The 63,479-nt window shown below is 15.4% G+C and overlaps 11 protein-coding genes and 2 non-coding genes across 13 annotated transcripts, besides 95 other annotated features; 5 read left to right on the top strand and 8 right to left on the bottom strand. All coding sequences in view use genetic code 6, as the record gives it.

The window, feature by feature from the left end:
- Window positions 1-427: 427 nt before the first annotated feature.
- Window positions 428-462: a microsatellite.
- A 1,383-nt stretch (window positions 463-1,845) lies between these two features.
- Window positions 1,846-1,883: a microsatellite.
- Window positions 1,877-1,911: a microsatellite.
- Window positions 1,877-1,913: a microsatellite.
- A 747-nt stretch (window positions 1,914-2,660) lies between these two features.
- On the bottom strand, window positions 2,661-3,350 carry IMG5_191990 (hypothetical protein; the record flags this gene model as incomplete). The annotated part of the gene is made up of 2 exons (XM_004025061.1): window positions 2,661-2,810; window positions 2,972-3,350. Coding segments are annotated over 2 exons (529 nt in total), but the record flags the coding sequence as incomplete, so codon positions are not given.
- Window positions 2,854-2,905: a microsatellite.
- Window positions 3,351-4,102: 752 nt separating the features above from the next.
- Window positions 4,103-4,133: a microsatellite.
- A 496-nt stretch (window positions 4,134-4,629) lies between these two features.
- Window positions 4,630-4,727: a microsatellite.
- Window positions 4,728-6,627: 1,900 nt separating this feature from the next.
- Window positions 6,628-6,684: a microsatellite.
- Window positions 6,685-7,783: 1,099 nt separating this feature from the next.
- Window positions 7,784-7,811: a microsatellite.
- A 283-nt stretch (window positions 7,812-8,094) lies between these two features.
- Window positions 8,095-8,140: a microsatellite.
- Window positions 8,141-8,188: 48 nt separating this feature from the next.
- Window positions 8,189-8,222: a microsatellite.
- Window positions 8,223-8,940: 718 nt separating this feature from the next.
- Window positions 8,941-8,994: a microsatellite.
- Window positions 8,995-9,157: 163 nt separating this feature from the next.
- Window positions 9,158-9,193: a microsatellite.
- A 596-nt stretch (window positions 9,194-9,789) lies between these two features.
- Window positions 9,790-9,834: a microsatellite.
- Window positions 9,835-14,128: 4,294 nt separating this feature from the next.
- Window positions 14,129-14,205: a microsatellite.
- A 113-nt stretch (window positions 14,206-14,318) lies between these two features.
- Window positions 14,319-14,487: a microsatellite.
- Window positions 14,488-15,599: 1,112 nt separating this feature from the next.
- Window positions 15,600-15,636: a microsatellite.
- Window positions 15,637-15,643: 7 nt separating this feature from the next.
- Window positions 15,644-15,688: a microsatellite.
- Window positions 15,689-16,155: 467 nt separating this feature from the next.
- Window positions 16,156-16,196: a microsatellite.
- A 108-nt stretch (window positions 16,197-16,304) lies between these two features.
- Window positions 16,305-16,379: a microsatellite.
- A 301-nt stretch (window positions 16,380-16,680) lies between these two features.
- Window positions 16,681-16,740: a microsatellite.
- Window positions 16,741-18,169: 1,429 nt separating this feature from the next.
- Window positions 18,170-18,230: a microsatellite.
- Window positions 18,170-18,233: a microsatellite.
- Window positions 18,234-19,293: 1,060 nt separating this feature from the next.
- Window positions 19,294-19,350: a microsatellite.
- Window positions 19,351-19,450: 100 nt separating this feature from the next.
- Window positions 19,451-19,574: a microsatellite.
- Window positions 19,575-19,582: 8 nt separating this feature from the next.
- Window positions 19,583-21,217, bottom strand: IMG5_191980 (hypothetical protein; the record flags this gene model as incomplete). The annotated part of the gene is made up of 3 exons (XM_004025060.1): window positions 19,583-19,779; window positions 19,909-20,347; window positions 20,426-21,217. The coding sequence occupies 3 exons, from the start codon at window positions 21,215-21,217 to the stop codon at window positions 19,583-19,585; spliced, it is 1,428 nt and encodes a 475-aa protein (XP_004025109.1).
- Window positions 19,805-19,861: a microsatellite.
- Window positions 20,359-20,413: a microsatellite.
- Window positions 20,362-20,413: a microsatellite.
- Window positions 21,218-22,092: 875 nt separating the features above from the next.
- Window positions 22,093-22,203: a microsatellite.
- A 325-nt stretch (window positions 22,204-22,528) lies between these two features.
- Window positions 22,529-22,592: a microsatellite.
- Window positions 22,593-23,251: 659 nt separating this feature from the next.
- Window positions 23,252-23,301: a microsatellite.
- Window positions 23,302-23,413: 112 nt separating this feature from the next.
- Window positions 23,414-23,468: a microsatellite.
- Window positions 23,424-23,465: a microsatellite.
- A 184-nt stretch (window positions 23,469-23,652) lies between the features above and the next one.
- Window positions 23,653-23,682: a microsatellite.
- A 202-nt stretch (window positions 23,683-23,884) lies between these two features.
- Window positions 23,885-24,128: a microsatellite.
- A 663-nt stretch (window positions 24,129-24,791) lies between these two features.
- Window positions 24,792-24,837: a microsatellite.
- Window positions 24,793-24,868: a microsatellite.
- Window positions 24,799-24,886: a microsatellite.
- Window positions 24,805-24,877: a microsatellite.
- Window positions 24,810-24,896: a microsatellite.
- Window positions 24,829-24,884: a microsatellite.
- Window positions 24,897-24,983: 87 nt separating the features above from the next.
- Window positions 24,984-25,022: a microsatellite.
- Window positions 25,023-25,609: 587 nt separating this feature from the next.
- Window positions 25,610-25,651: a microsatellite.
- Window positions 25,652-26,349: 698 nt separating this feature from the next.
- Window positions 26,350-26,500: a microsatellite.
- Window positions 26,501-26,817: 317 nt separating this feature from the next.
- Window positions 26,818-26,856: a microsatellite.
- A 1,035-nt stretch (window positions 26,857-27,891) lies between these two features.
- Window positions 27,892-27,965: a microsatellite.
- Window positions 27,947-27,997: a microsatellite.
- A 577-nt stretch (window positions 27,998-28,574) lies between these two features.
- On the top strand, window positions 28,575-29,044 carry IMG5_191970 (hypothetical protein; the record flags this gene model as incomplete). Its single annotated transcript, XM_004025059.1, has 2 exons — window positions 28,575-28,847; window positions 28,898-29,044. The coding sequence occupies 2 exons, from the start codon at window positions 28,575-28,577 to the stop codon at window positions 29,042-29,044; spliced, it is 420 nt and encodes a 139-aa protein (XP_004025108.1).
- A 105-nt stretch (window positions 29,045-29,149) lies between these two features.
- Window positions 29,150-29,222: a microsatellite.
- Window positions 29,223-30,290: 1,068 nt separating this feature from the next.
- Window positions 30,291-30,329: a microsatellite.
- Window positions 30,324-30,369: a microsatellite.
- Window positions 30,370-30,500: 131 nt separating this feature from the next.
- Window positions 30,501-30,558: a microsatellite.
- Window positions 30,501-30,560: a microsatellite.
- Window positions 30,561-30,607: 47 nt separating this feature from the next.
- Window positions 30,608-31,434, bottom strand: IMG5_191960 (hypothetical protein; the record flags this gene model as incomplete). Its single annotated transcript, XM_004025058.1, has 2 exons — window positions 30,971-31,434; window positions 30,608-30,921 (listed from the first exon to the last, which is right to left on the bottom strand). The coding sequence occupies exons 1-2, from the start codon at window positions 31,338-31,340 to the stop codon at window positions 30,608-30,610; spliced, it is 684 nt and encodes a 227-aa protein (XP_004025107.1). The 5' UTR covers window positions 31,341-31,434.
- Window positions 31,435-34,677: 3,243 nt separating this feature from the next.
- Window positions 34,678-38,737, bottom strand: IMG5_191950 (RNA polymerase ii second largest subunit, putative; the record flags this gene model as incomplete). Its single annotated transcript, XM_004025057.1, has 6 exons — window positions 34,678-35,681; window positions 35,740-36,111; window positions 36,170-36,540; window positions 36,687-37,885; window positions 37,985-38,361; window positions 38,476-38,737. The coding sequence occupies 6 exons, from the start codon at window positions 38,735-38,737 to the stop codon at window positions 34,678-34,680; spliced, it is 3,585 nt and encodes a 1,194-aa protein (XP_004025106.1).
- Window positions 36,548-36,665: a microsatellite.
- Window positions 37,810-37,835: a microsatellite.
- Window positions 37,944-37,977: a microsatellite.
- A 2,712-nt stretch (window positions 38,738-41,449) lies between the features above and the next one.
- Window positions 41,450-41,485: a microsatellite.
- A 1,098-nt stretch (window positions 41,486-42,583) lies between these two features.
- Window positions 42,584-42,626: a microsatellite.
- A 2,323-nt stretch (window positions 42,627-44,949) lies between these two features.
- Window positions 44,950-45,375, bottom strand: IMG5_191940 (hypothetical protein; the record flags this gene model as incomplete). The annotated part of the gene is made up of 1 exon (XM_004025056.1): window positions 44,950-45,375. The coding sequence occupies one exon, from the start codon at window positions 45,373-45,375 to the stop codon at window positions 44,950-44,952; it is 426 nt and encodes a 141-aa protein (XP_004025105.1).
- Window positions 45,376-46,152: 777 nt separating this feature from the next.
- Window positions 46,153-46,211: a microsatellite.
- Window positions 46,154-46,211: a microsatellite.
- Window positions 46,162-46,205: a microsatellite.
- Window positions 46,212-46,665: 454 nt separating the features above from the next.
- IMG5_191930 lies at window positions 46,666-46,738 on the bottom strand. The gene has a single exon. It is a non-coding gene; the product is annotated as a tRNA-Ala (tRNA).
- A 195-nt stretch (window positions 46,739-46,933) lies between these two features.
- Window positions 46,934-47,005, top strand: IMG5_191920. Its single transcript has one exon. It is a non-coding gene; the product is annotated as a tRNA-OTHER (tRNA).
- Window positions 47,006-47,676: 671 nt separating this feature from the next.
- Window positions 47,677-47,718: a microsatellite.
- Window positions 47,678-47,715: a microsatellite.
- A 263-nt stretch (window positions 47,719-47,981) lies between the features above and the next one.
- Window positions 47,982-48,032: a microsatellite.
- A 205-nt stretch (window positions 48,033-48,237) lies between these two features.
- On the top strand, window positions 48,238-48,663 carry IMG5_191910 (hypothetical protein; the record flags this gene model as incomplete). The annotated part of the gene is made up of 1 exon (XM_004025055.1): window positions 48,238-48,663. One exon carries the CDS (start codon window positions 48,238-48,240, stop codon window positions 48,661-48,663), a length of 426 nt encoding a protein of 141 aa, XP_004025104.1.
- A 247-nt stretch (window positions 48,664-48,910) lies between these two features.
- On the bottom strand, window positions 48,911-50,987 carry IMG5_191900 (hypothetical protein). Its single transcript, XM_004025054.1, has 3 exons — window positions 50,325-50,987; window positions 49,762-50,282; window positions 48,911-49,709 (listed from the first exon to the last, which is right to left on the bottom strand). Exons 1-3 carry the CDS (start codon window positions 50,951-50,953, stop codon window positions 49,042-49,044), a joined length of 1,818 nt encoding a protein of 605 aa, XP_004025103.1. The 5' UTR covers window positions 50,954-50,987; the 3' UTR covers window positions 48,911-49,041.
- A 390-nt stretch (window positions 50,988-51,377) lies between these two features.
- Window positions 51,378-51,411: a microsatellite.
- Window positions 51,412-52,891: 1,480 nt separating this feature from the next.
- Window positions 52,892-52,947: a microsatellite.
- Window positions 52,948-52,965: 18 nt separating this feature from the next.
- Window positions 52,966-52,997: a microsatellite.
- Window positions 52,998-53,059: 62 nt separating this feature from the next.
- Window positions 53,060-53,116: a microsatellite.
- Window positions 53,104-53,208: a microsatellite.
- Window positions 53,107-53,211: a microsatellite.
- Window positions 53,159-53,208: a microsatellite.
- Window positions 53,212-53,250: 39 nt separating the features above from the next.
- Window positions 53,251-53,310: a microsatellite.
- Window positions 53,260-53,331: a microsatellite.
- A 65-nt stretch (window positions 53,332-53,396) lies between these two features.
- Window positions 53,397-53,475: a microsatellite.
- Window positions 53,407-53,438: a microsatellite.
- Window positions 53,414-53,475: a microsatellite.
- Window positions 53,426-53,544: a microsatellite.
- Window positions 53,483-53,522: a microsatellite.
- Window positions 53,506-53,567: a microsatellite.
- Window positions 53,568-53,571: 4 nt separating this feature from the next.
- Window positions 53,572-53,629: a microsatellite.
- Window positions 53,577-53,614: a microsatellite.
- A 38-nt stretch (window positions 53,630-53,667) lies between the features above and the next one.
- Window positions 53,668-53,710: a microsatellite.
- A 1,427-nt stretch (window positions 53,711-55,137) lies between these two features.
- IMG5_191890 (hypothetical protein) lies at window positions 55,138-56,819 on the top strand (the record flags this gene model as incomplete). The annotated part of the gene is made up of 5 exons (XM_004025053.1): window positions 55,138-55,323; window positions 55,379-55,654; window positions 55,970-56,016; window positions 56,485-56,569; window positions 56,679-56,819. The coding sequence occupies 5 exons, from the start codon at window positions 55,138-55,140 to the stop codon at window positions 56,817-56,819; spliced, it is 735 nt and encodes a 244-aa protein (XP_004025102.1).
- Window positions 56,589-56,663: a microsatellite.
- Window positions 56,820-57,026: 207 nt separating the features above from the next.
- On the bottom strand, window positions 57,027-58,015 carry IMG5_191880 (hypothetical protein; the record flags this gene model as incomplete). The annotated part of the gene is made up of 5 exons (XM_004025052.1): window positions 57,027-57,237; window positions 57,281-57,438; window positions 57,497-57,623; window positions 57,729-57,782; window positions 57,849-58,015. The coding sequence occupies 5 exons, from the start codon at window positions 58,013-58,015 to the stop codon at window positions 57,027-57,029; spliced, it is 717 nt and encodes a 238-aa protein (XP_004025101.1).
- Window positions 57,449-57,491: a microsatellite.
- Window positions 58,005-58,056: a microsatellite.
- Window positions 58,057-58,315: 259 nt separating this feature from the next.
- Window positions 58,316-58,428: a microsatellite.
- Window positions 58,318-58,367: a microsatellite.
- Window positions 58,333-58,427: a microsatellite.
- Window positions 58,346-58,428: a microsatellite.
- Window positions 58,383-58,427: a microsatellite.
- Window positions 58,429-59,051: 623 nt separating the features above from the next.
- IMG5_191870 (hypothetical protein) lies at window positions 59,052-59,399 on the top strand (the record flags this gene model as incomplete). The annotated part of the gene is made up of 1 exon (XM_004025051.1): window positions 59,052-59,399. One exon carries the CDS (start codon window positions 59,052-59,054, stop codon window positions 59,397-59,399), a length of 348 nt encoding a protein of 115 aa, XP_004025100.1.
- Window positions 59,400-60,582: 1,183 nt separating this feature from the next.
- Window positions 60,583-60,644: a microsatellite.
- Window positions 60,584-60,623: a microsatellite.
- A 795-nt stretch (window positions 60,645-61,439) lies between the features above and the next one.
- Window positions 61,440-61,520: a microsatellite.
- Window positions 61,487-61,521: a microsatellite.
- Window positions 61,522-61,589: 68 nt separating this feature from the next.
- Window positions 61,590-61,635: a microsatellite.
- A 1,457-nt stretch (window positions 61,636-63,092) lies between these two features.
- Window positions 63,093-63,142: a microsatellite.
- Window positions 63,143-63,479: the final 337 nt, after the last annotated feature.

The following is a 63,479-nucleotide window of genomic DNA, read 5'->3' as shown; positions in this document are numbered from 1 at the left end:
ATATTATTTTTAATATAATAACATTCTTCATTTTTTATTTTTAATTGATCTTTTTTAATTTTGAGTTTTATTTATTATGTTATCTGCGCTTTAACTATCTTTTTTATACAATTATTATTATTTTTTATGCTCTAAAATTATTTTTATTTTTTTATTTCCTATTTCACTAAATAATAAATTAAGTAATAAAATTTTATTTACATTAAAAGAATCATAATTTTTATTATCAACATTTCTTTATAACTTAATATTTTTTGATAACTAAATTATTTTTAAAAAATAATATTAAATTTAATTTTTATACATTTTATTTTTATTAATTTAATTCGAATTATAATTTATAGTTTATCTTTTTATAACATTCATTTTATTATTGTAATTATTAAATAAAAATATTTTATTATAGTATTTGCTGATTTAATTACTTTTTATCAATAAGTAATTTATCAATAAATTATTTATATTCATTCATTATAATTTAAATTTGTTTTCTTTCATTTGTAATTAAATCATTATAACTTTTTGAATAATATATAATATATTATTTTAAAAATTCATATAATTTTTCTATATTAAAATGAGAAAAAAAACTTTGATTCTTCATAAATTTTTTATTCCTTTTTTGTTAAAATAACATTTCTATTTTCTTTATTTTTAAAAATTTCTTAAATTTATTTTTGCTTTTATTCTTATTTATATAATGATATATCTTCATTTAAAATATAGTTTTTTATATTTAGTCCATTATCTTTATTTATTTTATAATATCATTTAATTTTAATTATTTTGTATTAATATACTATCTTTATTTAATAATAATATATATTAATTTATTTATAATTTACTTGCTCATTAATTATCCTTAATATTTTAAACTAGATTTAACGGAATAGTATCATATGATTTGTTATTTATTTAAGAATATTAGCATTCTTCAGAATATAATTTTACTTATTTTTAATTTTATTTTAGTCTAAAATCTTATAACAATAAAATTTTTTACCTTTGAATATAATATATCCGAAATGTTATTTTAGTTATTTATATATTTCTAATATTTTTAAGGCGTTAAACTATTTATTTATTAAGACTTTTATTTATTTGATTAATTCGAGTTATATTTTTTAATCATTAAAAGAAATGGATATAATATTTATTATAAATTGTTAAATAAAATTTTATTTATATATATGTATATTAATTAATTGTTTAAAATTCTTTATTTTTTATCGTTAAAAAAAAAAAAAACAAACAAACAAATATTTTGATATTCTTTAATTTTTTTCAGAAAACAAAAAAGTTAATATGAATAAAATAAATATTCGAAATTATATACAGTTTATTTAATTTTTATTAAAAAAAAAAAAAAAAAGTTAGTTTAGATTTTAACCATTTTAATTAAAAAACTAACTATTAATAATAAAATTTAAATTTATTGTAAAAAATATAATATAAAGCATATAATTATTAAAATCACTATAATCATATATAGTTTTCCATTATAAGATTATAAAAATAAAATTAACACATTTAAAATAAAATTTAATTGCCTAATTATTTCTTCTAATTTATCTTTTAGATCATTATCAAATTATCACAGAGTTTGAAATATAAAATAACTTAATATATAAGTGAATTAAATTTCTTTTTAGACATAAATATATAAGTATATTACGATGTTTATGTAAATAAAAAAGCTTAATAAATATAAAAATGAATAAAATCAGTATAAAATAATAATAATAATCCAAATTTTTATAAATAAGTTTGAATGATCATATTAACAATAAAATATGAACATTTATTAAATAATTATAATTTAATAATATAAATAACACTAAATTTTAAAATAAATAATAAAATAAAATAAAAGATAAAAAAAACAACAAAAAACCAAAAAAACCAAAAAAAAAAAAATGTAGTTCATATTTTAATATTTTTTTCTTCAAATTACCTAATTTATTTTTCCAAAGTTTCCTAAATATTACTCAATTATTTGAAATTTTTATTTTCTTTTTGAAGCTTTTCCACTACATTTTAATTAAGATTTTATTAAAAAGAAAAATCGTGTTTAGAAATTTCATCAATTGCATTTTTTCTGAATTCTTCGTAGTCTTTATGAAATTCATAAACTACAGCTGCAATTTGATTAAAATATTAGAAAAGTTAATCTAATACAATAAAAATTTAAAGAATCTCCTCTTCTTCGCTTCTATTTTATATTTCCACTAAAAGCATTTATTCGATTTCATTTATCATGTTAATACTTTTATTTAATTTTAATTAAAAACTTTCTTTAGTTTTAACAACAAACTCTGAAGGTAAATTAATATATTTTAAATTATTTTATTCATAAGAGTAACAAAAAGGATAAAAAAATGCTTTTAAATACATCTAGTGTTCCTATTATAAAGAAATAAGGTCATTTAGTTCTTACTATATATTATTTAATAATTGAAGAGTTTGTTTTAATTCGAGAGACGATTCCTGAATTATTTTTTTTGTATTTTAAATCGAATTCATTATGTTTTTTTAAACTTATTGGCATTCTTTTATTTCTTATTATCTCGATTATAATTTACCTTCTATAACTTATATTGCCTTTATATATGGTTATGGCAATTAACTTACTGGTTTATGTAAATATTAATTTTATTCACTTATAATGGCAGTTTAAGAACTATCATCTAATTATTTCTTCCAATTTTAGACGGTGATAAAATGCGCTTTTAATTTTTTCCATTCGTCAGAATTTCCACTTAATTTTTATTAAAACAACTTATTTCCTTATTAATGCTGCTATTATTATACTAATAATATAAATATGTATATTTAATTATAAATATATATGCAATATATATATATATATATATATATATATATATATATTTATATATATATATATTATTTGTTCAATTTTGTAAATATTATATATAATAATAAAAAAGTATTAAGAAAAAAATATATATACCTCCTTATTATGTGTTTGAAAATATTCCTCCTGTAGTATTTTATTATGTATTTTAAGCTGGTTAGAAAATACCTACTCCTAGTGTTTAAGGTTATTGTTATTATAAATTTAATCCTGTTAAAGTTTGTTATTATTACGTATTTTGAATTAAACCTGTTCCTCCTCCTAATGGATTGGCTGTAAAAATACCACCAGCCGCTGGTTATTGGGGTGTATTTTAAAATATACCACCACCACCAGTTGGAGGTGTTGGATTATTTTGGAATAAACCTCCTCCTTAATTATTATTTTAAAATAAATTTGGAGTTTAAGTTTATGCTATTCCAGGATTATTAAATAAGCCTGTTGTTTGATTTGTGTTAGCGCTAAATAAGCTCATTAAATTATTATTTTTATTATTATTTTATATAAGAGATAAATATATTATATATTTTTAATTTATTTAGATAGAAATATTATATATTTGTTTGACTTTTTTTTTTTTTTGTATATTAGTTTTTATTTAATTTTAAAAAATAAAATTTAAAAAAATTGAAAAATATGTATAAACATTTAATTTATACTTTTCAAAGGATTTTAATTATTTTAAAATTTTTATAATATATTTAAAGAAAAGATTCTATATTATTAAATAAATATATTTTATAAATAGTATATTAACAAATCTAAACTAATTATATAAATAAAAATTACATATATTAATAATTATTATATCTAACTTTTTATTATTTATTTATTAATATATTTATATATTATTACAAATCATTTTTAAAAAAACCTTTAAAAATAAGCTAAAATAATTAAACAATAATAAATAAATATTCAATATAATTGCTTTTAAAGAAAATAATATTTTATTTATAAATCTAATTTAAATAGAAAAAAAAACACACACATAATTTATAAAACTTAAAATTATGAATTGATAATTTAAGTTTTAAAAATTTATTTAAAATAAAAAAAAAAAATTATTAAAAATGGATATATATGATAAATTTATTTCAGTATTTAATATAATATATTTAATTTAATTTTAATTAATTAGGAAAATATAAAAATTACAGGAAATATAAATGATAATGGGGAAATTGAATAATTGAATATATAAATTATTTAAACGTTTAATTTAACAAAATTTTTTATAATTAAAATTTTTTTTAATACAAAAAATTAATAAAAAAGCACTAAAAATTTAATTGACTTTAATATTTTTTAAGGTCTATGTGATTAAGTAAAAAAAAGCAAATTTCTCAAATTTTTCGAACTTGACTTAGAGTAACTATTTTTTTTTTATTTAAAGAAATTAATAAAATCTTTATAATAATAAAAAAATACTTTATTATTTAATATTAAATAAATATAAAATCATTTCAGATAAGTAAAATAATTTACCAAAGAACAGTTTGAGCCTTTTTAAACGATTATATCTGATTAATATTGGAATAAATTAGAAAAATTAATATTTATTATGCCGTAAAAATAGAATTTTTTAAATTATTTAAATAATAAACTTTTATTAAATTAATAAAACAAAGTTAAGATATGACGAATATAGAAAAATCTGCTATAAATGAAGTATTTCTAAAGATTTATAAGTGCAAATCTTTAAAAATACTATAAATAAAATTAGGGTATTATTTGAATTAAAAAAAAATAGAATATATTAAATATATAAAATAATATATATATATATATATATATATATATATAATAAAATTATATATATATATATATATATATATATATATATATATATTACATATAATTATTAATAATAGAAAATTATCTCCAGAAAATAATAAATTATAAGAATTTGATAAAATTAAAGATATATTAGATATTTAAAAATTATCATTATTTCTCAGGTATTATAAACAAATAATTATATATTTTTAATCATTTGATTTCAATAGATATGTTAATTTAAATGATGAAGATATATAATAAATAACTAATTCTTTAAAACATTTTACTTTTCTAAAATAATTAGAATTAGATTTTGGGTATTTCTAATTAATTTAATATAAATGTTTTTCTCTTATCAAAAAAATAAATAAGTGATTTGGAATCAAATGAACATTGTAAATAATTAGCCGATATGATAAGTAATACTTAAAATAATTTTCCATATTTAAATGAATATTTAATAAATACAAAGTATAAAAATTATTAATTTATATTTTATAAATATAAAAATAAATAAAAAGATTAATAACAATGATTAAAAAAATTGATATAAATGCCTTTAAAGATCTTGCTTTATTTAGAAGTTTTATTACAGATTCGAAAATTTTAAAACTTGATTTAAGGTTTAAATTTTTATTTATTAATTACATATATATATAAATTAAAAAAAAAAGTTGTAAAAAAAATCTCAACAATGAAGATTTAACTATATTACTTGAATTACTAAAAAAAATATAATTTTAGAGGATTTAACAATTAAATTAAAGTAAAACCTTTAATAAATAAAACTAAAAAAATTATAAAAGTATCTAAAATTCACATTAGTGTTCTTTGAAAAATATAAAAGAATGTATTATGGAAATTCAAACTATAAAATCAGTCTCAATATAATTTTAGTTAAATTAAGAATGTTTATTTTTAAAAATAAAATAAAAATAAATAGGTTTTTCAGTTATTTAATTAGTTCTGATAATGCACTATTAATAGATTTTTTTAAAGATTTTAAATAATTAGTTTAAGTTTAATTAATATTTGAGTAATAATAATATGAATATAAAAAATAATGTTTTTTAAATATATTATTTAAAAATACTTTTATATAAAAGTGAAAAATTGGATGCTGGTTAAATGTTTTTTAATTTATTTTTTGAAACTATATAGAATTTAGAAAATATTAAGAATTTATAAATTAAAACGTAATAAAAAAATAAATATACAAAAATAAATTTTATTATAGACATCAAGAAAATAATTTTAATGATGAAATATTCACCAAAGCACAAGTATGTTTTTAGAAAATATAGAATTTAGAATAATTTCATCTTATAATTAGGTATTTATATATAAAAAGAAAATATTCTTTATTTATAATTACAATTTTTTAGTAAAGACTAAATTTAAGATAAAGGTTTAAAACTTTTTGAAAATTCAATTAAAAATTTAAAAAACTTAAAGAATTTATCAATCTAATTAATGTAATTTTATATTAAACATTTTTAATTAAACTATATAAAATTTAATTTAAATATAGGTAGAATAGTAAAATATAATAAGATGGATTTATAAGTTTTTTTGAGGCATTAAATGAACTTACTTTACTAGAAAAAATTTGTCTTAATTTTTAGTACAAATTATAATTTATATTTTTTATAAAAACTATATAATATATATTAAAAAATTAATAGATAAAATCATTATTTTAATGATTATTGCTTATAAGCGTTAGGGGTTTTTTTAAGTTAGTAAGAAAATATAAAAAATATACAATTGAATTTAAGGTATTTTAATTTTCCTTTATTTATTATAAATTAAAACAAAATCAAAAAAAGGAATGCAATTTAAATAACTAATTTAGGTGCCTCAAATCTTTTAAAATAAATTTAATCCGTTGGAAAAAACTTAAATACACTAGTTTTGTAATTTGGGTAAATTATATTAATTTTACTTTATTTTTATATTTATTTAAATATATATATATATAAATATAAATATAAATATAAATATAAATATAAATATAAATATAAATAGAAGTAATAAAAGAATAAGTGATTAATTTTTAGATAATCTATATCAAACTTTAATAAATATGACTGGATTATAAGATTTACGAATAAATTGCGCGTAAAATTGTTATAAATATAATTTAATTATTATATTTTATTTTGTTATAAATTAGATTTAATAATAAATTTACTGATTAGGCTATGATTAGTTTAGTTAATTAAATAAAAAACTTAACTAATCTTCAATATTTATCTATAGTTATGATGTATAATATTTTATTTTAATATTCTTTATTTTCGAAAAAAAAAAAGATATAATTCTAGCTTTACAGATAGAACATTTGAGGCATTAACGTAATCTCTTGAATAATTAGTTAAACTGAAATATCTTGAATTAAATTTCAAGTAAATAATTAATATTGAATTTATATATAAAAATATTTATTAAAAATAATAATAGTGAAAATACAAATTTTACTAATAAATCTTTAATAGCTCTTTCTTAAGCATTTAAAAGTTTGCCTTTAATAGAATATTTATCTTTATAATTTTAGTAAACCTAAATAAATAAAAATAGATGAATATTTTTATTTTATTTTTAAAAAAATAAAATGTGTTAAAAGAAATAACAAAAGCTTTGAAGATTTTAAAGATTGTATTACTAATATATAAAATCAAATGAAAAATTTAAAATCATTTTAATTTAATTTTAAGTAAATAAATAAATTGATTTATATATTTTATTTTTTACATAAAAAATAAAAAAGATAAAATGAAAACTTTAATAGATACGGATATTTTACAGATTTTTTATAAAAATAAAAAAAAATGCAATACTTTAAATTTTAATGCAAGTAATAAAATTTAATTAAACAAAAAAATATTTTTTCTTTTTTTATAAGTTCAAATTACTATTTTGATAATAAAAATTAATTTTTAGAATATTTTAAAAATATTCTCAAAAATACAAAAGTTTTCTTTTAAGTGAAGTAAAATATTTCATCATTAATTTAAACAAAAAAATTATTTATTTTATTTTTTATAAAACTAAAAGAAAATACATATATTAATAAGATAGTAAAATCATTGAAGAAGAAAAAAAATAAGTTGAATAAAAATGATTAAAATACAAAAAAAAAATACAAAAAAAATTATAAAATAAATATATTTTATATTTTTACATAAATCATAATATCATTACTATATATTAATAAAAAAGAACATGTATAAAAATAATTTAGTAATTAAATATTTATATTTGTAAGAATATTCATAAAGATACATTTTTTATAAATAAATATTAGGACTAATTTATAATTAAATTTATTATATAATTATGATATAAATGTATTTAATTAATAATAATTCTATTTTTTTCTTTAAAAAACATACTTCGAAATAAAGATATATATAAATTAAAACCATAAAATGGAATATATATATTTTATATATATATAAAATATATTTTATATAATTTTATTTTTTGCATTTTTTAAATATAATAATTCATTATATATTGTTAAAAAAAATATATACATATATATATATATATATATATATATTAATTTATTCGCTTTTTCTAATAAATATAAGTAATTATATTTAAAAAATGATATTATACATAATATCTTTTTTTTATTTTTTAAATAAAAAATAATTATGTTTTTGTCAAATTTATTTAATAAAAAAAGATACATTTTTCTAAATATTATTTTATTTAATTAATAAATATAAATAAAAATTAAAATATTAATTAAATAAATAAATAAATTAATAATACTTAATATATTAATTATATTTATATTTTATATATATTATAAAATTAATTTTAGCATTTGTATATTATGTTTATATGAATAAATTAAATAAATAAAATTATACATAATTGATATTAAATTAAAATATCAAATAAGTTATAATTGCGAAATTAAAAATTAAGTCTATTCTTCTTTTAATCCAACCATTTTAGTAAACTTAATTATTATTTTTTCAATATTTTTTTTGATAATATTAAAAACAACCATATTTTACATTTAATATGATAATTATCCAAAAACAATATTATTTTATCTTTCAATAATTTCTTCTTCTAATTCATCATATTCACAATTCTTACTTTATTAAAATTACTCACAAATAGAATCAAAAATACAAGCTTCCCAGAAATCTATAGACTTCCAAATATAATGATTTCTTAATTCTTAGCTTAGATAAATTTTCTCATTTTCATTTACTTTATGATAAGTTAAACTTAAAATTAATATTTATCTTGAGAATTTATTATCTTTTAAATCAAAACACTAATATTTATTTTTATAAAACAAAAACTAATATATATATATATATATACTTAATCTAATAATATTTCCATTAATTTAGCAATATTTAAATAAGATTCATTTTATAATTAAAATTTTCCTTACATTCTAAATTATTATAATATATCAACAGATATTTAGATATTTTTTAAATCATCTTAAATAAGTTTTCTAAACTTAAAATACAAAAATAAAAAAAAATAAAAAAATAAAAACTTCCTCAAATTCATTTTATTCTTCATTTAATTAATTATTCCAGCAGCTTATTATAATATAAAGTATTTATTAATTTTACCCATTTATTTAATTTGAAATTACGTTATTTTATATTGCCTCTTTTATTAAATCCATAAATAATTCATCTTATTAATTATTTTATTAAAGAAGTAAGTTTTCTTAATTTTTATTTAAAAAACAATTATCAATAAAAGATTTTTTATACTAATATTCTACTTTTTAAATATAATCAATTTCTGGATATCTATAAGGTAAATTAATATCATTTTAATTAAAATTAATTTCTTATTTCATTAATTCTTAAATATTTTTAATAGTTTATTCGATTGTACTTTATAAATGATTTTAATATTATATAGTTATAATAATTGATTCGTTAACTAATTGTTTTTGTTTTAAAAAAATGCTATTAAATTTTTCTAATATATTTTTTTATCTTTTATGATAAACCTCTATTTATTTATTATATTTTTAAACAGCATTTATATATTATAAATTTTATTCTTCTACGTCTTTTTAAAGTTTATTTGTTCTATTTGTTGATTAAATAAAAAAAAAATATAAAAATACAAATTATATATATATATATATATATATATATATATATATATATATATATTATTAATAAATATTTTACTTTTAATCATGAGATTCTTTCTTTTTTATATTGTTTTTTGTTGTTTAAACTATTTTGTAAAGTTCATTTTATAATAAAAGTGAATTTAATTCATTTTTATTTTTAAAAAATCTTTATTTAGCCTTTTTATATATATAAACTTAATATCTAATTAATAAAAAATAACTTTTTCAGAATTTTCCTATAAAATTTGTAATTCTTATTCATTTAGACTTTAATTTGAAATCAAATCTTTGAACGTTTTAACTTATGCCTTAATTTCTTATTTTAAGATTTAAACTACAAATTATTCTAAATTATTTCCAAATTCTTATGCTTACTGAGCTTTAGATTAAAATAAAGTGACTAGATTGTCTATATTTATAAATTCACTAAAAAAGGTATTTTTATATTTTAAATATAAAAAAATATGAATTTTATTTATATTTACTCATCCTTTATTTACTTAACATAATTTTAACAATTTTTAAAAATATTTTTTGCATATTCTATTTCTATTTATGAATTTTATAAAATCAAATTATTGAAATTTTCTAAAGCTTTATTCTTAACAACAAAATCGTTTTTTATTAATTCAATATTAAATTATGACATTTTTACAAATAAAGAAAATAATTTTAAAATAAAATAAAATTTAATTTCTCATATATTTATTTTAATCTATATAATATATATATATATATATAATAAAAAAAAAAACTCACAATTTTTATATATATGAAAAACAATAAAAAAAAAAACATAAATTAATATATTAATATATATTTATTTATTATTATTTTTTTTTAAAAAAAAAAACCTATATATAATAAAACAAATTCAATTAAAAACAATTTAATATTAAGGAAAATATACATACCCGTCACCTTTTAAATCAAATCTTTTAAAAGTTAATGTAATTAAATTTTTGGTAATAGTTTAATCATTAATATTATCAAACATACAATTAATAAAATCTCTTTCATTAAAATAATTTTTTCCATTACTAATCTTTTTAAAAACCTCAAAAATATCCACTTTATAATTCTTTAATTATTATTTAATTTACTAAAATATAATTTCATTATTTAAATGGGCTTTAATAAGTTTTTAAATACATATTTTAGTTTCAAAATATATAAAGTTTTCATTTGTTTTTTATAATATTTCTTCAGGAATTTCTTAGTTTTTTGGTAAAAAAATCTTACTAAATGTACTATAATCCATTACATCTTTTTATTATTACCTTATTTATTTTTATTATATTAATTTATTAAAAAAATATTATAAAAATCAAAAAATACATAAAATAAATGAATCTTTAAAAAATAAGCTTTACATCATCTTCTTCTATATTATCAATTTCAAATTAAGTCCTTAAAAGTGAAGTAAAAATATTAAGTTTAATTTATCCATATTAAGGTTAAAATAAATTAAAAGCAGAATTCAATTTAAAATCAGCCCTTGAAATCAAAATTTTTTATAATAAATCAATATTACCTTCAAGTTTACATGTTTCTTACAATTATTAAGTAAAAATAAAAATTATTCCTATTAAATAACCACCTATTTTACTTATTTTGTTTTAAATTTATCTTAATCATAACAAAAAAGTTCTAAAGTATCAAAAAAAAGGTTATTTTATTTATCTTAGCATATTCTTCTAAAAACCAATAGACATTCTTCAGTATTAATATCTTAATCATACTCTTTTAGCTTTTTTTCAAATTATTATTATGTGATTTTTCCTTATTTTTCTAAATCTAATTATTCAAATATTAATTCTAAATCTAAATTACTTTATTATATATTAATTCTTATTTATTCTATTAAGTTTTCACTTCTACATATTAAATTTAATAATTCGAAAAAAAATTTCTTGTTTATAATCCCGGATTCTATTTTTAAAAATAAATAAATAATAAATTAATTTTTTACTTAAAAATTATTTCTAGATGTTATAAATGAACTCACATTTTTATTTAAAATAGGTAAACATAAATTTGAGAAACTATAAAAACTATTTTAATTGTTAAAAGTAAAATTAATATTATTTATATAAACATAACATTTAACAATGTTATTAAAAAATTATTGTATAATTGCTTTTAAAAAACTAAATAAAAAATAAAAAGTAAAAACATATATTAAATATTATATTTTTGTAAATATAATATAAAGAAATAATATAGAGAAAACAAAAATATATATATATATAAATAAATATTTAAATATTAAAAGTATTAAAAGTATTTAAAAAAATATAAATATTTATATATATATATATATATTTTAAGTATTACTCGAATGGTTTGTTATTATATTTAAGGATTCTTTTATATATTTTTTCTATTTAAATTTAAGATAATTTCAAATCTAATCTTTTTTAAGAATGATTAAATTCATCTATCGTAATTTTATTATTTTATCTTATATCAAAAATATTAAAAAAAACTGGAATATTAAAATCTATCTATTATATGAGTTAATTTTTTATATTTTCAATTTATCCTTCTACTTTTGCAATTTGGCATAATAACATAAAAAATTCATCTTTATCTTCTTTATTTTTTTATTCACAATTTTAATCATATTATTATTAAAAATATTATTCATCATTATTTTGTTTTTCGATTTATATTGTTTATTAAAACTATTAATTTTATTTATCATTTTAATTTTATTTGTTTTTATTTTAAGACTTTCTTTATTTTAAAGGAAATCTCTTATAAGTTCCTAATTATCCTACTTTTATATATTCTTCCACATAAGTATTATTTTTATTTAAATTTTCGTTTATTTCTATTAAATTTTACTATAATTTATAATGGTTTTCTTATATTAAATTCCCCATATTAAAAGGAATATAATTTGATATATTTTCTTAATTTAAAGTATTTTGTTAAATTACATTAAAATAAGTATTTGTTACTTTATGTGTGCTTTTTTATAATTATGGTATATATTGTTTTTATGTTTATTAATAGTTTTAATAATTATATAAATATTCTATAGGTTTAAAATCTATTTTTATTTTATTTTTATGTTCATTATTTACATTTATTTTTTGAAAAATTACTTATATTTTCAATTAAGTTTTAATTATATGAAAGCCTTGAAGTATATATTGTATTTTAATAAGTCTTATAATTTGATTATAGAGTTAAATCTATATTATTTTATATCTGTGTATTATTTATTGGGCTTATTATGTTTTCCAAAATGTATCTATTAGGATAATAATTCATTTTTTTATTTTTTTTGAATATTTAATATATGTTAAAAAAATAAATATAATATATTTTTTTTTTTTTTAATATATAACAATTTTTGTTTTTTATTATTTTTTTTAAAACAAAAAAATATATAAAAAAATTAATTTTATTTATATTTTTTTAAATATATTAATTTTTTTATAAAAAATAAAATTAATTAAAATATAAGTTATATTGGAAACAAAAAAACTACTTTTAAAAACAAAAAAATTAGTGTATTAAATTATTATATTTCTTCGTCTCACATTTAGAAACAATAAAAGTCCAAATAAAACTTTTTAAAAACACAAGTCCTTAAATATAGTAAAATAAACTAAGTAAAAAAATAAATAAACTAAGCTCAATATATATAGCCAACAAAGTCCTAAGCAACTAATATTAAAAATAAATAATTCTATAATACTTAAAAATTTCAAAATTTTCAGATAAAAGAAGTTTAATTTTGACAATTTAAGTGTTGTGTATATAATAACAAATAAGCAAAACAATATAATATTCAAAAAATTAGATTTTTAAATATCTTAAAAATAAAAAGATAATATATAAGTAAATAAATATAAAAATAAAAGGAAGAAAAACAAATGTACTTGGATAACTAAATATTATATATGAAATAAAAAACAATAAGTAAAAATCCTAAATATAAACGAACTAATTTTTTTAATACTCAATTCTTTTTTTATTTATAAAAAAAATTAAGCTTATAATATACATAATCAGATTAGTTTTGAGTTTATGAAAAATTATAAAATAAAAATTGATAATAAAAAAGAAAAAATCATAATGATTGTACTAAATATTATCCTTTTAAATATAGTAAAAAAAAAAAAAGAATTATATTTTATAAAAAGTTTAATAAAGATAGAAATAAGTATTTTATAAGTAAATTCCAAAAAAATATAAAAAAGAAGGTATTATAATTAAAAATTATATAAATAAATATTCTTTTAAATATTATAAATAAAAATTCTAATATTTATTTATAGAAACAAAAGATTTATTAAAAATCTAAGAAAAAAGAAATATATATAAATATATATATATATTATATATATATATTTATCTTTATATATTTTTTTCATAATATATATTATATATACCAAAATTTTAAGTATATAAATGCATTATTTATTTATTTTATCTAAATAAAATTTGATAAATTAAATCAACTATTATCTTCTATTAATGATTAATCTTATTCTTAATAATCATTTATTATTATTATTATTATTATTATTATTATTATTATTATTATTATTATTATTATTATTATTCTTAATATTATTCTTATTATTCTTATTATTACTTTATTATTATTCTTATTATTATTCTTTTTATTATTTTTCTTATTTTTATTTTATTCTTATTATTATTCTTATTAAATTTATTTTTTATCATTTATATAACCATATTATTTATTTCTATATGTAGTTTAATTATTATTATTTTTTTTTATATTTTTTGTATCTGTATTAATTTATTCTTAAATAGTATCAAGATATTCTTGACTTTTCATATTATTTTGTGATATATACTTTTATTTTATATCTTTTAAAAAAATTCTATAATTAAATAAAATATACTTCATTTTTAGATATATTTTCTGCAAAAATCACACTCCAATTTTCATTCTTTTGTTCCTCTTCTTTTTTTTCAATTACACTTACTAATTCTTAATTGTTTTCTTTTTTTTATTTTATTTTTTTTAAAAAAATATGTTTAGTATATATTTAATAAAACATTCATAATATTTATGTCCATTTTAATTTGAAAATCTATTTATACTTTTTCTACTAGACATATTATTATAGTTTTATATTGAAATATTATGACTTTTTTATGTAATAGTTCCTTGTTTTTCATTTTAAAGTGCATTTAATTTATTTTTATATCTTAATATGTCTTAATCTTTTACTCTTATCATTATTTTATCTGCATTTACCATTTCTTTTAGTAATTTGATTTCTATAATTTGATTTTCTTATGTCTTTTATAAATCAGGAATATTTTTTTTTTCATATTAATTGATTTTTTCTTATAATGCTTATATTTATTATTTTAATAATTCTACCTATTTGATATTTTTTGTTTTATTTTTTTCAAATATATATATATATATATATAATTTTTGTATAATTTTACATCTTTTTAAAATTTATTTTTTAATTTTAAATTTTTTTGATTTTCGTCTTCTTATATTTATAATTTTTCTTATTAAACTTTTATTTTTTAGACTAATTTTTTATGCTTTTTGTTTTAAAAAAAAAAAAAAAAAAAAAAATTTTTTTTTTTTTTTTAATAAATATAAAAAATAAAAAACATCTATTAATTATTTTTCAGCATTTTCTTTTAATTATTAAACATTTTTTGTAAGTTCTTCAATAAAAACTTACTATTCTTAATTCCTTTTTCTTAATGTTCCACTCTTAACCTAAATTCATTTAATTTTTTATATTAGATATTTAATATTTAATCTTATTTATCCTTTTACCTTAAAAATATAAATAAATAAATAAATAAATAATAAAATTATACATTTATATATTATTAATATTTTCTTATAAATTAATAATAGTTTTCTTGTATTCTTTGTCATTATTTTATTTTTAAAGTTTTAAGTTTTCATTTTAATCATCAAACTCTTTTTAAAGTCTACTTCTTTCTTTATCTAGGAAATTCATTTTTTCAGATATAATCCTTTCCTATTCTTTTTTTTAAATTTCAGAAAGGCTTTTTATTTTATCCAATTCTTATTTCTATAGTTATTTATTAATTTAAATTTCTTATTTTAATTAATGAATGTCGTTCTTCATTTAACCATTTTCTTATTTTAAATTATTATTTTATTAATTTAATACGACATTTTCTTTTTATAAAAAACTTAATTATTTATTATTTTCATTACTTTATTATTCCATATATTTAACCTAATTTATCAAATTTAAATTTTCTTTATTTAAATCTTTATTTTTATGATATATTTAATCATTTTATTATTTTAAATCTTATATTTATTAATCCATTTACTAATTATCCACTTATAATTATGAATTTTCATTATTTAATTTTTATATTAATTTATCATTATTTGCATAGTTTAGGCTTTAAATCTCTACTTTTTTACACAGCATTTCTATTTCGTTTTTCATTTATTCGTTTTGCTACTTTAAATCATTTTTTGTTTATTATTCTTCTCTTATTTATTAATAATGTTAATTTTTTAATTATTCAATTTCATTTATTTTATTATTTTATTAATTTATTATTTATTAAAACGACTCATTTTCTTATATTTTCTTTATTTAATTTTTTTTTAAAAAAAAATAAATAAAATAAAAATACTTTTTATAATTCTTCATTTACTTTTTAAATTTATTCCTCATATTAAATTTTACTTTATTTTTATTAATTTACATTTTCTTTCAATTTAAAATAATTTTATCTCTCTTAAAGTAACATTTCATTCTCTTTTATTACGTTTTCTTTCTCTAACTTAATTATTTCGAGTTCGGTTTTTAGAGATACTATTTATTCGGCTTCCTTATTATCATCTACTGCTAATAAGTTTTACCTTTTAATTCTTGTAACTATTTTTATTATTAATTATTTAATTCTTTTTATTTATTAAATTCTTATTGTAAATCATCTATTTATTACTAATTTTTTATGAATTAAAAAATATAACGTTTGACAAATATTTATTATAAAAATTTAATAAAACTTGCATTTATTATTTTATTGATTTTAGTTGAATTTAATAATCCTAATTTTATTCTAATAATTTTTTATTATGATTTTCTAAATTCTTAGACTTTTATTTTTTTTTTAACAAAAAAAATAATAATTTAAACAAAAAATTGAGTTTTTTTTTTTTTTTTTCAACTTTATCATTAAAATTTTCGTTCTTATTTAATCTATATATTTTTAAAAAATAAATAAAATAAAATTGTTCTATATTTTATCTTATTTTCAAATAAAAATAAACCTTTAATTTAATACATCTAATTGTTTATTTAAGAGATTTATTTCTTCTTGCTATTTTTAAACTTTTTCTAATATAACTTCGTCATTTATTTTACTCTTTTTTTATTTTTATTGAATTAATGTCCTTTATTTAAAATATACATTTATTTTTCCTAAGCTTTCAAGAAGCTTTTATCTTTGATTGATTTCTTAATTGATTTTTCTAATTCAGATTACTTTAATTTTATTTATTAATCTTATTTTTTTATTTATTTAAATATTTATATAATAATAATTTTTTGTTTAACAAACCAGACATTTCTAATAATGTGAATATGTATTTTATAATTTTAAATATTTTTATATAATTAAAAAAATATATAAATAAAACTATATACTTATATAAATTTGATCTTTTTAATTATATAATATACATAATTAAATTTTATTTATTATTAACAATATTTAACTTAGAAAGACTCTATAATTTATTTTAAATTAAATAATATAATAAACTTAAAATGTATTTATAAATAATTTAATGTAATATATACATTATATTTAATATATATTATTTTTAAAGAATTTATAATTTTAATAATATTTATATAATTAATATTTTTAATTAAGTAATTTTTTTATTTTATATATATTACTATAAATTTTAAAAATGTCTTTTATTGATAATTAGTGTTCAGATTTTTTCTCATCATTATGTTTAATGTATATTAATATAAAATAATTAAATTAATTTTGTAAAATTTAAGTTTCTTTACTTAATTGATATTTTGCATTAGTTTTATGACATTAAACATTTATTGCCTAATAAAATTAATAAAATTAAATAAGACTTTAACTTTTGAAATATTTATAATATTTTTAACTATCCTTTAAGTATATATAATTAAAAAAACATATATAATATTTAAAATTGTTTAGATATTTGTTATTTACTTTTAATCTTTTAAAATAAAATATACAAAACTAGATTTGTTAAGTTAATATTTTTAAATTACATTACTAAGTTCTATGAATTATGCTATATATGAACTTTATCATATAATAAAAGATTTAAATAGTTAAAGATAAAAGTAATAAAAATATATAAATATATGTAAATATAATATATATATATATATATATATATATAATTATATATATGTATTTAAAAAAATTAATATTTATTTTAATAATATTAAAAATTATATTTTAGAAATGTTTTTATTCTTTTTAATTTAATTACTTTCTTATATATTTTTTTATGTTTATTTGATATTCCTAAATACAAATGTGATTCTTCATACAGTAAAATTATTTAAAATTTAAATATATAAATTAATTATTACTAAAAATAAGGTTTTCAATGGTTTTTTTAAATAATTTGTCTTGGTATTTTAGGACTGTTTTCATTATTTTTTGGAAGAAATTTAATTAAGTAATTACAATAAAATAAATAATATAATCTTTTAAAATTTTAATAAAAAAATAGAGAAATTTCAAAATAAGAAAATCTTTAGTTATTATTAATAAATTAAATAATTTACATAGACTAAAATTAACTTATTTACTACTAACAAAGAATATAGTAAATAAAGTTGTTTGTATTTGCAACAATATTATGTTTTATGGTAAGTTTTTTAGAAGATTTGCTTTAATAATATATGTTGAATGTAGATATTATATGTCTAGATGATAATAGATATATGTATATTAGTACTGCCGGTAGTCTTTACTTATTTATAAAGTTTTTAGTAAAGACTATTCCTACATTCATAATTACAATAATAATATATAAATTGGAAATATATCAGAAAAAAGAGAAATAAGTTAAATATTTTAATCCTAATATTTATATTTTTTTTTTAAAAAAAGCAAAATTTTAAATTGAAAAATTAAAATTCTTTATATAAAAATAACTGGTGTTCTACTTGTAATGAAATTAATTAATTAAAAATATCTTTTCTTAATAAAAAAATTAATAATCAAAACAGAAATAGATGTGATAGTGATTGTAGTTCTTAAAGTTGTATTAAAAATGATAAATTGTTTGAAAAATATGACTTTGCTAATAAAAATATAAAAAATGGGTTATATAATAAAGATATATAATAATAATAATGTTAAGAAAATTAAAGTGGGGTAGACTTACATTAAAATTGTCCTAAAATTTGATATTTTTTGTATATTTAATATTTATATTTTAATAAATATAGATTTTATTTTTTATTTATTTATAATTTTAAATATAAATATATTTAAAAATATTTTTAAAATATAAATAAAAAAAGATATTTGATTGTTAATTTACCTATATATAAATATATTTAATATTAAAATTATGAAATAATAATATTTCTATATACAAATATATTAAAAAATTAATAAAAATATAAAAATAATAAAATCAAAATATAAGTACTAATAATTTATATTTTCTTATAAAAACATAAAATAATAAGATAAAAATATATGTACTAAAATTAATATTTTTTATATAAAAAATAATGATAAAATCATTAACTAACTTCATCTTAAAAACATTCAAAAATAAGTTCTCCTTATTCATTTTCATATTCTCTTATTCTATCTTCAGTTTTTAATTCATTTTATTCAATAGTTTCACTATTATCAAGAGAATTATCTTTAGGATGGAACATATGAGCACATAAATCAAGAATTGTTTTCTTATCGATTTCAGCTGCTTCATTTTCTATTCATAAAATTTTTATATAAAAATATATATGATAATATATATATATATATATATATATATATATATATATATATATATAATTTTTTTATATATAAAAATATTAAATTATATTATTAATAATATTACCACTAGTGTTAATTTAAGAATAATATTCAACAAAATCAGAAATTCTTTCAATGAAATTACATTAATCCATTTATTATTAGAAGCTATCTTTTGATAAATAAGACAAACAAATAAGTATATGCATAAGAACTGAAACTGGTATATTTTCTCTCATTAATTTTAGTAAAGATTCCATAAACTAATAAGTATAATCAGGATGTTATTCAAAATATTATAAAGTATAATTAGTATGAGTGATATTTGCAAGCATTGCGGATGCAAAATCAAGACAAAAGACATGAATTTTTTAATTAATAGACTTTTTTACTAAACTAACAACCCAATTAATCATATCTTATTCTACCAAGACAGGAATTATACTTTCTTTTATTGAACATTTTTAAAGTATTGCTAAACAAAATCTTTAAGTTACACTTCCATTTTCCTATTCTTTTAAAACCTTTTTTTTTATTAAAATAAAAAATAAAAAATTTAAATAAAAAAACAAAAAATTAAATAAAAAATATTTTTCATTTACTTTAATAATTCTTTCAATAATAGTATATTTTTCATTATAAACTAAATATTCTACTCCTCTTAAAGTCGAAGAAACTACACTAATAATACTAGTAATAGCATGTTTAAGACTTTAGTTATTAATATCAATAATTTAAAATACAAAATCGAACTTTTCAGTAGCTTCAATATTAAAAATATCATTCCTAATTAATTCATATACTAGATTTTTTCTTAATTCTGGGGCTATTTATAAAGCATTTACCCTTAAAGATAGAAGTACTTCAATCATTCCGTCTATATTTCTATCCGAAAAGTGCTTTTGGAGTTTTGTTTTGTGTTCTTGCATTACTGTTTCAGTAAAGAGCTCATCTCCTTCCGGTTTTCCTTCATTTATTATTACTTTATGATATTTTCCAAGTTGGATTTTATAATTTTCAAGAGTTTCACTTAAATTCTCATTTTAGGCAGATTCTTTTAAAGAATGTAAAATTTGTAATAAGTTTATTGATACAGAAAATATTTAACGTCCGGCTTATAATATTTATTAATATTTCTTATTTTAAGCTTTCATGTCTTTTTCTAAATTTAATTCACGTTTAGATTATTTATTGTCACCTTTTAATAATTAGTATAAACGAGGAAGATCTTCTGGACGGGATGATTATTATTACTATTATTTTACTACTTTATTTATTACTTGTTTAGATTTTAATTCGGCTTCGAAACAATCTAGAGTATTGTTAAGTCCTAAGTATTATAGATATTCTTTTATGTATTTATTTACTTCATTACAGTCTGGGAGATTTTACATTTTTTTTTTTTTTTTTTTGGTTATATATATATATATATATATTTTTTTTTTTTTTTTTTTTGAATATAATTTATAAATAAATATATATATTTTTTTTTTTAATAATAAAAAAAAAAAATTTAAAATAATATATATTAATTATAAAAAATAAATAAAAATATATATATTAAATTTTTTTTTTTTTTTTTTAAAAAAAAAAAATATATTAAGATAAAAATATATTTTATTAATATCATTTTTAAATTTTTAAATTTTATTATTAAAATAAAACAGAAGATGTTTAATCTTTTACTAATTAATTAGATATGTTAATTTATTTTATTAACGAATATTATTTACTTATATGTTTTTAAATACTATCTTAGGCATAATCATAATTATTCTTTACTTTATTAAGTTAATTTTGGAAATATTATAAAAACTAAAAATTATTTTCAAAGCAAGTATTTTTATTATTTTAAATTTAATTATTTTACTATTCATAATTATATTATTTTTCTTATTATTAAATTAATTAATTAAAATTCTAATATTCTTTCTAGGCTTTCTCCAATTATCTAAATAAAAAAACACCATTATAAACATAATTCAGCCAATCAACTAAATCTACTAAATAATCGCCACATTTTGGATTTTCTAAATATTCAATAAGATCAGGATTATCTTTTACTTCTTCAATTTTTTCCAATTATTAATCAGTTAATTTACTCATATCGAAATTAGCTAATCTAGAAAGAAAATCAGCAGATGCATCTTCATTTAAAAGAATTTTATATTTAAATTCTTTCCAAGGAAAATTCTCTAAAATTAAATTATTATCTTTATTACTTTCATTGGTACTTATTAAATTGTTACTAATGTAAATAAAATAAATAATATTATATTTATAAATATATATATAAATTTATATTTTTTTTAAATATAAACTTTAAATTATATCATCATATTTTATTTCTTTTTTATATTATTTTAAATTATATTATAAAAAAAAATATAGTTTATATTTCTTTATTATTTTTTTATTTATAATAAAGAAAATTATAAAAATTATAAGAAATTTTTTTTTAAAAAAAAATTAATATATATATATATACTTTTTTTTATGTTCAAAATAAACTAATTCCTTAATAATTGACATTAAAAGTTCTATTGGCAATTTTCCTTTAATGTTTAAACTTGCTAATGCTTCAGTATTTATTTTTGAAACACTTTCCTTTATAGAACTTTCCAAAGAAAATACCAACTATTATTTTTATTGAACTTCTTTTTATAATTTTTTAATTTATATTCTTCTTAATTATTGTTTAAATAATTATTATTATTATTATTATTATTATTATTATTATTATTATTATTATTATTTTATTTTATTATTTACCTTTATAATTCTTAATCACTTTATTCTTATATTTAAGATATATTTTTATTTGATATATTATTATATAATATCTCTGTCATTTTTGGTAATTAATTTTTAAATATTGTATTTTTTCACCTATAAAATCGCTAATTTAATTTATATTTTTAATAGATTTATTAAGTTGTCTTTTTAACTAATATATCGTTTTGTCTAAAGATTATAAATGAAGCTTATCTATTTATTTTATTAATTTTTCTGATCTTTTTTATTCTTTATAAAACTCATTTTCTTCATGATTTTCATATTATTCTGAATAAATTGAATCTTATAATAAAAATTCAGATTTAACTTCTGAACTACTTATTTCATCAGTAAAATCTTTGATTTCTTAATCATCTTATTCTTGTACATCATTTTCTTATTCTTCCTCTACATCTACATCTTTAGATATATCAATATGTTGATATTAATTTTATTAATCTATATCAAAAATATTAATATTATTTATGATTTTAATTTCTTGATAATAATTACCTAAATGAATATTAAAATTATTAGTGTTATCGCTGTTTTATTTATTAAGATTTTCTTAAAAATTTGAAAAGTTTTACATATATTTACAATTTTAAAATAAAAAAATTATTAAAAGAAAGTTTAAAAAAATATAAAAATGAATATATATATATATATATATATATATATATATATATATTTATATATTATAATTTAATTATTAAATTTTAAAAAAATATAATTTATATTATATTTTTACATTTTTTTATTTTATTTTAAATATATATTAGGTCTTTAATTTTATTTTATATTTAAAATTATAATTTTATTAAATAAATTTTTTTTTTTTTATTTTAAATTTTTATTTTTTTTTATAAAAATTATTTAAATAAAATAAAAAAATAAAAAAAAATTATATATTTTATTCTTAAAATTAAAATATTTTATATTTATTATATTTATCTTTGATTCCAAAAAATAAATTTTTTTATTATATTTAATAGGAAGAATTATTTAATACATTCAAACCTAAAAGATATCATTATTTTTTTCATTAAATATGTTATTATAATTATTATTATTATTATTATTAATAAAAAAGTCAAAGTTATTAGATAAAAATTAATTATTATAGACATTTTATGAATAAGAATTATTTGAAACATTTTAAAATTTTTCCTATTATAAATTAAAATCATTTTATTATTTATAAATATTAAAATCATTAAAATATTAAAATTTCATATTGTTTTAAAATTCTTAATTTTGTTATGCTTGTAAATTGTATTACTATAATTATTATTACTATTACTATTACTATTACTATTACTATTACTATTACTATTACTATTACTATTACTATTACTATTACTATTACTATTACTATTACTATTACTATTACTATTACTATTACTATTACTATTACTATTACTATTACTATTACTATTACTATTACTATTACTATTACTATTACTATTACTATTATTATTATTATTATTATTATTATTATTATTATTATTATTATTATTATTATTATTATTACTAATAAAATTTATTTTATTTTTATTTATCTAATCTTTCTATTTGCTTTATTATTTATTATTTTTAAAATAAAACTTAATTATAATGATGAGAAATAATATCATTTGTACTACTAGAATTATTATTATCTTCATCTTTTTTAAATATAATTTTAAATTTTTCATCGATTATATTTTCTTCCTTTATTTAGATTTATTATATTTAGTGTTTTGACTTATGAAATTTCGTTTTTAAATGTTATTTTAATTATCCTAGAGTTAAAAACTTTTTATCACAATTCTAATAATGACAGCAATATTAATTATTATTTATATGCTTTAAAACATGATAACGTAAAGCTGCCTTACTTCCAAAGCGTAATTCACATTCTTTACAATTATATGGTTATTATTTAGTATGTATGTGCTAATGTGTCTTTAATGCATCTTATCTTTTAAACTTTTTAGTACAGTTTTTACATTAGAATGGTCTGAAGTCACTATGTGTTATTATATGACGCTTAAAATGTGATTCATAAAGGAATTTTAATTTACATTATTTACATTAGAAATTCATTTTTAATTTTTGAATGTTGCTTTAGTTTATATTTTTTAAGATTGTGTTATTTGTAAATGGTTTAAATAATTTTTTTATTTTGTTTTATTTTATTTTATTTAAAAAATTTATATATAAATATTTTTATTTTTATAAATTAATTTTATTTATTTTATTTTATAATTAATTTTATTATTATTTATTTTTATAATATTATTTTTCAAAATATTACCTTGTTTAGCATTTTTATTTTTTGTGGATTTTAATATTTATTTTATTATTTCTAAATAATTAATTTATTATATTGAATTTTTGTTTATATAATTAAATATAAAATATATTTAATATATAATAATAAATAATTTTTTAATAGAATAAATATTTTCAAATTTATTTAATTTTAAATAAAGTCTAAATTACCTTATAATTATATATTTTTTTATAAATATTAAATAACAAAAGAATTTCATAATAATAAATAAATATAATGTTTATTTTAAATAAAAGAATACTACTATTTTTATTTAATTTTTTTGTACTTTTTTATATTTTTTTTATTTTTTTCATATATAAAATTTAAATATTAATTTATATAAGATAAATTATAATAATACTTATATTATTTCACATTTTTTTTTATGGATTTACATTTTATTTATTCTTTTTTAATTAAAACAAAAATTAGTTAAATTTAAAAACAAAACAAAAATTATCTCAAACAAAAAAAAACTAAACAATAATTAAATCATTTTTAATAAATAAAAATACGTAAATAATATAATTTTTTTATATTAAAAAAAAAAAAAATTTAATAAATCTTTATATAAAAACAGAAAAAATATAAATGAGATAATTACGGAGGCAAATATAAAAAAGCTTTTTTGTAGGAGCTGTAAAAATAAAAGATGGTTTATTTATAGGAGACGAGTATTCTATTAAAGTAAAAAAATATATTGTATTAACTAAAAATATATTATTAATAAAAAGGATAATCAATTTTTAGATATAAATAAGATTAGCTTAATAGTAAATTGTGCAGGAAAAAAAATAGCGAATCGTAAAATAAAAAACCTCAAATACATAACATTTAATTGGTAAGAAACCGATCGTTAAATATTATTTGAAAACTAATAATAAATTGAAAATTTAGTAAATTTTATAAAATAAGGAGACGAAAGTGGCGAAGGAATTTTAATTTTATCTGAAAAAGGAATAAATAGATGTGTTTGTGCATTATTAACTTATTTTTTGTAAGAATATAAATGGACAATAAATAAATCTATGTAATATTTAAATGTAAAACGTCCAGGAATAAAATTATAATAAAGTTTTCTATAATAATTAATGAATATGGAAAAATAAATATAAACAGTAAATAATGATTGGGAGAATTTTACAAACGAATATGATTTATTAATTAAAAATACATATATAAATTCACAAACAATATATACTTAATAAAATATAAATTTATTTAAGCGTAGTAACATAAGTAAAAATAATAGTAATATATAAACTAGTTAAACAACAAAAATAAAATGGGCTGACTCTGATGGAAAAAATTAAATAAAATAATATTTTGGAATACCAAGTAATAAAAAAATAATTTTAGAGTTAGTAATGTAAAGAAAAATGTTAGCAGTATATAATTAAATAACTAATAAGTACAACAAAATCAATAACTATAATAATAATAATAATAATAACAAAACCATTAATAGTAAGAATAGCAATAAAAATAATAACAACAACAATAATAATAATAACAACAACAATAATAATAATAATAATAATAATAATAATAATAATAATAATAATAAAATAATATTAATAATTTAAATAATTTATCAGAAAATAAAAAAAGCAGTAAACATTTTATTGCATCTTCTTTGAAAGTAAATATTTACAAAAGTATATTTTGCTTTTTTTTCTATAACTCATATTTAAAAAATAGTCATTCTATCCTTTTTAATATGGAATTTTTCACTATATAATTTAATATTTAAAAAAATTTATTTATTAATTTTATAATATAATTTAAAAATAATTGCTTAATGTTTTATTTAAATTTTTTTAAAAAAAGAATTCTAATAAATATTTTGATAAAATAACTGGTTTAATAGTTGATCCTCCTTTATCTGAATTATAAAAATAAAATGAAGATAAAATTTAAAATAATGATAATATTTAATCTAATAAAAATGATATTTTATAAAGATGTCCAGAACTTTAAATAAATAATGTAATAAATATTTGAATTTTAAATAAAAAAATAATACTTATTCATATAAAAATAGTCATATTTACAAGAAAAGTCATCCCCTTTAAAAAAAAGCAAAGATATATTTTAATAATAAACAATTGAAAGTTAAATAAAGAACTCATTTTTTAATGATCATAAAATCAATAAAAGCTAAAGTCCCTAATTAGTTCATTCTAATAAACTTACAGGTTATTCATATGGATAAAATAATTTCAAAATAAGACTTTCATCAGTTGATTTTGTGAAGTAAAGTAAATATTTTTCTCTTTTTTTTAAAAAAAAAATTTAACAATTTTTTTATAGATAAAGTTAATCTATTTACAGTTTCATCTAATAAAAGTAGTTTTATTACTAATAATTAGTTTGTTTTACAAAACATAAAAATAAATAATAACAAAATGGTTAATAATTTCTTAAATATAAATCCAACATGAAATATAATAAAAATTTTTAAAAAGTGATTTTGTATCATACTAATAATATTATTGATTTATCCATTTTTTAATCATTTCTATAATTAAAATATAAAAATATTTAAATAACTATATATAAATAAACTTAATTTATATAATTTTAATATTAATAAAGAATATTTTTATTTTATTTAATTTAAATATATTAAAAAAAACCATAATTTTAATACAAAATTTTTATTTTATAAATTTAATAATATTTTTAGTTCATATTATATATTGTAATTTAGAAATAAATAAAAAATATATATTTTGTATTATTTTTATTATAAGGCAAAAAAATTATAAATTATATAAATTTAATCTTAGTATAGAATTATCAATAATGTTTTTATATATTTAAATGATAAAGTAATAAATATATTCAAGTTAAAAAAATAAAATAAATATATAGATATATAAATTTTGAAATAAAATATAAATTATAACTAATTACATAAATTAAATATAAATTATAAAGACTATATATAAAATAAAAAAATTATGTATAATTTAAATAATATATATTTATATATAATATTTATTTTTATTTAATAAATAAAATATATATATATCTATTTATTTATATATTTATATTTATTTATATATATTTATTTCTAATTAATAAATAATTTTTTTTTTTAATAATTTTTCTTAATTATTTTATCTTGTTTTTATTAGAATATTCTTAATTACTTATATTAAAATTTAAATAAATAAAACAAATAATAATTTAATATTAAATCATTATTCAAAATAAAAATTTAAAAAAATATTTAAATTTAAATGTCTTTAAAAACAATTGTAATAACAGGTGCAAACAAAGGAATAGGATATACTTTAGCTTAAAATTTATTAACAAAATAAAAAGGTTATAAAGTCGTATTAGCATGTAGAAATTAAGAATTAGGAAATTAAGCATTATAAAAAATAAAATAATAAAACAATTAAGCAGATGTTGATTTTATTTAGTTAGATTTACTAAATAAAGACAGTATTGAAAATTTTAAAGAGAATTTTGTAAAAAGACATTAAAAATTGGATATATTATATAACAATGCCGGAGTTTATTTTAAAGAACATCCTCTATCAGAAGAATAAGTGCAAAAAACTTTACAAACTAATTTTTATGGAACAGTCTAATTAACAGAATCTTTATTAACAAATATAAATAAATAAGGTCAAATAATCAATATGGGAGCTTCTGTAGCTAAATATTCTCTTATAAAAAATAAAGAAATACATGCTAAATTTTTATATGATAATGATTTTACCAAAAGTAAACTTTTCTATATAGCAAATTCATTCGAAAAAGATGTTAAATAAAGACTCTATATAGAAAAAGGATGGCCTGAAAATATTTATTATATGTCAAAAATATTACTTAACTCTTACACAGGATTATTAGTTAATTATAAAAATATTCATGATAATTAAATTAGAGTATATGGATGTTGTCCTGGATGGGTAATTTAATTTAATTTTATATTGTATTTATCTATTTATTTATTTTAAAGGTAAAAACAGATTTAGGAGGTCCAAAAGCTCCTATGCCTGTTGAAAGATCATTGATAACACCTCTTTATTTACTTGGATTATAAGAATTCTAATAAGAAATTTAGGGTAAGTTATTTTTAAATAAAAAGGTGGTTAGTTTAGAATGAAATGCTTTTGTTTTATCTATTTTAATATTATTAATAATATTTTTATTTAAATTTTTTTTTTTTAGATATATACTTTTTTTATTATGTTTTTTATGAATTAAAAACTATTATATTTAGTATTTATAAATTTAATGTTTTTATTATATTTTTTATATATAAAATTATATTTTTATATATTATAATAATAACTCTAATATCATTTATTATTAATATATTTTTATATGAGTTTTTTATTGAAATAAAATATTTTTTATATGTAAAAATTAATATAAATTTAAATTAATTATTATATTATTTAAAAATTTTCATTTATTTATACATCTCTCCCCCCTCTTTCCGAATTAATTTATAAAATAATAATAAAATAAAAATTAATAAATTTTGTAATACATTTAGTAAAAAAATATATTGGTAGAAGAGAATCAAATAAAGATAAAACCTCACTATTAAAACAATATATATACAAATAATTTAATAAAAATTATTTTTATATTGTTTGAAATTAAATTATTAAGAAAAAAATATCTAAAGATAACTATTCGAAAATATTAGATTTTTTGAAATATAAATATATTTAAAAAAATATATAAATAATTTATATTATCTAAAAATAATACACTAGATAACTATTTTTTAAAATTATTGTTAAATCTTAAAAACTTAATAACTATAATAGTACTTCATAATAATTTAAAAAAATATTTATTTAAGTATTTATATATATATATATATATTTTTTTTTAAATAAAATAAAAAAAAATTCTCATAAATATTTAAAAATAAATTAGATAAATATATTTGTTGAATTTTATATATTTTTATTTTATATACGAAAAGTATAAAATGAATAAAGACTTTAATATTAAACAAATAATTAATTAAAATTATATAAAAAAATTTCAACTAAAGCTGGATAAAATTTAAACGATTTTATTTTATTTTTTAGTTTTATTAATTGCTTATTATATTAATATAAAAAAATGATATTATGTATTAGAGTTTTATGTTTGGTAAAAAGATATATTTCAAAGTAAAAGAGTAGTCTAAATAAAAAATTACTAAAAAATAAAAGATATTTTAGAGTTTTGTAGAAACATATAACTTCTTACTTTAAAATTTAAAAAGTAAATATAATACTGATAAAAATAAATTAAATTAAATAAATTTTCTTAAAGAACAAGTTACTTTACATCCTATAAAAATAAATATATTCCATTTTGTTTTAAATATTTTGTTCTTATTATAATTTATATCTTTATATCTTTATATCTTTATATCTTATATAATATATATATATATATATATATATATATATATATATATATTTAATATAAATTATTAATTTGTCTTATATTATTAATACATTTTTCAAAAATAAAAAAAAGGATATATATTAAAAATAAAAAATAAATAAAAAAATTTATTTTTTGATTATTAAATATATTCGAAAAATTTTTATATAAATATATATATTAATATATATATATTTAAATATATATAATATATATAATATAATTATTTTTTTTCTTTTTTTATATAATTTATATATATATATATATTTATTCAAACTAAATTTTTCAATTTAACATTTATATTAACTTATTATTTGCTCTTTTATAAATTTTCTTCTTATTTTTTTTTATTTAACTCTTCTTCTATTTAAGCTTATTCTTATAAAGCATTCCATTAAACAATAGAATTTTCTAAATTTTAAACTTATTCTTAAATCTGACTATTAAGGAATCTATTTATAGTTTCCCATAAAGGTTTTACAATCATTTTTATAAACCCTGCCTCATTTTTTGCATAAATATGCATTTTATCAAGATCTTTAAGATAAGCAGTTTATTAAATACCTTTTTTCCCTCTTCTAAATACTAATTAATGATAATTATAAAAAATATAATAAAATAAATACTTAATCACTAAATTCTTTATTAACTAAAACACTCCATTATCTACTAATTTCAAATACTTAAGCAGAATGATGGAAATCGGAAGTATGAGTAAGAATACCAGTTAAAATATTAATATCTTTTTCTTCAAGTTTAGAAATATCTTTTTTTTCCTCACCTTCTAAAAACTCTTATTAGAAATCTTTTAAATAAACAAAATGTTTGCTCATATCTGTAGCCAATATATTATTAATTAGATATTTTCGTATTAATTAAACATTTTAAATAGTTAAATTCTTAAATATATTTGCACTGTTCTCCCTTAATATTTTAAACGTACGAGCTATATGGTGTTATTCTAATACACTTTAATCATTATATCTGATAGCCAATTTACTCATAGTATTTACTTCAAAAGCGTTTGTCCTTCCTCTATGAGCTACATCATGACATAAACCTCCAAAAACTAAACTAAATTCTTAAACTTCATTTAGATATTTATTTGCACTTTATAAATTTAAATATATATAAAATCATATAAATAAATCTTACTCTGTAATACAACCTAATAGATAGCATCCATGCATAACCATAATAGCATGATCAAAATTATGGAAAGGATTACTTCTTTTATTATATTTGTGTCTTAATTTATATATAAAAGTGATAAATTCTTATATTGGAATTTCGAATTTTTCAAAATATTTTCTTTTAAAAAATAAATGCCATATTATTTTCATTTTTTATTATTAATCATATTTCCAAATATTTATTTTAAAATTATCTAATTCTTCGCTTAATTATTAATTATATTTGAAATCGTCAGGTTTTAATAGGATTTCGCTTTAATTTAATTACTCATTATTATTATTGTTTGAATTTAAAGTTACTTTTCGAACTAAAAATAATCTATTCAAATAGCTTTCTCCATTTTATCTTTTATTAAATATTTTTATTTGTTTGTTTTTTATATAAAAAATAAATAAATACGCGTTTACTAAAGATTATATGTTTCTCTTAATATTTAAATCTCCAGGAGAATTTAATTTTTTTAAATAAAGGGCTTTTTATTCTTCCACTACTTTTCTTTATTCATTTTAAGATAAAAATTCGACAACTGTAGAATTTTTAGCTTCATTATCTTACAAAATTATCTTTTTTTTATTTAATTTTTATTTTTTTTATTATATAAAATTACATTTTTTGATTCATTTGCTGTAAAATAATTTAGTTTATTTTTTATTTTAGTATTTTAAGTGCTTTTATTTTTTAGAATTGGTGATTATACTTTCTTATCTTGTTTCTTTTATTCTTAATAAATATCTTAAATACTTAATTTTAACTATTTAATTTTATAGCTCAAACTGGCTTAACAAACAATTTGGTATTAAACCGAAGTATTGTTTTCAGAATTTAGTTATCCATAATTTTAATAAAAGTATTAATTTTTAATTAGATAACTTTCTTTTAACATTTATAATAATTCCTAATTATAGGCAAATATTTAATTATAATTTATATTTAGTATATTATTCGAAGTCTCTGTTATATCTATTTTAAATTCAGTTCTTTTTTATTCTATTAAGGAAAAAAAAAAAAAAAAGATTAATTTTTTTTACCTGATTTATTAAGATGGTGCTCTATTTAAAAATATTAAATTTCCTTTTTTATTAAATTCAAAATATAGAACTCGATTATAATTTAAAGAAATCTTATATTAATTAAATTTTTAAAGTTAATTTTGAATTAAATGTTTATGTTTTGAATATATTTATATGATTATCTTTTTTATTTATTTTTTTGTTAATAAAAAATTATTTATGTTTTTACATTTTAAAATAAACTATAATATAATGCCCTCTATATTTGAGTACTATCCATATAAGTAATAAATTTAAATTCATTATTTGTTAATGTTATAATATGAGGTATCAAGACTTAGTTTGAATTTTATTATTCCTAAAAATTATAAGATATTTCTATATAATTTTTTAAATAATTTTTAATACTGTTTAACTTTGATCATAAATATATAATTTAGTTTCAAATAATTCTTCAAAAGATTATTGAAATTTTGTTATCAATATATAATGTTATAATCTCATATAATCTTCAACAATATTAAATAATTTTATTAAGAAAGTGTTTCTTAAAATAAAAAATAATATATAAATTAGATAAAAAGAAATAAAAAAAGAGTACTAATTGATTATTTTTTCGTTTAAAATTTAAATAATAACATCAGAAATAACTCTAAATAACTTCGAAAAATGATTTCCTAATGGATTCCTAAAATATAAAATAAAAAAAAACAAAAATACAAAAAAAATACCCAAATAAAAAGTTAGCAATATTAATGCTATTTTCATCCAGCAAAAAATAAACAAGAAATATTTTGCCGTCAATAACTTTTTTCATGAAATAAACCTAATTCATAATTTCGCCAATAAAGCAATCATTTATAAGCTCTCTTTCTTATTTTCCCAACATATATAGCCTATCTTATTCAAAAACAGACAAATTTTTTTTCAATCTAGATTTTTCCTTAATATCCTAAAAATTATATATACATATATTTTATTTTAAATAAAATTGATGGATTTAACTTTTTTACTCCACTAGCAATAGTAATAGAATGTGAACTAAACAAAGAAATACTAGAATTTTCTATTTAAGCAACTTCAAAATTATAAATTTTAAAAATAGTTTTAAGAATCGATTTTATAAAATTAAGACAAGTACATAAATTTAATTCCTAAATACAAGGCAAAATAAGGAATTTTTAAATATCATAAATAATACTTTTTAGCTTTTTGTATTTAAAATTAATAGAAGAGAGTATGTTTTGATGAATTTCATCTGATTTTTTTCTTTATATAAAAAAAGAAATTTAAAACAAAAAAAATAAGATAAAATAATACAATAAATATAAAAAACTTGTCTGGGGAAAGTAAATTTAAAATAAAGTTTAAAGGTAAATCATTAGCATCATCTTTATACTTATTCCATTAAATAGTAAATACTTTATTAATATTAGAATCTCTTATCGAATTCTTTTTTTAACTAAGCGTTTTATTATATAAATTCCCGAATTATCTTTAACCTGGTTACTCTATATTTGATACTTCTTTTAATTTATCGGAATTCGTTTAAGTTTTTGGAGTTTCGCAGTTAATATTTGTATCATTTTTAGATTCGGATTTACAGTTTTTGTTTTTCATAAAATGCAATAATCCTTAAAACAAAAAATGATACTTATTATCATTAAATGTTTATTCAGTTTCTTTTTCGTATTTTTCTTAAATCTATACAAATTCAGGATTACCACGTACAGATTAATCTAATAATACTGTTTCTTCTTCAAAAGATATTCGATTATTTTAACGAAGAAGAGATATAAATTCTCTGATATTTGGTTAAAAACATATTTTCTATGGGTTAGATTAAGACTTGGTTTCCAATAATTTTAGATTAAGCATTTTTTTTTACAATTGCTTATATTTTTAATAAGAAAAAAAAATATTTTTTATTGAGTTTTTATTTAGAAATAAAATTAAAATTTATATTTAAAGCAAATATTTTTATTTATTAATTTTATAAAATTAAAATCATAATATTAAAAATTATTTTTTTTAAAATAAATTAAACACAATATCTACTTTTCTCAAAAAAATAAAACTAATACATATATATATATATTTAATCATGTTTCTTCTTATATATATATAAATTAAATATTCAAACACAATTCTTCTAACTTTTCTAAACCCTGATTCTTGGCACAATATGCATCGAAATTAACTCTTAAATCATCTATTTAGCCGCATAAGGCATCATAATCTACACAATTTTCGCTTTATCTTTTTTTTTATCTAAATCTAAGCATCTTTTACATACATAGTACTCATTTTCTAAATCCGCAACAGCAATAAGCCCACATTCTGAGCAAATATGTACTCTATAAGAATCACTTACACTAAAAGTTCTCTCTTATAAAAATTTACTTGTTCCATGTGAAATAATACAATCTCTTTCCATTTCACCGAATCTTAATCCTCCTCCTTTTCCTCTTCCATGTGTTGGTTATCGTGTAATAGCCACTACAGGTCCTCTTGATCTTGCGTACATTTTATCTTCTACTAAATGTCGTAATCTTTAATAATATGTAGGTGAAAAATATATTGGAGTATTTATTTTATTTCCAGTATAAGGATCATATAAAATTTCGTTCCCATATTTTTGATAGCCTTTTTCTTATAATTCCTTAGCTGTTTTTTCGAAATTTCCTTCTTAAAAAGGCGTAGCGTCTCCAAATCCCCCTTTCAAACAGGCCAATTTAGAATGTAACCCTTCTATCATATGCCCTATAGTCATTCTTGATGGAATACAATGCGGATTTATTATTAATTCAGCCTAAATTCCTTCTATATTAAATGGCATGTCTTCACCTCTTATAGTCATTCCTACTGTCCCTTTCTGTCCATGTCTAGATGCGAATTTGTCACCAACTTAGGGAATTCTAGAACATCTTATTTTGACTTTTACGAGGTAAAATCCATCTTTATCTTCTGTCAAAATTACATTGTCTACATAACCTATTTCTGATCTTTTTGACACTAAAGATATATCTTTATATTCCTTTTATAATTATTCTATTTTATCTATATCTTAGCCTTCTTTTTCGATTATTTATACTACTTTGCCTACTAATACATCTTAACTTATTACTTATGTTCCTGGAGCTATTTTCATATAATTATATATATATATTTTTTTTAACAAATTAATATATTTTGTTACGAATAATTCCATCATAATCTAATTTAAGAAAAGAAGAATGTTATTAAATAAATGTTTTCTTATAATCTGGTATACAAATAGTTTCCCTTATAGGTTACTTTCCCATTTCTTCATTTCTTTAGGCAGTCTTATAAGTTCTGTAAAACGATGACCTAAAAAGTCCTCTATCAATAGCACTTTAATTAACAATAAGAGAATCTTCTTAATTAAATCCTGTAAAACAAGCTATTGCTACAATAGCATTAATTCCAAAAGGCATTTCTACAGAGCTATTATAATAATTAGATCTGCTAAAAGTTAAAGGAACCTACGGATAATACAAAACATGAGCAAGTGAGTCATATCTAAAGAAAAAATTAGTAGCATTTAAACCTATTTAGTAAAAAATAAAATAATAAAAAAAGTTATACATATGTATATATATATAAACCTATTGACTATTTTCCCATAGCAGATTAAAGTGTATTCCTAGGCCCTTAATTATGATGACAAAATGGTATAATAGAAGCACAAACACCCAATATCATAGAAGGATGAATTTCACAGTGTGTAAAAGGCAAATTCTATCTGCTTTTTGGCGGAAAATAAAAATCATTTATATCAATACCTATCATTGATATTTCTTCTTCTTCAACATCTAAATATTCAATAAATCCATTTAAACAATAATTCGAAAATCTCTTTTCTTAAACATTCTTATTTATAAGTTTAAGATTTTCTTTATTTATAAATAATTTTCTATTTCTAGCATTTTCAACTACAAAAAGAGGTCTCATACATCTTCCAGAATCAGTATAAATTCTAATAAATATATATATATACATATATATATATATATATATAATATATATATATATATATATATTATATTTATATTTATATTTATATTTATACTTATATTTTAATTTATATATATATTTATATATTTTTTCTTTTTAAAAAATAACCTTATTTCTTTATTAATAACATCTCTTACAACTGAAATATCTTTAAATTCTTGTTTTTTTCTTCTATATTTTTTAAATAATTCTATTAAATCTTCTGGATCTTTACAAAATCCAAACCAATTTCCATTAAAAAAAACTTTATTCATTCCTGCAATTTCCTCTACATTAATTTAAGTTATATCAAAAACCTAAACTGCGCTTTCCAAAAATTCCAAAATTTACAAATTATCCCTTTCTTATAAACCTAAAGAAACCTAAGTCATAAAAGCCATATTTTTAATCATCCCAATATTTTATCCTTCCGGAGTTTCTGCAGGACAAATCATTCCATAATGACTATTATGTAACTATCTAGGCTTAGTTTATTTCGAAATTTACCTTTAAGGAGCTGTTACTCTTCTCATATTAGATAATGTAGCAAAAAAGCAAGTATCTCTTTTCAATTATTAGGAAACTCCAGTCCTTGCAACTTCCCCATCAGCAGTAACTCCCCAGTTTCCTGTTGCAATTGCAGCTTTTAAGGCATCAGAAATAATTTTATGATCAAAGATGTCATTTTTTAGTGAAAAGCAAGCATTTGAATCTCTAAAAATCTTACTGAATTTCTCCTATAGCATCATTTTCCCTCTTTTAATAAATTAACTAACCCTTTCTTTAAATAATTAACTTAAAAGATTTCCTGAAATATCCATTCTTTTCTTCCCATAATGATCCCTATCATCTTCAATGCATTTATTATTTGCTGCATTAAGTAATTTTTTAATCATATAGCCAACAAAAAAGGCTTTTTAATGCAAAGATTTCTCATCTTACCCAATATGCGGCAAAAGATAATAATTAAGTATATTTTTAGCCGCTTTAACAGCATCTTATTTTCCAATATTTTTCGAAGAAGCCAAAACTCTTAGTCCTATGTAATTTAAAGCGGAATTTACACTTTTTACTTTAGAGCATAAAAGTAATGAGTCTCTTAAAAGTTCCATTTAAGTCTAATTTTCTCTAGATTTTATATCATGGAATATATATTCCATAATTTATCGATCTTTAATTATATTTAAAGCTTTGAAAAGAATGAACATTGGAATATCATCGCTTATATATTTACTTCGCCAAAACAACTGTATTTCTTCATTTTTTTTCTTCATTTTTATAATAAATTTAGATTATATGCCTGTTATTTTTCCGCATATTGATCTTATCTTATTTTTTAATATAAATAAATAAATATATATATATATATATTTATTTTTAATATCCAAAAAAAAAAAAAAAAAAAAAAAAAAAAAAAAAATATAAACTTCAGCAATCCAAGGAATTCTATCATCATTTTATTTAAAAACATAAATAAAATTATAAGCCATTCTTTCTTAAGCTATTATAACTTTCTCCTATCCTTTTATTATAAAATACCCACCTTAGTCATGTTTACACTCTCCGGTTTAAATTCTTTATTGTAAACTAAGACCATGTAAGCTACATTATTTAGATTAAACCATAGCAGGAATATGAGCTAAAGTTATAACATTTTTATTTGGATCTACTAAATTTTTAACATCTAATTTACCTGTTTCTGGATTAAATGTTTCTTTTACTAATTTTATAGGGATTTTTATTTCTAAAGAATAATCTAAATCACTTATTCTTGCCTATGTAGGAAATATTCTTTAATTATAAGCTTATTATTTTTATTATAAAAAAAAAACCAAATTATTTAAAAATAATTTTATTTTATTTTTACATATATCAGTGTTATTATTTTAGTTTAAACGATAATTATATTTTGTTGGACATGGAGCTTTCTATGGTTTTTCAAAAGAAACAATATACTAAGTATTTTCAAAATCTAATTCATTGTTTTATTTTAAAGAATACTTGTTTTAGGGTTTTATGCGAATTTTTTATTCTTCCATTATCTAAGGAATTGATTATATAAAATTATCATATGAATTTATTTATTAAGTACAAAGATTATTTTCTTGAAAGTATGAGTCTATTATATTCCAACAGTCTTAATAATCAATATTATCTTTCAATACTTTTCTTTTATTCATTTTATAATAAAATTATAGGTTTTCTATATATTTATAATTAATATTTATATATATATATATTTAAGCTAAAAAAGATAATATAATTGTTTTGAGAAAATTTAATATATTTTTACTCTAAATTTTAGCTCAAATTATTATATATTATATTTTATTATTAAAAAATATATAATATTTTTGTTATTATATAAAATTAAAGTTTTTTTTTTCAGTATAAATTTTTTGTTTTTTTTTGTTTAAAAAAAAATAGTAAAAATTAAAATATACATATATATATATTTATAAAATTTCATAAAAACTTTTTTAATTCTTTTATATTTTCTTCAATTCTTTTATTAAGATTAAAAATATTAGTCTATATTTTTCCACATTTAACAAATTCATTAAATGCAAGTTAATATTTTTCCTATTTTTTATAACTCATAGCAACCCAATAACATGAATGATGATATAAATAATTAAATTTTCCATCTTAAATTATATTAAAGCAATCTTAATAAATATAATAAACATATAAAACACCATCAATCTTTTCCAAAATATAATTAATTCCAATAATAATTAAAACACAAGAACAAATTTCTACAAAATCTTCAATCTTATTTAAAGTATTTATATATTATTAAATAATACCTAATTAAATATTCAAATTAGAATCAGAGATTTTACATAGATCTTTAGAAAAATAAAACATTTCAAATTGAATTAAAAAGCTTTTTTTTTTCCTTAACAAAAGTATTTAAATTAATTTATAAATTTCTTAATCTAAATAACTTTTATCATTACCTTCCTAAATTTCATATATAGTTTAAGATAAAAAACACCAAAAATTGAACTTTTGGCTTTCCTCTTCTCTTAAATAGCAAACTCCAATAATAAATGCAATTCTTGATATATGAAAAAGTTTTATTTTTATTTCGTTTTTTTTTTCTAATTTTTCAAATTAAATTCTAAAATCTTCCTCCTTTTTTAATATTTTTTTTAACCTCTTTTTGTTTAAACATCTGAAATCAAAACCCAAAACTATTAGTTTTTCATATATTTCCTAGGCTTTCTTAAATTCTAATTCTACAAGGAAATATTAGCCTAATTCAAACTCTAAAAAATATGGTTATATTCCAAAATTTAATGCATATTATATAGCTTAATTTATACATTTTATAGATTATTAAGCCTTTTTTTTATATAAATAAATATATATATATATATATTATAAATATATAACTTAAGCAATTCTATAAAAATAAATAGCCCTAATCCAAAAATAAAAAATAGGGGATTAATAGTTATTAGAAAAATAGCTTTTAATAATATTAGAAGCTTCATTTATATTAGACTCTCCTTCAACAAAAAAAAAGAAAATAACAATTTTAGCAAAATTAGATTTTATATGTTAAGAAAGAATACATTATTATAAAAATTAAATACCAATTTATTTATTAAATGTAATACCTAATAACTCTAATATTTTGCTGAAAAATCTAGGCATTAAATGTAATGCTAATTAGAATATTCCTTTGATTAAATAAAGCCGATTTTAAAATTCTAAACTGCATTTTTATTTTTTTTAAAGGCTTTGTATTTATAATAAATAAACACGAGCCTAATTTATATAAGAAATCGCATTTAATTTATTGTTTTATAAAAAACATAATACACCTAAAGTCATATTTGATTCACATTATGTTATTTTTTTTTCTAATAAAGAAATACCTTTTAAACTTTCTATATTTTAGATTAAGTATTTATATTTTGTTTATATATTTTCTATGTGTCTATTAATATTATATAATTTAAATATAATAATATATGATATTTATATTTTTTATATTTATTTTTTACTATAATTCTCCTGTAATAAATAATAAAATTAAATCTATTTCAACATGATATAGAATGCTATTTTAAAAAAATTAAATTAAATATTCTGCCTTTTAAAATTAAGAAGTCCAAATTAATTAAATAAAAATTTAAAAATATTTTTCAGTATCTTAATCAATATCATTTTAGTTTAAAGTTAATACAAAATCAAAAGAACATTATTAATCGATTTTTTTCGATTCAATTATTTTTAATTATTATTAAAATTAACTATTATAATTCAATATATTAAAATTATTTTTACAAAACTGCCCCTAATTAAAATATTTATCTACTTATTCACTTACTTTATTATTTTCGGAAACTGATAATAAAGTAATAGAAGAGGTAAAATCTTCTTACAAATCATCAAATTTTTTACAAGAAGGATGTTCTTCTATCAATATATCTTCTTTGCTTTATAATAATGGTTTTTTTTTTCTTTTATTATCTAAAAGTTGTTCTAGTTAATCATTTGAGGAAAGTTTATAAAATTATTGGTATTAATTTATACACTTAGAATTATTATTAAATTATGACGACATATTTCTCACTACTTCTCTTTTTATATTAAAATTTAATACTTATTTCTTAAATAGTCCTGGAGGTTAATCATCTATCTCTTCATCCTAATCTTATTTATTATATAAAATTTTATATTATTTTTATTTTATTTTTTACAATTATCAAAAGATAAAATATTCTATTTTATTTTTATTTAATTTATTATTGAATTTTTAGTTTACATTTATTTATATAAATCATTATTTTCTTCACCACATATTTCTTCTATTTCGAATTCTTAATGTGATTTTCGATTTGGAAATAAATTATATTCCTCTAAACTTATTAATGTATTATTTGTTATTGTTTATTATTCTGATATTGTTTCATATTTACTAGATTAGTATTATCTTTTGAATATTAAATCATTATTTGTTTAATACTATTTTAATTTTCTTTAAAACATAAATTTTATAATATTTTTTTACATACCAATTGTTTATTTTAATTTAAAGATAAAGACCTAATTTAAATAAGTAATATAAACAATAATAAAATTGAATATTTAAAAAGAAATATAAATACCTTTTTTTTTAGAATCTTCATATCTTTTTTATTATTAGAATTAATATACATTCATATAACTAGTATTAGGTATATCATCAGTAGTAGTTTCGATATTACAATCTTCAAATACATTATTTTTTTCTTATTTATTAATTTAGACATTAAAAATTATGTTTTCGGGTATTCTTTTCTATTGTTATTTTTTTATTAAAGAAAGTATTCAATTTTATATCATTATTATTATTCATATTGATTTAATTATTATTTTTATTCTAATATATATTTTACTAACAACTAGAATGTGTATAAATATTATTTTCTTGAATATTGTTTTGATTAATTATTATGTTATTATTAGTTTAACTTAAATATTTTACTTTTTTAATTTTTTATACATTTTCACTATTTTAAACGACCGTATTTTCCAATCCTTATAAAATATCTATAATATTAATATTAAATTAGCCTGAAGAAGCTTTAGGAATATAATTTAAAAAAAAGTTTTATTCCTTAAAATCTTCACATAATATCCATATTATAAATTAATTATTATTTCCTATAACCTTTATCAAATATTTATTGTTTTTTTAAATAGGCTCTTCATATTTGCAGTATTAAAGGTTAAGAATTCCTTTCATTTTTAATTCTTTTCTAGATTTGTAATATATTAATGTATCTGCTTTTATTGTAAAATATCTTTTTTAAATTATTTTAAATATTTTCCCTTATTTCAAAAATATGCCTTTGTTTATTTGGATTTTATTAAGTATTTCCGAATATTCTTTTTTAGTTAAAAATAAATTGATATCATTCATAATTGCGTGTATATTTCAAGTATTTTATGTTTTAACTTTATTTAATATTTTATAACTATTTAATTTGTTTTATTATTTGTATATATTTTTTATAATTTTATGCTTATTTTTTGATTTATATATATATTTTTATTTAAATATTATATAATATTATTGTATTTATTATTTTTAAACATTTTTTATTATTTTTATATGACTGAATAATTAATGAAAATATTTTAATAAATTTTAAAAATAAACTGATTTTTTTTTCTTTTTTTTAATAATTTTAAAATTTTAAATATAATTTTAAAATAAAAATCATAAATTTAAAGGAAAATTAAAATTTAATAAATAATTTTTTAAAAATAAACAAATAAAATAAATAAATATGAATAAAAATATATATATTTATTATATAGATACATATTATAAAAAAAACTATTATATTAAATATACAAATTCATTTAAAAATTATATATATTTTTTTTTAAAGTTAAAATATAATAAATATTATTAAAAATATATAAGAAAATTAAATAAATAATATTTATATCTTTTTTTAAAAAAAGAAATATATATATATTTATAAAAGAATTTTATTAAAATAAACAAAAATATATTGTTTTCCCAATTATTTCGTATAAAAAAGAATCTATAAAATTAATCTGGATAAAAAGGATGTGAAAATTTCTAAACATAAAAGCAATAAAATCTTTTTTTCAAAAAATTAAAAATCTAAACAATAAATATGTCATGTTTTTATATATCATACAAAACGTGTAATAAAATAATGATTTACTTTCACGCTAATGTTAAAGACATAGAAATATTATACTAATATTTATAAAGCATTCGTTTATAATTAAAAGTAAATATACTTATAGGAGAATATACTGGAAAAGGAGACTGTAATACATAATAAATACTAAATGATTCTAAATATATATTATAATTATATAATATTACTTCAATTTTTTTATTAATTTTAAGTAATTTATGTTTTAGGAGGATATATTGGAACTGAACTTCTTGTTATTTAACATCTTAAGATCAAACAAAGTTTTTAAATTTATTTATGTAAATTAATTTTTAGAATATGTATAAATATTGATTTATTTATATTAATGTTTCCATATATAATTTTTAATAAAAAAATTAGTTGAATTTTATTTGGAAATTTAATCTCTAAACTAATAATAGATAGTTTACAAATATTAATTATATATAAAAGGTTAAATGTCCGGTATTCATTATTTAAGGTAAATAAAATAATACTATTTGCTTTTAACATTTAATAAGCTTACTTGAAAAAGTAATTCTAATTATTTTTATATATATGAAGATTTTAAACTAACACAATAACTAAATGTTAATTGTATATATGTATTATTATTATTTTGTTTTCAATATTTTTATTCTTATAAATAAATTAAATAAAATTAAAAAAGACATTTTAGATAAAATAAAATTAAATATTAAATTAATATAACAGAAAAAATAAAAAAATATTTAATAAATAAGTATTTTATTAAAAATATATATAATTTATATTGTTTTTAAATCTAATTTATTATATATATTATTTTATGATTAAAAAAATAGTATTATAATATAAAATGATTATATAAAATATAATTTACAATAAAAAAATACTGTAAACATTAAAAAAATTAATTTAATAAAATAAATTTAGTATTATATATTTGAATAAAGAATATATATAAATAAATAAAGAAGGCTTAATAATTATTTATATATTATTATTATTTTTCTAAAAATCAAAAAATATTACATAACCGTCTAATTTTTCCAGGTTTTGAATTAATAATTTCAATAAGTTCTTTTTTTTTTTTATTATTAAATTCCAAAACTTAATTATTTATAACTTAAATTTTATCTTATTTATTTATAGGGACTATATTTGTATAATTAACCGGATAATTATTAGTTATATAAATTAGATGATTATCATTACTTTAAATATTTGTATAACACCATTAGCTTTAATTATTATTAATTTCAATATCTCCTTAAAGAATAGAAATGGTTTTGTGTGAAAATGATACACTATGACATTCAAGAACTTTTTTTTTTTATCACTAAAGATGAACATCCTTTGATTTATTTAATTTTATTATTTTTTTTACTTAAGTAATACTCCTCCATAAAGATAATTTGATATTTTTTCTATTGATTTTTTATCATCTTTATTATTATATTTTACATTTAAAGTTTCTATCTATTTCAAATCTTAATTCTCTTTTCTTTCCAATTATTTAAATATTGTTTAATATTCCAATACACTACAAGTACAATTTGTATTAAAGTATTTATTTTTTTCTTCTTTTGTCATATTACTAAAATTTATTCCTCCCAAAAAAAGTAAATATTATTTATCTTCCACTACTTATTCAATATTATTACTTTTATTCCATCTAGCTACTTCATCCTAACATTAGCTTTATTTTATTTTAAATACTATAGGATTCATTGTTGGATAATTAAATACGATTTTAAACGCAGGTTTTAAATCAATATCTCTTTTTCTAATTCCGAATACTTTCGCATCATTTCTTGGAGTAATTTATCCATTATTTTCTATTGTATAACCTCCAACAACTAATAATGCGCAATCTCCTTTTTGGCTATTTTAATTATTAATTATATATAATGTAGGATCTATCCTTGGCTATCTAAGACCATCATCTTCAAATTTATCATCTAAACTTATTTCTATTAAAGGCTTACTTTTATCATTTTAAGGTTTCTGGAAAGGATTATGACTAAAAATAAGTATTTTATCATCATTATTATAAATATAATGTCTTCCTTAATAAGAATCGATAGCAATATAGGGTGAAGGTTATTTTTAAAATTCATAATTAAGATGAAAAATACTACAATTAGTATCATAATAATAAAAAATTTATTTTGGATTTTAACTTACTTCCTATATTTTACTAGCAATCATATTACCACTAGTAATATTATTATTTTATCCTGTGTTTACATTGACTATATTTGTAACATTATTAGTATTATTTAAAGGAGGTTTTATAAATTAATAATTAGCAATAAGGAGACTTGCTTATTTATTTTCATAAATTAAACTTGTGAGTACTTTCTTAAAAGGCTTTTCTAATTTTTATTTTTATAAATTAGCTTGTTAATTTTATTCTATATTCTATTAAGAAGTAAGTTATTATAAATATGTATGTCTTTATAACATTGGTGATCTTAATTTATATTTTTATTATACATGTCTTAAAGCATGTGCTATTATTTCTATATCGATTTGTTTTTATGAAAATTCTAAATTTCCTTCACTTAATACTGAATTCATATTATATGTTAAATTTAAATATATTAAAGATTCTAAAGAACTTCCTTTAAATAAACTAGTATAAATATTTAAATCTTCTATTTTTTGAACTAATTCTATTGCCTAGTTTATTATAAATTAAGATTTATCCCGAGTTTATAAATATATTGATGTTTAATGCTTATGTTGATTAGTTATTAATAATGATTCTTCTTATTAAGAAGGTGTACTTTTTTATTTCTAAACTAATTTAAATTGTTTTGTTGATTAATTTAATGGTATACTTTCTTCTGTTCTTTAATCTTTTTCTAAAAATTTGTTTTGAATATTTTATTTGCAATCTTATGTTTTATCATTTACACCGAATACTTTTATTCTTTTTTTTTTTTTTTTTTTTTTCTTTATTTTTTTCTCTTTTTTTACTTTTGAGCATGACATGATTATATATCTAAATCAACTATATTATCCCAAACACTATTTTTAATTAAAAAAATAAAAAAATAGATAATCTTTATTAATATTGATATTATATAATATTAATCCATTTTATTTAGTTTAAAAACTTAAAATATATGATTATAATTTTTTTATGTTTATAATTATTTATTATTTGCAACTTATTGAGAAATTATTTTACTTAAACGATTAACTATTCATATATAATGATTCGAAAAAATGAAAATTGTATTTATAAATATAAATATATAAATTTTTATTATATTTTTATAAATATTTTTTTTATAATAAATTATTATTGATTTTTTAAAAAATATAATTAATAATTATTATATAATTATATTTTTTTATTTTAAAAATAAAAACATAAAATTAATTAATCAAAATAAATTATAAATTTATTTAACTAAAAAATAAAATAAAATTGGAGAACCTGGGCATTGATCCCAGTGCCTGTCGTATGCTAAACGACCGCTCTACCATTTGAGCTAGATCCCCAATTATGTTATTTTAGTTTAAATTTGTAAATACTAAATAAATAAAATATGATAAATACCTGATGTGTAATACAATCTATTATATATATTTTATATACATTTTTTTTTTATATAAAATATAAAAAATATAGATATATAAAATTATTTTTTTTCATTAAGATTTACAAAACATATTTTGCCAATAAAAGCATCACATGGTTCCATAGTATAGTGGTTAGTACTGGGGACTTTAAATCCCTTGACCTGGGTTCGAATCCCAGTGGGACCTTGTTTCTTTTTTTTTTTTTAATTTACAGAAATCAAAATATTTATTTTTAACATTAATTTATTTTAATTTTTTTAAATATACAAAATTAATAAAAAAAAAAAAGGGCGAAAAAATCTGGATTATAGTATTTTTTTTTTTAATTAAGTTTTTAAAAATAAATTACTACTATTTAATATATTTCTTAAAAAAATAAAATAATATTTAAAATTATAAAAGTTTAATAAGAAATTGTAAATTGTGTTTTTTTATAAATTTATACAATATATTCTCAAAAGTAAATTATCTTTTTTAAAAAAATTGTTACCTAATTTGTTTTAAAAGATTTATAAAGATTAATTATAAATTTATAAAAAATATAATAAATGAAACTAAAATACTTTTTTTTAAAAAAAAAAATAATAGAAAACAGTCATAAAAACATTCTTTAAAAAATATATAATTTAAATAATTTAAATGAGAATTATATAAGTATGATAAAATACTTAAGTATTAAATATCAAAAAATAAAAAAACCAAAAGAACTTATTTATTTAAACAAAAAACACATGCAAAATAAAAAAATAATATAATATTTATTATAATACGTCAGGATTTAAAGAAGTTGATTATAAAATATTATTTAAAAAAAAAGTGTAGTATAAGTAATTTTTCTAAATAAACAAATAAAATACTATATAAATATATAATTTTAATATATATAAATATAATATTAAATCATATTTTTGATATATATGATATAATCGAAATTTTAATAAATAGCTAACATAATTATATTTAAAGTATCAATTTAATTGAAAAAAATAAGGAAAATTTATATTAAAATCATATTTAAAGCTAATAAAGTTAAAATATAATAAAATATTAAAATTAGAATAATTTAAATAAAAATATATACTCTTTATTTTAAAATAAAACTTGTATATTTGAAAAAAAATTAATATTTATTTAATATCAAATATTTTTTAAAATAAGAATTTATATATATATATATATATATATATATATATATATATTTATTTAAATATATGATCTATAATTTAAAATCTATTATAAATTAAATAGCCTTTTTAAATATAATAAATATACTAATTTATGATTATATTTATTATAATTAAAGAATAAAATTAAAAATAATATTAATTATAATAAATCAATATACAAATTAAAACATAAATAAAAAATAAAAATATTAAAATAAAATAATAAATCAACAAAAAAAAAAAAAAAAAAAAATGGATTTAGGATTTTAAGTTTCTGATAGAAGTATTCAAGAATTTAACTTAATGAAAATGTTAGATAAAAATGGTTAAGGAAAATACCGCTATATAATATACAAAGTTATAAACAATAAGGAAATCGATATTGAAAAAATAGGTTAAAGAGAAGAAACATATGATGACTTTGTAAAAAGTTTACCTTTAGATGATGCTCGCTATTGTGTATTTGATTATAGTATGACTTATTCAGATGGAAGAAATGCAAATAAGTTAATTTATATTTTCTGGTGCCCTGATACTGCTAAAGTAAAGGTTAAGATGGTTTCTGCTTCTACTAATTAATTCTTTTTTGGAAAATTACAAGGTGGTTTAGTTTCACATTAAGCTAATGATTTATCTGCTTTGTCTAAAAACGAAATTGAAAAAAAATTATCATTCTGATATATATTTATTATTATTATAATTTTTTTTTAAAAAAAAAAAATTATATATTTGCTTTTTATTATTATTAATATTTTATTTTAAATTCCATTAATTGTATAATTTCTTTTTATTTTTTATTATTTTATGTTATAAAAAAGATTATTTTATTCACTTAATTTTTTGTTTGTTTCTAATTTTATTTTATATTAAATAAATTTTTTTAAAAATAAAAAAGAGAAATAATTTTTTTGTTTTTTTTTTTTTTAAAAAAAACTATAAATTAATAATATATAGAACAAAAAACAAAACTAGTCTATATAAAATACAATTAAAGGGTTGGATTTATATTAAAACTATATTTTTAATTTAGATAATTTTATAAAAAATAAACACCATTCATTAAATTTTCTTTTTCAAAGTACTCAAAAATATATAGGCCAAACATGTAAATCCAACAAAAAGGGTAAATTAACATCCAAAAGATTACCAAAGCCCAAGCTCAAATCCCAATTAGTCTAATGGATTAAATTTATAATTATAAGCTTAATACTCATTAGTTGAAAGTGCTTCAAAACTATATCTAAAAGGGGACAGATATTCAATCCACCCAATCCAATCTTAATAATTACTCCTGTTTTTATAAAATCCTGAAAAAAGCATAAAAGGCATAATAAGCATAGGAGTAATAGCCATTGCAGTATGAGAATCATTAAAAGCAGAACTTCCTAAATATCCCAAACCTAATCCACATGCTCCTTATACCATAGATATTAAAATAAAAGTAAGTACTTATTTAGGACTAGAATCATTCAATCCAACCATCCAATATTAAATAAGAGCACTCAGAATACATTAGAAAAGTGTAGGAATAACCTCAATAAAAAATTTAGATAAAAAGTAAGGACCTAAACTGTATAAATTGGCTCCCTATTCTTTCAAATATACCACTTTTTCAGCTGGGAAAGTTAAAATACACGGATTTAAACTCATCATAAACATACCTACAGAAAAGAAAAAGAAAAATCCATTTTTATTATTTATATCTCTTTAAGTAGGATTAACATCTTTATTTTTATTAAAAATATAAAATGAATAATTTATTATATTTATATTTACTTGGAATTTGCCAAAAAATAGCTCCTGTAAAAAGGCCTATAATTATAGTTTATATAAGCCTGGCTTTAAATACAATAGGGTTTCTTTTAATAAAATTAATTTATCGATAAGATAATTATTAAAATTAATATGCTAATGTAGTGTGTGCAGATTTTTTCTTTATTATTTCTTTAGAACTTAATTCAATTTATTATTTTATCCCTTCTTCTAATTACGATTTATATTTATCAAAATAAAGATTAAAATTCTTTTTATTTACTTCACTAGAAATATGCATAATTGACATAAAATAATCGCCTGGATTACTTAATTAAGGACACTTAAAGCCTATATTATTAAAATAATTAATAATATCGTTTTTTCCCGGTCCTTAATAAATTAATTATCCTTCAACCATCAACATAATATTATCAAATAAATTCCAAATATCAGAAGAAGGTTAATGAATAGTAAAAACGACTGTTTTATTATTTTCATGGGCATAATTTACTAATTCATAAATTAAAAGATAAGCCGTAAAACTAAAAAAATATATTTTAAATAAAATAAAAATAAATTAATACCTATCTAAACCAGAAGTTGGTTCATCTAATAAAATACATGTAGGATCGCTCACTAATTCAAATCCTATTGAAGTTCTCTTTTTTTCTCCTCCTGATATTCCTTTTACAAAATTTCCTCCAATATAGCTATCTTTGCATTTATCTAATTTCATCTTTTTTATCATTTCATTTACTTTTTTTTCTTTATCTTATTGACTTCCTTCTATTTTGAGGTTCGCTGCAAATTATAATTATTCTCTTACTGTCAATGTCTCTGTTAATATATCGTTTTACATTACATAAGAAGCAAACTGAGAAAATTAATCAGAGTTATAAGGCTAGTTATTTGCAAGAACTTATCCTTCAATTTTGGTTTTTGAACTATTTTCAATTCTCTTTGATAATATATTCAATAATGTAGTCTTTCCTGCTCCAGAAGAACCCAAAATGGCAGTCACAGTTCCACTTTTGCATACTCCACTTAAAGATCTTAGAATAACTTTATCACCCTTTTTTGTTTTAACTGTATATTTCAAGTTATTAAAAGTCAGATCTACTCTTTATTATTAACTAGTATTAGTATTATTATTTAACTATTCATTATATCTTGCTTATTAAGGCACAATTTGATTTTTTTCATTATCAACCATATTTTAGTTTTTTTTTTTTTTTTTTTTCTTTTTTTATTAAATAATAATAATTATAATTTTTTTAAAATGTGAATAAATAAATAACTATTTTTTTTATATATAATTTCACTTATTTGTTAAATTTAATTACTAATGATAAATAAGAATAAACATTTTAAATTAAAAAAAATTTCGTTTAATAAATAAATTAAAAAAAGAAAAATCGAGAAAATCTATAGAAAAAAATATATTAAACAAAAAATGTAATTAGCATTAAAATTAACTGTAAAGTAAATTAATAGAATATTTTTATGATATTTAATTAAAATTGTAAAATATAAATTGATTTTTTATGTTATTATTATTTTTTAATATATTTTATAAATTACATATATATGTTACTATATTTAATATAAAGAAAATTTTAAATTATATATTATGTAAGAATTATATAAAATATAAATTATATCTAAATATAATCATAAAGAAAAGAATAAATGATTATTATATAACAAAAAAATATGGTAATATTTATTTAAAAAATATTATTTTTTGTTAATATATTAATTATATAATAAAATAAATTATAAAATTAATAAAATTATTAATTTTAATTAAATAAACAGGTGTCTAAGAAAATAAAAATTATATAAATTCGAAAAAATAATAAAATAGATAATTAAATATTCTTTTCATATATTTTTAAAAATAAAAATCATAAATATTTATTATTTTAAAACTAAAAAATATATCTAAAATTTTTTAGATATTAAATCTATTGCAATTATATAATTATGATGTACTTTATTTTATTTAAACAACATTTTTAAAAGGGAAAAGTCAAAAGACTATTATTTAATGATTAAAGAAACAAAGTTATATAAAAAAGGACATATATACATTCTTATTATTTATATCTCTAAGAGTAGGATTAAATCATAAAAAATAACAATTATAAATTATATATAAGTGTATTAATTAAATGGAATTTATCAATAAATAATACTTCTATTATAGCTTATATTGCTCTTGATTTTAATAAAATTAAAATTCTTTAAAAAGTTACAAAAACTAATAAAAATTTGAGGTTTAAATTTATTTATATAAAATTTCAATTTGGTTGTTATATGTTATCATATAACATTATTTTATTTTTAATTATACTATTAATATTTTATCCATCTTAAATAAATAGGTAGAATATAAAAAAATTTTAATACAATTTGCCAGTAACTAATATATACCCTTCTATTTGTATATTGTTATGTATTAGTATTTTTAGACCAATTATATTTAATAGGGTTGTGTTTCCTACTTCTAAAGAACCTAATATTACTTTCATCTAAATAGTTTAAAAGAATTATTAATTTTTTAAATATTAAAAAAAAAAATATCTTAATTTATTTATTTAAAAAAAAATATTTTCTTTAAAGATACTATTTATATTATAAATGTGAATTTATATACTTTAAAATATTGTTAATTAAAAGCAACTAATTAAAATAATAGAATTAAAGATAAAAAATAAAATTAAAAATATTAATAACATCATAAGGATCAAACATATAAAAATTATTTCTATTTCATTTTTTTTATATAAAATATTAAGTTTAAATAAAATACTATTAAATATTATGTTTTAATTAAATAATTAAATTCAATTTAATATAATAAAAATAAATTATTTTAAATATTGCTATTATATTTATATATCTGTATTACTTAAGTAAAAGATAAAAATAATATATTTAAATATATATTTTGAATTGTTATTTATAATATAATTTTTTTATATTTATAATAAATTATATATAATCGAATTTTATATAAAAACTTTGTAATTATAAATTAAATAAAATGTAAATAAAAAAGTAAATATATAAATTTATATTATATAATTTTAAATTGAAATATAAATATTTGTTATAAATTAAAAAATAATAATATTTTTTTTATTACTATAAATAGTTCTAATAAATAATATTATATATAGTATTATAAAAAATATTTTAAATTAAAATATAAACTTAATTAAAATTTAAAAAATAAAAATATAAAAAATAAATAAATTAATATTAATGATATTTATAGATTAAAAAAAATATATTTATAAGTAATATATTATATAAAAAAATATAATACAAATAAAAAAAAAATTAATAATAATAAAAATAAAATAATAAATTACTATTAAATTATATTAAATATTTATAAATTAATATAAATTATAAATATATATAAATATAAATAAATATATATATATATATATATATATAAATTTATTATTATTTATTAATAATATATGTATTAATATAATGATTTTTTAATTTAATATAATTATTAATCTTAATATATATTTATAAATTTTATATATATTTTCAAAAATTAATATATATTTTTATTATTATGTAATTTTGTATATATATTTACATATATAAATTTACATTTTTATATATTTTTTTTTTATTGTTATTTTTATTAATATTTTTATTTATTAATATATTTTTGTATAGATTATTATATTTTTATATATATTAATATATAAATTTTTAAATTAAAAATATTTATATAAATTAAAAATATTTATATATATATAAATTTATAAATATTTATGTATATTTATTTAAAAATATTTGTTAATTTTTTTTTTTATATATATATAGATTTTTATATTTATATATATTAATTTATGTATTTTTTAATTTATATTTTTATTAAATTTATTATATAAAATTATTTAATATATATTTATTTATATTTATTCATTTATATGTATTCTTATAATAATAAATTATAATAAAATATTTTTTTAAATATATAATAAAATAATATACTTATATAATAAAAAATAGTTTACTTTGATTTTTTATAAAAAAATAAATAATAGATAGGTAATTTTAATTATAACATTTAAAATATTATAAAATGAATGAGTAGATATTATAATAAAATATACCCGAAAATCGCAAATAATTAGATTTATAAATAGAATTAACAAGTCCAAATTAATTTTTAAAAGTATTTAAAAATAAATTAAACTAAAGGAAAAATTATATAATCTATTTTTATAAATTTTAGTAAAATGAAAATAAATAGTTGAAATAAGTTGATGATAAATTTCAAGATTTAGCATTATCTCTAAAAAAATAAAAATAAAAGAAACTAACATTATGTTAAAAGCTTTATAAATTATTAACAAAGGAGGAAATTCCGATAGAAGAAAATGATGAATAAATTTCTGAAGAAGAATAAAATAGGCGTTATTAATTAGCAATTAAAGGTTGGAGAAAAGTAAAAAATGTAATTACAATAATTTCTATGAATAGGTAAATTTTAATATAAAATATATATTCATAAATATGCTCGAACTAAAAAAAAAGAAAAATGGGATATATTGATCAATATAAACCAATTAAGAAATTTTTATAATATGAGAATTTTTTAATTATGCCTTTTTCAAAATTTAAATTTTATTGGACTTAGTTAGAAAGTTTTTTAATTTTATATAATATTATTATAGTTCCTTTTAGGTAAAAAAAATAAATTAAAATATAAAATTTTTTCATAAAAAAAAAAAAATTAGATATGCTTTTGATAAAATAAATACTCCAGTGTTATAAAGTGTTGACATGTATATGGATATTTATTTTCTTTTAACCATGATACTTAAATTTTTTTGCGCTTATATTGACAAAACACGGCTTATAAAAAGTTTAAGATTAATAGCAGTTAGATATATATTGTATTATTTTTTTATTTAAAAAAAAAAACTATTTTTACAAAAATAATAATGTTTCATTTATAAATTATAATAAAAAAAGTGGATTTTTGTGGATGGAATAAAATGGATTATTTATATTTGAGTTATTGTGTATTTTTCCTTACTATTTTTTAGGTTATTATGGATTAAGATTTTTGAGAATTTTATAAATAACTTTAGTTTTAGATTTATTTTAACAGTTTTGGAATACTGTAAAAAAAAAAAAATACTATATGAATATTATTTATTAGTATTTTTTTTTTAAAAAAAAAAGCTTTTAAGTTTAGTCACATCAAATATAAATTTAACTAAAAGTTTAACTAGTATATTATAATTTTTATTAGCACTAGGAATAATAGGTTAATATTTAGCTTGCTTTTGGTATTTTTTAGGAATCTAATAAAATGTGGAACTTGGCTGGGATAAAAATCTTTAATAATAAAGAATGTATTCAGGATGGGTTCATGAATAACTATATACAGATCCTAATGATTTTCATAAAGTTGGCAAAAACATTTAATTTGAATTTATAGCTTCTTTATATTGGGTATTTACTACTTTAACAACCTTAGGATACGGAGATTTTTACGGATAAACAGTAAATGAGTATATATTTACAATGTTTGTTGAGGTATTTTTTTTTTGTTAAAAAAAATAATAAAAATTAAATATTTTTATTTTTTTAGTTTATAGGTGTTTTTGTATTTGCTTATATGATGGGAAATATAAATAATTTAATTGAAAAGTTAAATGATGATCATGTAGAGTATATTCAAAATGAAAATGAAAATCTAGATTAATGGATAATTAAAATTGATCGCGCAAATCCTACAAGAAAGTTACCTTAAACTTTTATTGATGATTTGAGAAAAAGATTCACTATTTATTGGCAAAAAGATCACACTACAGTGGTTTAAGAATATCCTTTTTTTAATTAATTACCAGTTGATTTAAGAGAATAGGTATTTTTTTTTATTATATGATAGATAATAATTAAAAAAATAAAAAAAAAATATATATAAGTTAGTAAATCATATTTTTAAAAGATTTATTGATCGCTTTCAAGTATTCTTTAAAGGACTTGAAACATCTTTTATATAGGCAGTAGTAGTAAACTTATATCCGAAAAAATTTACATAAGTAGAGCATGAAGGAAGAAAATAAATTGATATTATTCCTATTGATACATGTCCTAATGATTTGTTTTTTATTACAAAAGGAAACGTAAATTTATATTACATATTTAAATAAATAAGTCTCTAAATAAATTTCAAAAGGTAACAGTGGCTTCAAATGATGGTGTATTAAAATATTTAACTTTAGGGTAAGGATCATATTTTGGAGATCATTTAATCTTATTTAATTTGAAATCTTCAAATGCATTCATGTTTTATACTTATTTAATAATTTATATATTTATTTAATAAAACAAAAAAATAAGGGCAATAGAAGAAGATGTAGAATGTATGTGTATAAATAAATAAACTTTTCTTGAATTATGCGATTTTTATCCTTATAGTCATAAAGTACTCAAGTTTAAAGCATATGCAAGAAGAAAACATTTTAGAGAGGTTAAATTGAAAGTTTTATAAAATGAAGATAATTAAAGACATAAGTATTTCTAGTAAAATGAAATTAATTTGTTAAAAGATAAAGACAAAAATTAAATATAAATAAAATAAACAGATTTCCTTGTAAATATTTAATAAAAAGAAGAAAATTTCATCCCAGATTTTGTAAAAATTGTCGATGAAGATGATAAAATAAAAAATATAAATAAAAATGAATATAGTTCGTCTCCTAATACATCTAGTTAATTTAATGCCATTGAAGAATAGTAAAAAAATGAAATTATTAAACTTGCAAAAGATTTAAATGTAAATTTTATAAAAAATAATATATATATATATATATATATATATTTATATATATATATATATATTTTTAATTTTATATTATTTATATATATATTTATTATTAAATTAGGATAAAATTGAACACTTAAAAAGTGCCCTTTCTTAATTAGATAATGAAGTTAAAGTTAAAGTTTAAAATATAAAAACTGAACTAGAATTTATTGCTAGGTATGAGGAGGTCATACATGGTTATGATGAAGATAATTAATGAAAGAGTAATGAAAATTGTAAATTATCAGAAAATACTTTTAAAGTATAATAGTATATTTATATATTAAAACTATTTATTTTATTATACTTTTTTTATTTTTTTTTACTATTATGTATTATTTATTTTAAATTAATATTAAAAAATACTAAAATATAATTAAAATTAAAATAAAAATATTAATAAAATAAAGCTTTTTATGTATTTATATCAATTTATTTTGAAGGCTTTGAATATTTTTAGTGACTTTACAAAGTCAGTTTTTTCCAATTCTTTTAATTTTTCATTAATTAATTCTTATTTAAGTCTCTATTTAAATATTGCATTATAATTAGCTTTATATTATTTCAAATCGTTTCCAGCTAAATCAACTCTTATAGGTTTTGATAGTTTCCAATCAACACTTCCATTATATTACATTCTATAATAAAAGTATATGAAATATAAATAAATAAATAATATACTTAGTTTCACTTCTTGGCACTTCTTAAGCAAGTTAACGGGAATATAAAGAGCGAAGACAAGCCAAAACAAGTTCTTAAAATTCTAATTCATCGTTTAGATCAATCCAATTATCGACAAAAAGTTTTGTCAATTCAGTTAATGGTTTTGAAAAAGGCAACTTTTTTTTTTTTTTATAAATATTTGAAAAATATTTTTATATATTAAAAATATATTACTTCTGAACATTTTTTACACTAAAATACATTCTTTTAAGGTTTCAAAAATTTCTATAAATAACCATATTCTTAGCTATAAGAACTAGTAATTTAGCTTTTTCTAAACATTTCTTCTGCTTTTTAAAAACTAAAATTACAAATTAATATAATATCTTATAAAGAATGAATTATAATGTTTTATAAACAATTAATTTATTTAATATAAAAAAATATTTCTATATATTAAATATACTTGCATTCTTCTTATTAAGTAATTTATTATAGTTATACACTTGGAGGCTTTGATCTTAATAAAATAAACAAAAATTAATTAAATTTTATATATAAATATGATTTATTTTTTTAAAATAACCTGAATTTTTTATGGCCTTTATGCTTATATATTGCTCCTAATAATTATAAGCCTCTGCGCTCTTTTTCACTAGAACAATTCAACCAATCTTTGTAATAAATAATATATTCAGGCTTTATTATTTATTATAGAATATTCATTTAAGCATTTGAGTAATTAATTTCCATTTTATTTTATTTTTAATTATCTATTTATATTAATATTTTTATTTGATGGTAAAATTTTAAGATGGTATATTTTTAATTACAAAAATTATAATATAGAATTTGTAAATTATTTTAATTTTATAATATTAATAATAAAAAATTTCTAATAAAACATATTTAAAAATATAATAAAAATAAATAAGTACAATATAATTTTAAAAATATTTAAATTAAAAATAAATAAATATAAATTAATAAGCATATTTATTATCTTTAAAAAATTAATTTTAATTTATAAATATGCTTTGATGATTAACTTTTTAAAAAAATATTTAATAAAATATATAAAAAATAAATATAAAATAATAAAAAAATAAAATAAATACAAATATATATAAATATATATATATATATATATATATATATAAATATAATTAACAAAAAATAAACAATAATGGAGAATACTTTCGAAAATTAAATATAAACTTTATGCGAAAAAATACAAAAATTTAAAGACGAGAAAGATTTTTGTTTAAAAGGTGTATTTGTAAATGACGTATACATCCAAAAAGATTAAATAATTGAATAATTAAAAAGCGAACAAATTTCAATAACTTAAAAAACAAAAAAAGAATTACAAATTAAAAAAATAATTTAAGATTTTCAAATTTATGAATAAGATTTTTTAATAGAAAGTGAAATATTTACAAAAGAAATTTAATTAGATAAATTTATTTAAAAACAAGAATGTTTAAAAAAGGAATTCACGTAAAATAATTTTGCTCAAATTTTATTAATATATGAAGATATAATGTAAACTTATCAAAAATTAATCTATTAAAAATCATAAAAAAACTATAAAAAATTTATTCACATAATCCAATAATTACAAGATAAATACGAGGAAGTTTTAAATAATTTCCAAAGAAAATACACTGATTAAATTATTTAATATACTAATCTAAAAGATTAATAAAAATTAGAAGAAACTCAATACGAATTTCCTAATTAACAATAAAATCTCCAAATAAACGAAATAACGGAATATGAATAAAAAATGCTCGAACAATAAAATTAAGAAATCAAATAAATAGCACAAGAAACTTACATTATAAATTAAATCCAACAAGATTTTTTCTAAAAAGTGCAAGAATAGGATTAAAACTTAAGTAGGATTGAAGAATAAACAATTTAATCAACTCAAAATATATAAGAAGCAAAAGAAAAAATCAAAAAAGCTAACAAAGAGCAAATAAAACACAAAAATACTGTATTAGAAGTTTCAGGAGGAACAGTTGGAGCTGGAGTAGGATTTGTAATGGGAGGGCCTGTTGGAATGGCTTTAGGCGCTGGTTTAGGAACATTATTTGGTAAAGGAGTAGGAAAAATAAGTGGAAATAAATGAAAAATATATATTTATTTGAAATAAATAAATAAATATTTTCTTAATTTATTTTGTATTTTTAATATATTTTTTTTATTTTAGTTTGTCCACTTTGAAAAATTATTATAAATCTTTTTCTCTGGTCTTTTTTTTTTTTTTCTCTTTTTTTATGCAAATGTGGATTTTGGTCTATCAAATAATAAACTTTTTGTATTCTATGTATATTTTAATAATCATAAAGTTAATCTCTTGGTTTTTATATATTTTATGGTTTAAAAAATTTAAAATTTTTTGTAAAAAAAAGTAACAAAATTTAAAAAAAATAATGCATATTTACGAAAAAAAAAAAAAAAAATTAGAAATATATAAAAATATATTTTATTTTATTTTCTAAAAAAAAATATATATATATATAAATAATTTTTTTTTTTTTTAAAAAAAAAAAATTACAATTGGAATCACACCAAAATAAAAATAATTTTAATACAAAACATCTACCAGAACTCGAACCCGATAACAAATTAAATCTGATATCAATCTAAGCATATTTCTTCTCATAACACATATAAACTAACTTTCATATAGATTAATATTATCTTAAAAAAATACAAAAATCAAATCAATTTAACATAATATTTTTATTATTTAAATATAATTATAAATTTAAAATCGATTTATATATCTCTTTTATTTTTTTATCTGATCAATATATTTTTATTGTCTAATAGAAAAGGGTTTGATATATTTTTATTTTTTTTTTACAAATTTAATAAAAATATTAATAATTTTTTTAAAGAAATAAAGTGTTTAATTTAATTATTTTATGAAGAGAAAATGCTATTTGATGAATAATCTAAATATAGTTACTATATCAATAATTCTATAGTTTCTATAAAAATCTGAAAACCGGGAATTGAAATTATATAAAATTATTATATATTATATCCAATAAATCTAATAACAAAAATTTCATATAAAATAAACTAAAATTCAATTTTTTATATTATAAATATTATATATATATATTTTAATCAATTTTGTTCTAATATTAAATTTAAAAGTAATATTGGATATGAAAAATACTTATTTTAGCTATTTATTTATATTCTTTTAAATAATTTAGTTAAGTCTCACTTATTAGGATATAACAAAATAAACACATATAGAAATAATAAAAAAACAAACAAAAATTATTTATATATAAAAAAAATATATATTAAATTTATAAAAATCTATTTTTAATTTTTTAAAAAATATTATATAATTAATTATTTTATAAATATACACATTAATAAAAAAATTATATTTAGAAAAATATATTAATTTTTATAATATTCATAAATTATAAATATATTATTATAAATATTTGTAAAGGCAGTATATTAAAATATATATTATTAAAAATTCATATTAAATCGACATTTATTATTTACTCATTTATTTGCACTATACTGTTTTCTAAATTTTAAAAGTTGTAATTTTTATAATCTTTTATATTGTAATCTCTAATATAAATAAAAATATTTATATTTAATATAAAAATAATAAAGTTTTTTAATTAATATATTAAAAAATATTTTTATAAAAAAATTATTTTTTTAATCTTTTTTTAAAAAAGAATTGAATAAAATTAATTATAAATAAATGCCATATTTTATATTATTATAATTAAAAAAAATATATATATTTAATTGTATATAAGCATTTTCTTTTTATACATATTTATAATTAGATTAAACAATATAAAAAATTAATATAAATAAAATCATTTAATTCACATTTATTTTGATTTATATTAAATTATACATTATTATTCTTTATAATAATTATTGTTTTTTAATAAAAAAAAAATTATAATATAATATGATTTTTAATAATTAAAATCTATTTCGATTCTAAATATCTATAAAATATATAATTAAAATCCCATACAATAAACAATATCTATAAAAACAATTATATGTCCTTAATAATCAAAAAAATAATTAATTAAAATTTATATAAAACTAATAATATGTATATATATATTTTTTTCTTTCTTAAAATTATTTTAATAATAACTTTTAAATCATTTTTTTATTTATTTTTAGAAATATCTTTATAGATATTTTTTTTTAAATTATTTATTTTAAATATTTTTTTTTTAATTTATGAAATAAAAGATTGCTTTTTTATTAAAATAAATAATTAAAATTTTTATGAACTTATTAAATATATATAATAAAATTATATAACATAAAAAATTATTTATAATAAATAAAGTCATTATTATATATAACTATTAAATATACTATACTATTATTATATACACTTCTATTAATTTTTCTATACAGATACACTTAATGATCTTTATATTTAATTTTTACATTTTTTAGAATTATTTTAATTAGATTTAGTAACACTATCACTTTATATAGTATCATTTTAGTTATTATTATTTTATTATTCTTAAACTAAGAAATCATAACTGCTAATATCTATATTTTTAAAACTAAATTCGTTACACGGGATTTAAATATTGTTAAGATTTTATTATTAAGAATTTTAATTTAGTAAAATATTTTTAAGAGAGTTCAGCTATTAAAAATAAGGTGAGCCTTATTACATATTATTTTAACAATCCAGAAAAGGAACTTAAGAATTTTGAATATTTAAACTATTCAAATTTAATTATTCTTATTTTGTATTTTACTTTATATAATCATCTTATAAATATATTTCCTTTTTAAATATTTATATTATTATTATTTTTTTAAAAAAAAACTTTTTAATCTCTTGAATTTTAGTTTGACAATTTTTATTCTATTTTACTACTTTTTAATTTAACTCTTAAATGATTTTGTAGATGTTTTTAATTGAGCATTTTATTTTTATTTATAAATTAATTATTCTAAATATTATTCATTTATTATACATTATTTAATAAATTATGTTTTTAATTAAAATTAATTTATTAATTATTTATTTATATATTGTTTTTATTATTTTTTTCATTTTCTGAAAGATATAGTATATAGTTTACATTATAATCATTTTTTTTATTGTTGTTTTATTATTATATAATAGTTTGATTTTAATTGTTTTTACATTTAAATTTAATTTTACTTTAACTATTTTAGCTTTTAATTGTTTATTTAGTGTTTATATTAATTATGTCAGAAACACTTTAATTTTTTATATTTTAGATACTCTTTTAAATAGTTTTTTCTTCAATTTTTTAATTACTACTACTTTAATTAATTACTATCAAAAATTTCCAAAAAAATTCTAATATATTATTCAAAGCTTCATTATATAATTGTTTCTAAATATATTAAATTACATTAAATTAAGTCTCTCCTATTAATTTTTAATAAATATAATTTTTGTTTCCTTCATATTATAATCTGTAAGCATTTAAAATTAAAAAAGATCTTACATCTTATTATTAAGTTCCATTTATATCTAAATTTTCGTAAATATTACTATTTTCACTGCTTATTGAATATTAACTATTTGTTTCTTTATCACTAATTTATGACTTTTTTAAAAAAAATTATTTTATTATTATTATTTTTTTAACATTTTACTTTTATTTAATTTTATTTATGTCTCTAATTATTGTATTTGCGAGTTTTATATCTGTTTTAACTGACTTTTATATATTATAATTTGATTTTGCCTTATTTAATATTTTTTTGGTGGAAATATTTCTGAATCTTCTTCAGAACTTGATATATAAGTTTTTTCTATTTATTTATATTTTATATAGTTTATTTTTATATTGCATATTTTTTATATTTTTATATTATAATCTTTGAATTTTCACATAAATATATAATATTTCAATTATTCTTAGCTTTTAAATAATTAATTATTTTATAATAATTAAATTTATTAAAATAGATATATTTTCATAACAACTTTTTTTAATTATATTTAAATATAATAAACTATATATTAAAATTACTAAGATTATACTAATAAATATATAAAAAAAATATTATGATTTTATAAATATATTATCTTATTATAATTATTATATTTTTTTTATATTTTAAATATAATTTATATTTAAAATTAAATAGAAAATAAAATATTTTTTTTAATTATTTAAAGTTT

This window comes from Ichthyophthirius multifiliis, assembly GCF_000220395.1.
Source record: "Ichthyophthirius multifiliis unplaced genomic scaffold scaff_1120509251378, whole genome shotgun sequence".
Classification (NCBI taxonomy): domain Eukaryota; phylum Ciliophora; class Oligohymenophorea; order Hymenostomatida; genus Ichthyophthirius; species Ichthyophthirius multifiliis.
Note: the sequence above shows the minus strand (reverse complement) of the source record. Positions and strands in the feature narration are given on the sequence as shown.